General features: G+C 34.7%; 6 protein-coding genes and 1 pseudogene across 9 annotated transcripts in view; 4 read left to right on the forward strand and 3 right to left on the reverse strand.

Moving 5' to 3' along the window:
* Positions 1-16065: 16065 nt before the first annotated feature.
* On the reverse strand, positions 16066-20901 carry LOC109004537 (sugar transporter ERD6-like 5). 2 transcript variants are annotated; one of them, XM_018983111.2, is made up of 18 exons: positions 20641-20901; positions 20079-20141; positions 19470-19559; positions 19306-19365; positions 18774-18839; positions 18630-18695; positions 18475-18550; positions 18325-18389; positions 18018-18110; positions 17788-17868; positions 17617-17701; positions 17495-17538; positions 17352-17414; positions 17220-17279; positions 17076-17129; positions 16620-16679; positions 16389-16503; positions 16066-16279 (listed from the first exon to the last, which is right to left on the reverse strand). In XM_018983111.2, the coding sequence occupies exons 1-18, from the start codon at positions 20815-20817 to the stop codon at positions 16149-16151; spliced, it is 1449 nt and encodes a 482-aa protein (XP_018838656.1). In that variant the 5' UTR covers positions 20818-20901; the 3' UTR covers positions 16066-16148. The 2 variants fall into 2 exon arrangements, with proteins under 2 accessions (XP_018838656.1, XP_035549172.1); XM_035693279.1 differs by lacking the exons at positions 17495-17538; positions 17617-17701.
* Positions 20902-21828: 927 nt separating this feature from the next.
* LOC109002379 lies at positions 21829-26823 on the reverse strand (annotated as a pseudogene).
* Positions 26824-31519: 4696 nt separating this feature from the next.
* On the reverse strand, positions 31520-33316 carry LOC108981526 (probable LRR receptor-like serine/threonine-protein kinase RKF3). The gene has a single exon (XM_035692853.1). The coding sequence runs from the start codon at positions 33314-33316 to the stop codon at positions 31520-31522; it is 1797 nt and encodes a 598-aa protein (XP_035548746.1).
* A 7424-nt stretch (positions 33317-40740) lies between these two features.
* Positions 40741-47494, forward strand: LOC108981527 (receptor-like cytosolic serine/threonine-protein kinase RBK2). Of its 3 annotated transcripts, none has more exons than XM_018952736.2 (9): positions 40741-40855; positions 42517-42629; positions 42730-43065; positions 43191-43442; positions 43526-43683; positions 45651-45745; positions 45824-45959; positions 46062-46211; positions 47009-47494. In XM_018952736.2, exons 1-9 carry the CDS (start codon positions 40818-40820, stop codon positions 47177-47179), a joined length of 1449 nt encoding a protein of 482 aa, XP_018808281.2. In that variant the 5' UTR covers positions 40741-40817; the 3' UTR covers positions 47180-47494. The 3 variants fall into 3 exon arrangements, with proteins under 3 accessions (XP_018808281.2, XP_018808282.2, XP_018808283.2); XM_018952737.2 differs by having other exon boundaries at positions 45666-45745; XM_018952738.2 differs by having other exon boundaries at positions 40780-40855; positions 42543-42629.
* A 2885-nt stretch (positions 47495-50379) lies between these two features.
* LOC109004536 (autophagy-related protein 18h-like) lies at positions 50380-58015 on the forward strand. The gene is made up of 9 exons (XM_018983110.2): positions 50380-50788; positions 51677-52129; positions 52463-52903; positions 53330-53575; positions 53667-54458; positions 54539-54711; positions 56419-56546; positions 56637-57170; positions 57641-58015. Exons 1-9 carry the CDS (start codon positions 50579-50581, stop codon positions 57643-57645), a joined length of 2982 nt encoding a protein of 993 aa, XP_018838655.1. The 5' UTR covers positions 50380-50578; the 3' UTR covers positions 57646-58015.
* Positions 58016-65293: 7278 nt separating this feature from the next.
* Positions 65294-67945, forward strand: LOC109004535 (histidine-containing phosphotransfer protein 1-like). The gene is made up of 6 exons (XM_018983109.2): positions 65294-65619; positions 65780-65910; positions 66066-66134; positions 66880-66951; positions 67089-67161; positions 67274-67945. Exons 1-6 carry the CDS (start codon positions 65557-65559, stop codon positions 67319-67321), a joined length of 456 nt encoding a protein of 151 aa, XP_018838654.1. The 5' UTR covers positions 65294-65556; the 3' UTR covers positions 67322-67945.
* Positions 67946-70789: 2844 nt separating this feature from the next.
* Positions 70790-72089, forward strand: part of LOC109004534 (major antigen) — a 2343-nt gene continuing 1043 nt past the window's right edge. The window contains exon 1 of the mRNA XM_018983108.2: positions 70790-72089. This exon is cut by the window's right edge and continues 1043 nt beyond it. Coding sequence (XP_018838653.1) covers positions 71028-72089 — 1062 coding nt within the window. The 5' untranslated portion in view covers positions 70790-71027.

Consider the following 72089-nt stretch of genomic DNA (forward strand, 5'->3'; position numbering starts at 1 on the left):
ATCCCTCCATACCCTTTCCTCCCCGTGAGTAGCAATTATGCTATATATATATTTTGTGTGTTTGTGTAGGTGTTTGAAGGTTCGATTTATTATTGTTTTCGGAATGCCCAGCTTTATCATTGCTTTCCTCAAAGTCTATTGGTGGTTTGTTTTGGGAACAGTTTAATTTGGCTTCTGGTTTGTGAGAGGAAGTTAAAGTTAGGACAATCATAGAAGGAGGTGATTGGAATTGGCCTAGTGGGTCCTTTAAAAGGTAAGTTCTCCTATTAGAGAGGGTCATTTGGCTGAATGCTCCTAGTGGTAAGTTCTCTATCAAGCTTGCTTGTGATGGTATTCAGTCTCGCGGCCCTGTTGTGAATTGGCATATCTAGTGCAGCTGGTTTAAGAATTCCTAAAGAAAGAGCCCTTGTGCCATCCAGCTCACCCAACTACAAAGAGAACAAAGCCTATATAGCGTTACTAGGCAAGAAGAGCTAATAGCTAATATATGACAACCCCGATGGAAAAAGAAAAAAGAAAATAAATCCTTAGTTAAAAGGTAAGAACCTCCGAGGCAAAGTACAAGACTTCAAATTAAGCCATTTCCGCATTAAGGGGAGTGGAGCCAATGAGATTTATTGAATGATAATGAAGCTTTCCCTTCTGTCTATTTGGCGAAAGCCGACTTTGGGCGTTCAAAGTGTTGTTTCCAACCGTACTTTTCTTTTTTTCCCCTATTATGGTAATCGAATTGGCTGAACTACCCCATGTGAGAAAACCATTCAAGTTTTTTAACTTTTGGGCGGATCACCCCAATTTCTTACAAGCAAATTTCTTACAAGCAGTGGAAGAAGTCTAGATGGAAGATGTGTTTGGAACACCCATGTTTAAATTATGTACCAAGTTGAAAAGGCTTAAGAAGAGGCTGCCAGAAAGGTTTGAGAAATGATTATTGTTCCACCCTATAAACAAGTTATCTTGAGGCTTTCAAACGCATCCAAACAATTTTGGGCGAGCCCTAATTGAGAGGCTTTCTCATTCAGCCACATTAGCTAGAAAGTAGAGTTGGCGTTAGCATTTTCTTTCGAAAGGAAGTGGAAGGTATTGGGACATAGAGGGAATATAACCTTTTCATTGACTCATAACTCCTCGACTCCCTCCTATTCATTCCCTTAAACGGAAAAGGGGTAATGATGACGTGCATACTTTAGAATATATTCGAATAGAATAACGAGGTGAGCTATAAAAGAAAAGACTAAAGAGTGATTGTCTCATTTGTGGCAAGAAGAAGAAGTTGTTGATGTAGTTGCTTGTAGTTTTCTAGAGCACGTTCATGCCCCCATACCCATGGGTCACTTCACTTCTTGATTGTTGATTCATATATTTACGTAAGTGACAATTGAACCTTATAGCGACATCCTTCAATTGATGGAATGTTCGTATCGGAATCATCATCGCATGTTGTGGTAATCTTCGATGTCTGCTCCTTCACTATTGCAGAGCAGTTTCGCTTAACCAATGCTATAACATTTTTGTTTAGTCTAAGAATGTGGTTTTTGCTAATGGATTGGAGCGGCTTCGCTATCCCATGCAAGTAAAGAGCCAGTGCTCCTATGATGAACCTATCCATTTATCTACCACATCGAGGCAAACATCTCAGATTGGTTGGAAGGCATTTATATAGCAAAAAACCAGAAGGTTTGGGTCTTTCTGAGGCCAGAATAATGGAGAATAGACTAGGAATGGATAGGGGTAATGGTGGGTAATGAGCTCTATTGGGTCCCCAAGGTCGCTTGGGAGCACCTTGTTGCTACTGAGGATCATAATTGGTCGAAGGCGCAGCTTTGTTATAAGCAGGTATGGGCAGAGCTTGCGCTAGGTTTTGGGTTGCGATTGGGTATAAGGTTTTTGAATGGGTTGGGGGACGGCCCCAGCCCGCTGGATGGCTTGCTGATTTTGGGTGCTCTGTTGTCTCTATCCATTCTATTGTGCTTGAACTGCATTAATTTGATCCGGAGTGAGAAAGGAGCATCGATCGAGCACCCTGAATAAATAAGAAATGGACAACAGAGGGAATCAATGATTCTTATTCAACCAAGTTGAAGCTAGCAACATGTCAATTACACACCGGAGGTTGGTAAGAATTGGGGGACAATGCCCCCCTAACCTAAGTGGGCCTACCAATGAAGCAACTGGTACTTAATCAGGTGGGGGAGGTTTGGTTTCGTGCAATGCCCTCGCAGCAGGAAGAGGCAGTTGTCATTTGAAAGGAAACGCCCGTAATCAATTTATTTTTTATTTTTTGTAGGAGTTCTGGCAACTATTTGTCTCTAAAATACATTCTAATTATCAATTAATACATCAGTTTTTACAAGTAAAATACATGAGAAATTTCAAATAACCATACATTATGATTCTTATTTTTGAAAAAACAAATCAGATGTTATAGAGTTCTTTTCCTCTCGAGCTAGGCACCTAAAAGTGGAAGGAAACTTATTGACCATAGATGCACTTTATTTTATGGGATAACTTGAATAGGGAAGCCTCACTAAGAATGAAGAAGAATGAAGAGGATCTCTCATTCCTTTACCCGTCTATCAAAGACTTTCGTTTACCTAATTCTCTTCCAATTGTGCTCAACCTCTTTGACTCTCCTTTCTCCATCCCTTTCTTTGTCTACCACCCTTTCCAAACCAGAGAGCCCCTAGCCAACTGGTGAATATGATATGGCCATCTTTGTCCCCTTCGAAAGTCACCCCGCTCATACCTTAGGTCCTTGCTTTTAAGAAAGCCCTGTCTCGAATCTCATACATCAAGTCTTCTCTCAATATCCCGGAGAAACCATTTTTTTCAACCTTCAAGCTCCAAACTAGACCAAGTGCCACATCTTACATAGTGAGATGAAAGTGAAATGGTGATATGGTGTAATAGCATTTCACTATGGAATCCTCTCACAATCGATTAATCATGCAATCTGATCAATGAATTGCTTCAACCGACTTCACGATGGCCAACCAAGGGACCATCAATTACTTGTTACTATTGCTCGATTAGGTTTCAATATCTATGCTGTATATAATGTTTTGGGGTGTTTGTTGGGACCCCACCCCTCCTCTTATATATATACTATATATATTATATACATATATATATATATATATTAATGACGTTTATCTTGCTCATAAAAAATAAATAATAAAGAAAATTGCAGTCGATACTATTATGGGTTCGAGTATATGTCCTATAGGGCCTGTCATATGGTAGAAATGGACATTCTGGCCAGGGTTCAGGCCATGTCGATCCCTTTAAAGACTTCAGGTTGGAGCCCTTTATGAAGGCCTAGGGGCTGCGAGCGCCTCAAAGGATTTGGGCCGTGTACCCCTTTTTAAGATTAGTGGGACATAAACTCTTGTAGGCGTTCAACTTCAAGCAGGACTTTAAGCCGTGGGCCTTTTACTGAGTCATGGGCCTGCCACAAATTACTAGGTTAGATACTAAACAAGTAATTATTAAGGAGTTTCGAGAATAAATGACTATAATATTTACATGTTATTATAAAATATTATGTCAATTTAAATTGATTCGTATATAAATAATTATAATTACATTAATTATACAACATGTTGGGATAGAATAAAAGTATCGAGTTATCCACATAAAAGTATCGAGTTATATATGATGGGATATGAGTTATGGTTCACTGATCTATTTCTTTCTATTTAATTTATAGTATTTCTTTAGTATTTAATAAAATATTGTGGAATTTCTTTCATATGCAAGTAGTGGATAATGACACTATATATATACAAACCGTGTGCGATATATATATATATATATTATATATATATATACACACGAGAAATTCTATTTGTAATTCTCACTCTGGGACTGCATGAGCAAATCATTCATTAAATAGAAAAAAAATACTATTTTAAGAAAAATATTATTGTAATTTTAAAAAAAAATTAAAGATAAAATTAACTGAACTTACATCAACAATCTTTAAATGGAGACTGTACGTAATATTATTATATATATATATATATATAGTGACATGAGATGATCAAATAAAGCAAGGATTGAGCTGGATGCAGGTGTTTGTGAACACTGAACATTAATTATATATATAACATGCATGGACCGTCAAGCTGTCGTTGATATATATATAGTGGTTGCGAACCTCAAATTAAAGAAATTAAGAAAGCTAGCTAGCCGATCGAATAATATAAGAAAAAAGGTACGTACGTATACGTAGCAAAGATTATCATGCCTGCAAGCTACCCCACAAAAGCAATTGACCCAGAAATTGCGGATGGCAATGCCCGACTCGATCGTTCTCCACGTTAATTTTCCATCTTCTGGTGCGCGCGCAGACGTTTTTTGAAGAATGTGATGGCAGTGGCAGCCAGCTGGTCGTAATTGTCTTCAACGCAAGTTGATCTGCATATATATCTGCAAGGCATCTTTCGACAAAGACCAGTACTCCATGCACCATATCTATATATAATATATATATACTGGCAGTGAATTCACGTGCGATGCACGTTTGTCCTGTATTAAATTATTTTAAAATATAAACATCTAGTGTAAAAGAAGAGAATTTAATGATAAGGTCTATAAAGATAATATAACTAATTGTTTAAGCAAACTATAATTGTTTAACGTCTCTGATAATAGATTTAAACAAACTATACGTTTAAACAAGTCTGGAAAGTAAATATTACATAATTGTTTCTTTCGTTACTGAAAGTAAAGTCTGAAACGACTAAATATTACATAAGTGTTTCTTTTGTTACTAAAAGTAAAGTTTGCAGGATTTAAAGTGGTGTGTTCTCCTCATTCACAGCATTTATGGAGAGAACATTGAAGTTTTTGTGACGTTATTTTTTGAGTTGATCTAAATCTGCACTCAATTGTATGATCTATTTTTTGGTTGAACATAATTTTGCAATATTTTAGATGTACGGTAAATGTTCCTGTATGATAAATAAATATAATGTAAAAGATACTTTTAATAACTTCCTATTTGAATATCTAAGATTAAATGTTTTTAAAATTCAACATATAAATAATTTTTTGTATTATTAATTGATGATATATATGTCATATAATTTGATTCATAAAATTTAAATTTTAAAAATTTATTTTTTAAATTAAATTATGTCACGTAAATAATATATAGTGTAAAGACCTTCAAATAAAATTATTCAAATTTTTTATAAAAGAAGCAAACTTATAGTTTAAAGTCAATTAAGACAGGTGGAAGTAATTGAATAAAATATTATTAGTGAATGTTTTAAACAATTTTATTTCATTAAATAAAATATAGTATTATTTTTATATGATTTATTTTAGCATATGTTTGGATGTAAATATGAGATGAGATCCTTTTTTTTTTTGGAAGATAAATGTAGTAGATTCTCTTTTATATAAAAGTTGCTACATTTGCAAAAGATTCTAGATGATCTACAGTGGAAGATTTCAGGAAAAATCTTCTTAAAACGTAGTATTATTTTTAAACTAATTCGAAATTATAATTTAAACCAGCTCAAAGTCCATGTAGAATAATTATTGAATAAATGACATTAAATAATTGACTTAAAAAATTCTAAAATCAGAGAAGCAAAATAAATTATTTCAGTTATTAATTCACAGTATGAAACTAAAAAGTTAAAGGATCCATACTTTTGATACTTTTATAAGTAGCTAGTTGTTGGGATATCTTGTTTCCACTTTCAACTTCACGGAGCTCAACCTATGTAAAAAATTCAACAATGTAATATTCTAGTAAGGACAAAAGTAAAGTTGTAAAGAAAAAAAAAATTTACTATTATTTAATATTTTCAGATGGGAAATTGTAGAATAATGGAACATATAAATATTTTTTTAAGTGATTTTGTAGGAAAAAAATTTTCTTCCTAAACTTTCTCTCTCTCCTAAGCGATTCGGGAGCACAGCTAGTTCTCCTCCAGCGTAGCCCGGCGCCGCCGAGCCCCGGCCATGATCACCGCCACCACCGGCATGTTCCCCTCACGCCGACGAGCATCCCTGGCACCACCAATATTCCCCACGCGCAGCCATGGCTCTCCTCCGTGAAAAGAGAACCGAAATGGGTTTCTCCCATTTATGTGATTTTGCGCCGCCGTACGCGGCCACCGAAGGTCACGACCACCACTGAGGAGTCCCCCTCAAGGCGGCGACCATCCCACCCACCTTCGAAGTCCCCCACGCGCAACGCTCCATCTCCCCCACGGACACCGAACCGAAATGGGTTTCACCCATTTGTGGCATGTTACGCCGCCGTACGCGGCCACCGAACCTCACGACCACCACCGAGGAGTCCCCCTCAAGGCGGCGACCATCGCACCCACGTTCGAAGTCCCCCACGCGCAGCCCTCCGTCTCCCCCACGGAAACCGAACGGAAATGGGTTTCACCCATTTGTTTCACCGAATATGCGGCCGTAGGCAGCCCCCCAAGCCACCACACCTCCACCAGTTGACACCGACGACAACCTCTAGGAGACCCAGCCACCACGAGGTTCCGTTTGCCTCTCCGTCGCACACGGAGAAACAGAAAAAAAAAAAAACAAGATGCAGAAGTTAGAGGTGAAATTAGAAGAGAACTGCGTACCAACGGCGAGAAGAAATCTCAAGAGCACGGGAAATTTTTTTCTTCCTTGAGTTGAGTTTGAGAATTGTTCTTTAAATCTGAATTTTGAGTGTGTAGATCAGATATTTCATCTGTTGTATGTAAAGATCAGATATTTTACATGCATCTGTTGTATGTAAAGATTAGATATTTTAAGTGTGTAAATCATGCTAACTGAACGAAGAAGAAGAGTAAAATTGTAACTGAATTTCAGAAGGCAATAAGAAAAAGCAACGAGAAAAAAAAAGGGTACTGGACGGAAGTACTATTCACTACTGTTGATCTTATACATGTTTTTAAGTATTAGGAAGATATATATATATATAATTATACTAAATGGAGAATGATATAATTATTTTCTTTGATATATATAATTTGTAATTATACTCAAGTGTGCAATATATATTATAAAAAATATTATTTGTACTTATAATTTTACTTACCGTGCTAACGTGTGATCAGCTATTGAAAATTATAATGAGAAATTTAAAATTTAAATTAAAAAAATATTAATAAAATAGAATTGTTATTCAATACGTATACGTACATTAGCACTGCTCATGTATTATTAATTTATTATCCCAGCTAGCAGCGCTCAAACAACGTACGCGTAGTTGATGATATGTCCGAGTCATGGCCTGTTGGGCTTCGTACGTCCGCGCGAGCGCGCAGGATCCTCCCTGCTGTACGCCGTTGACGTACGTCCTTTGTTTCCCTTAATTATTTACTTTTATGTCACTTCGAAAGTCCTTCTCCAGACCTTTTTGAGTTGACTTGTAATTTACATGATCATGATCAGCTCAAAAGCTCATCATCATTGATTTTATAATCATAACAATTCCACCCAATTTTTTTATTGGGATAAAACTCAAAATCCTTTCTCATGTCTGCTTCCCTTAGAGCATTCTCATTGGATTAGTTAAAAGTTAAATTTAATGAGAATCTAACTATTAGGTCAATAAATTACTCACATTGAATTAGATATTTGGAATATAACTACAGTAATATCCAAGCTAATTTCTAAATTTGAAACACACTATTCATTCATCAAATCATTTTTATATTATTTCTTTCTCTCTCCTTTTAATATCAATTATTTCTCTCTCCATTTTAAATGACAATTAAAAAAATATAATTAGAATACAATTACTAATTAATATATAATATTATGAATAGTAAAATATGATAAAATAAAATAAATTTATAATTAAAAAAATTTAAAAAATTTCAAAATTATTAATTACTCATTACTATATAATGAATAAATGGATAATCCAATTTGGAGATTTGATGTGAATAGTTAAAGTTAAATTTATCTTATATTATTTTATTATCATATAATGAAAAAATGACTATTCCAATATAAAAACTTATGTGAATGTAATAACTAAATGTTAAATTCATCCATTCATAAAAAATGTACTTTAATTTTAACTAATCCAATGAGAGTGCTCTTAGATCACAAGAATCATCATGAGGCTAACCTAAAGCCAGGTCACACAAACAAACATATCCAAAGATTTTCTTTCCAACAATCTTGCAGAAGAATTTGTTCTTAATTTAAAATGGTACGTACATGCATGTCTCTAATTTTCACAAGAATCTGATGGTGGCAGCTGCTGGTTTAATTTCTTTAATGGCTTTGATGGAAAGATGAAAGTGGAAGTGTACGTGTACGTGTACGTTCTGATGTAACAGAAACCTTCTAAATTTAGCACTCTGACTCTATTTATCCGATGACCATACATGCAGAGGCGCCCTTCATCAATACTAGTACTTGCTGTCAATCCCAGAAATTCCACTGTCGAGTAGCATATGTTATCCGAAGAGTAATGCTATACAGCATCCACTGTAGTAGTGGTGCACACAATGCACACACTACGTGGATGCCTCCCATCTATTTATTTTTTATTTTTTCTTTTCTTTTCCTTCGGCTTGTTCTCCCGTCTCTCTCTCTCTCATCGTCTCCGCTCTCTCTCGTCTCGCTCTCTCTCTCTCTCCTCTGCGCTCCTCTCTCGTCGTCTCGCTCTCTCTCTCATCTCCACTCTCTCTCTCTCTCATCTCTGCTCTCGGTCTCTCTCTCTCGTCGTCTCGCTCTCTCTCGTCTTGCTCTCTCTCTCATCTCCACTCTCTCTCTCTCATCTCTGCTCTCGGTCTCTCTCTCTCGTCGTCTCTCATCTCTGCTCTCGGTCTCTCTCTCTCTCGTCGTCTCGCTCTCTCTCGGCATCTCGCTTCTCTCTCTCGTCTCGCTCTCTCTCTCATCTCTCGCTCGCTCTCTCTCATCTCTCGCTCGTTCTCTCTCTCATCTCCGCTCTCTCTCTCTCATCTCTCATCTGCGCTCTCTCTCTTCTCTCTCTGCTCTCTCTCACTCGTTCTCTCTCTCATCTCCGCTCGTTCTCTCTCTCTCTCATCTCTCATCCGTGCTCTCTCTCTCATCTGTGCTCTCTCGTTTTTCCTCTCAAATATGTGGTGTATGTTTTGATACCTAATGAGTGTAAAATTGGCTTCTACAAACAGTGGCTTTCATATATCATTTTTCATGTTATCCACATGCACCAAATTCTAGCTGGGACGCATCAAACATGTCTGGCTGCTAAATTTAGCAGACAACACAAAAATTGCAGAAAATTGCAAACAGGTTCTAAAAGAAGGGCATGACACAAACGTATAACATCTTAATTAATTCGTAATTGCCTCATCCAGTTGTCACACAATGCTGCCTCCACACATGCAAGTTATGGTGGTGATGATGATGATCATGGTGGGTCATTAACTCGTGACACCACCTGAACCCCTCACCACTCACCGGAAACTCCCACTCCTCAACCGCGCTCTCTTTTTCCCTGTCTTCTTCAACGTCCCCATTTACTTTTTGTTGTAGTAATACTTCTTCTACTTCTCCTATTTGCTTTTCTTCAGCTTGCTCTTCTTCTTTTTCTACTAATACTGCTTTTTCCTTCTCTTTTTCTTCTTTATCTTGTTCTCGCTCTATTTCTTCATCTACTACGTCCTCCTCCTCCTCCTCCTCTTCTTCTACGGAGTCTAGGATATCGTCGTCTCTAATGAGGTGGAGTCTCAACCGTCCGTCTTCTCTTGAAGCCAGGAGAATCTCGGTTCTCTCGATCCTCACCTCGGTGAGCTCAAGCCGCCCGTCCTTCCTTACCGCACGGAGAAAGAAATTCCGCTGGCCGTTCGGTCTCAACGACGAAAGAGGCGGTGGAAACTTCTTGACTTCCCGGCCACCCTCTTTCTTCCATTTCATTTTCTTCGTCGTACTCCTTTGAAACCTATCACGATTACCATCATTCTGATCAAGCATCGCCTCCTCAATCTTGTCGTCAAACCGTCTCTCGTCGGAGCTCTCAAACCCAAGACTTTCAGTGCACGACATCAACCCGTCCACTCCGCCTCCCATATCATCGATAAAACCCATCCCGCCAGGGTCTTTTCTGGGAGGCGTAGTAAAAATATAATCAGAAGAAGAAGGCGGGGGAGATTTAACCGTCGACGGAGATTCAATAACGTTGGGCAAACGTTGGATATCACCGTCGATTGCACTGATTAAACCTAACCCTCCCCCCGTAAGGGAAGAAGAAATATGGTACTGGCCGTGGTGGTAGGCGGGTTGACATCCGAAAGGGAGTTTGTCGGTGTTGGTGGTAGAAGTAGTGGTGTCTATGGAGGTGGTGAGGCCAAGAAAAGAGTAGTGAAAGCTCTTTCTGCAAAAGCTCATAATCATAGCTAGTAATTTGAAGTTATAACAAGATTATAAAGGATATAATTACAAAGAAATAGATCAGAGAGACAAATTTAATGGAATAAAGGGAAAGATTAGAAGAAAGCTCATGAAAAATGGTCTTGCTTTTTCTTTGGGTTGGAGAAAGTTGGGAGAAGGGATGAGGGTATTAATAATATCCTCACGCCAGAGAGAGAGAGGGTATGGTGAAGGAAATGCCACCGAGACGAAAAGGTTTGTGGAAAATGAGCTGGAGCGAAAGAGAAAACGGTGCCGGGTCCCATGCATGCACGAAAGACGACCGGCAGAGAGACTTGGCTCAGATCACCCGCCCTTTTTTTTTTTCCTTTTTTTTATTAGTTTCATGTGATCTACTTTAAATTAAAATGCATATTGAGGGAATTAAATTGGCTGGCATGCTTAACTATATATATATATATAATGGTAATTAGTTGGTAATTAAAGCCGTGTTCATGCAAGAAAACGAATTAATTAATATTAATTAGGAAGTTATACTAAATTAAAAGCTAGCTAGCTGGAAAGCTGAAATCTGCTAATTAAGTACACCTTACAATAATTTGTTGAGTCATCATGTCTAGCCTCTTCGAGGATAGCTAGATAAGGAAGTACTGTCATATGACTCATATCGGCAGCTTGCTTGGTAGCTATCTAGCTGGGATGCTGGGAGAAATATTTTAATTAGTTAATATAAAAATAAATTTATAAAGTGACTAATTTAATACGATATTTTAAATTATAAAATTATTTTTATAATAAAATAAATTTCACATGATCAATTTATAAATTTATAATTTTTATATAATTTATTTGTATCTATAATAATTTTTTAAATAAAAGAGTCAAAATTTAATTAATTGTTTTCTTAAAAAGATTAGATCGATCCAGTTAGCTAGTTACAAAAGTACGTAGTACCATGCAGCTCGAAGAGACATAAATCAAAACTGCATGTTAGCTGAGTACTCTTTGTTCATGGGTTATGATTTAAGGTGGGATTTCTCATGCATGGGGTACATGAATTGGATTTGATATTTTCTGGCGCAGGAGTTATATATATATGGATATTCTGGGAACATGCTAGCTGCAGATCATAGAGATCAAGAAGAATCTCCAAAAGATATATATGTAGCATGAAAACTTATCCATATAACAGATAAATCAAAGGGTCTATGACCATTAAACAACCCACGTATGCTCTTAAGGCGCTTGTACATGTTCCATACACTTCTAGCTAGCTCTACTACCAGAAAAATGAATATTTACAATGAAAATGATTATTTATAACGAAAATAGATTAATTTTGATAAGAAATAATCATTTTTATAGAAAATAATTGATTACAAATGAGTAATTTTCTTGTAGTATGTAGCTATATATTTCCATATGATATTTTATTACAACATCCTAGTAAAATATGGGGCTTGGAGTCTTCGGCCTTCTACTTCTAATTATTATCTCTAGAGATTAATCATGTTGTACTTATAATTAACTTATTACCTTTTAACATTAATCATCTTAAACGATTTTTAGGTTTTTTGAAATGGATTTAATTAATTAGAAAGTTTGCTACATGATTAACTTGGATCGATATAATATACGTTGATGTGATTGCTCGATCAATACTTTTTTATATAATTTAAGGTGTCTGAATTGAAATTAGATGAGTTAAGATGAAAATTAAATAAAATATTATTAGAATATTATTTTTTAATATTATTATTGTTTTAAAATTTAAAAAATTTAAATTATTTATTATATTTTGTGTGAAAATTTAAAAAAATTACAATAATTAGATTAGATAAATTTGAGAAATCTAAACAGGACCTTAATTGAGTGCAGTTAGATCAGTATATCTCATAATATATAAAAAATGATAAAGTTATTATTATTACATAACTTTGGAGTGGTTTGGATTCAGAGATAACTTAAGATGGGTTAAGATAGTTTGTGAATAGTAGAATAAAAGTTAAATTATTTATTATATTTTGTATGAGGATTTGGGAAAGCTGTTTTTGAATTTGAAAAAATTGAATTGTTTATTATATTTTATGTGAAAATTTAAAAAGATTGTAATGATGAGTTAAGACGAGTTAAAGTGAGTTTTGAATGCAAACGAGGCCATACAACTATTTAATAAATATATTAATTTCTTTTTTAAAAAAAGTTACTATTGACTTTGACTTCAATATGTCTGAGTTTAAAAAAAAATATATATATATATATTATTTTATGATAGAGTTAGGAAATAATTGTGCATTAATTGTAAGAATATCAAGTATCAACCCTCTTCACATGAATCCTTTCAAAAGTTAATGGCATTCTATTGATATGAACTCCAATTAATATATAATAATGTCTGATGTTTCTTGTCATAGACAACGTCCTAATTGCGTGCATGCTTCCAACACTTGACATGATTTCAATATTATATATTATAAAATAACACATGAAGAAATTAATACAAGCTTCATGATTAACAATGGATCAAGCATGGGTACTCTTATTTTTTTATTTTTTATTTTTTTTCCTAATCATACTCTTATCTTTCGATCGGCAGCATATATATATGATCTTTTTATTATTATAGCCAATTAATTAGTAGCCGTCCACGGCACGCACATGATGCATGCAGGCTGCATCTCACATTAACAGAACTAATCGTATCAATGTATATTAATTTATACAAATATCCACCACCTTGATCAAAATTACTCGACTGCCTCATATATTATTATTATTATTATAAGAGCTATTTTGGAATTATTTATACATACACAATTATAATTCCCACTGTAATATTTTTATAAGTTGGTGCATGATGTAGTCAACGTCGTTTTATAAAAGAAAAATAATTTATACAGTTTTAAAGTATGTAAATACTCTAACACATTTAAAAAAAAAAAGTACGAAAAATTAATATATGAACAACGTGAAAATGTTAAAAAAATCAATTTTTTTTATAATAGACTCCACTTTTTTCAAAAGAAGTGTACAAAACTTACACATCAATTATATCTATCATTATTTAATTGAAAACTATTATTCATTATTCTTTCATTATGTTTTGATATGATATCAAATTATTAATTTCTTTATATTATCTTTCACAATCTTATAAATCATTTGATTTTAGCCCTAGGAGAAGATAAAAGATATATAATGGTTTAAAAGTTAAAACTCTTACTAATACTATTTTTCAAACTATTAATATATATATTGATAGGTCACAACCTAATTAGAGTAGTGTTACATGTATTTACAATTTTACTTACAAAAAATTTATAAAAACTCATTTTGTCAGTTTCCTTTTAAAATTCAATTTTTATATTTTAAATTTTATAATTTTAAGCACATCAATAACTAACACATGAAGAAATAATTTTTTTTTTTTTGTAAGTTTTTCTTAAATACAATTAGCGTTTTTCACCTAATTAATAACCTATCAACAACAAATCTTTTATCTTATAAATGATCATTTTTTTTTTATATTGAATTTGTGATTCGCTTATCATTCATAAGATTAATTAATTAATTTGTAAATCTTTTAACTTAATTAAATTGACTTTTCTAGCTAAAATAAGCTTTCAATTGTGGATGGGGCTATCATATATGGAGATAATGCTCCATCAATGCGTGGGTAAGGTTTGTTAGAAAATTTGTACCATCTGATCAAAAATCTATCAAAAGAATAAGATTTGTCAATGCCATGTGACCATATACATATATAATGATCATGTGAATGAGATCACGACATCATGATTTGCAAATCATATATGCAACATGTACGTACACATCATATACAGTGCCAGCCAATCCAATCCAATCCAATCCACACGTGAACTTTCCAAGAAAGTGTGCTTGCTTGCTTCCTACCTCATTAACGGTCGTGTAGTTCAGCAGTCCACATCGGCAAGCAGTATCCGTGATTTGGACCGTTGATTTTGCATATCAATATCATTCACTGCTAATTTATGAAAGACCACTGCCACGCACTTCTTATCCTCGGGAGAATCGACTACGTGTTCAGTTCATGTGGAACCACATGGCTTAAGGGATGACAGTACCTTTTTTTCCGCTTCCCAAACCTAGCCAATAGGAAAGAAAGAATCTATTATTAAGGAGAAATGTGAAAGTGTGGTATAATTATTTTAAAAAAATAAATAAATATGAGATTTATATGAAAAAAATAATAATTTTTAATAATATATTCTATTTTTTTTAAAATGACTACACGATACTTATATATTTTACGATTATATATAGTGTTATTCATTATCATATATGTACTAAAATAAAATAAAATAAACTATCAGGAGTGGATTGTGGGGTAGTAAACAGTAACTGATGAGAATAATTATTCATATTACTAATTCAATAGAGGAAAATAAAAACATTTCATCTTATTGTAGTACTTATTACTTATTTGATTTTTTATTACGTACTTTCCCATTTGTTTTCCCTACCACTTAATTATTCTACTATATTATTATTATTATTATTATTATGAGAAATAATACTGGCAGTCGTAAGTATGTAAGCGTCGTACAGCCGCTTTAAAAAAATGAATAAATATGAGACGTACATGAAAATAAATTAATTTTTTAATAGTAGACCCTACTATTTTTCAAAGTGACTGCACGGTATTTACGCATTCTACGACTGTATGTAGTATTACTATATTATTATTATTATTTAGAGCAGTACCATGTTTGTGATACAAAGGCTGAACAAAATATGTCAAACTGAGTTTGAACTTCTTGTCCAAAGATGATCTGTAATGTCCTGATCACAATCATTTAAAGATGCATGTACTACAGACGTGCAAGAGTAAAGCTTTCCATTCTTGCCGGCGGAAGCTATCCGTGAACGAAGACAAGAAGCTGCAAAGCTGGATGGCACAAGTAATAATTAATGACGCTTATGGTGAGACGATTATCGGAAAGTTGGCAGCAGACATATATTGTAGGAGAATGCAGTACTGATTGTGGTACGTAGTCATGGGTAGAAGGTTAGCGAGATTGGCTATACATGACTAGCTAGGATGCTGTGGACAGGATGGACTGAACCATGCACGGTTTTGTGGTGTTGGAAGAGGTACGTACTAATGGTGGAGGGTCATGTGGCTGTGATTCTGCAAGAGATGATCAGAGATGAGAGGGAGAGAATTGTTGATTAGTTTTATGTTGGATTGGAATTTGTGTTGGGATTATCCTTTACGAGGAAATTATAATTAGGTCTGGAGATTTGGTGAACATGTCAATCTTCATGTGGTGTAGTCTTTTTTGAGAAATGATAATTGCAGTCGTGAGTATGTAATCACCGTATAATCGTTTTTAAAAAAATGAATAAAAACGATACTTACATAAAAAGACAATTAATTTTTTCATAGTGGGCGTTACTCTTTTTCAAAACAACTACTCGACACTCGCGCATTCTACAATTATATATAATATTACTAAGTTTTTTTAGAGGGATAGTGCATGTCAGAGACAGGAAGTTAAGTTTAACTTCTTAACGAAATGACCTACCATTCATGCATTATATAAATTAAGCACATTATATCCATGATCAATGCATTCAGGTTTCCCTAATTTTCTTACTTAATTTGCATCATTAATCAGATATAAACCATCAAAATTATATTCTTGACCAACCAGGCACAAGCTAATTAGTCTGTGATTCTCTCTGACTCAAGAAATTCTTTTATTTTCAGTCATTTTGCTTATTCAAACACGGATTGGTGCTGTTGTACAGTCATGCAGAATTTATCTTTTTGCTGAAAATGAATTCATTGATGCCTGAATTTCTTCCAGTGTTCGACCCTTGGTCTCTGGCACCAACTTCGCCACGAACACAACAGTTAAGCCACAGATGCTTGAAAAAATGAAGAATGTTCCTGTCAAAAGTTAATTGAAATTATTAGTAGTACAAACATAAAATAAATAGTAAGAGTGATGAGTAATACTGTAGTTTGTACCCCATACAAACTATATATTAAGCATTACCTGCTGAACTCCAATCCATTAGGAAGTTAAAAGCATATGAGACAATCCAAGAACCTAACCAGCTAACCAATGTCACAAGGCTACCAGCCATACCCTTCATGTTTATGGGAAATATCTGAGGCAAAAACAACTTGTGGTTTCAGTCAACCGTCGGCTCTGATGCCCGAATTGACTTTCATTCCAACTATTTTGATCATAATAGATGATGTAGTAGATTCAAGGTTAATTTACCTCTGACATTATGACCCAAGGTATTCCTCCCATGCCTAATGAGAAAGATCCTGTGTATACCTTATTGCACAACCAAACAGATCAACATAAATTCCAAGTTAATCAATCATGAAATCTCCAAGAATTTGGCTACTCATATGAGGTGTAAGCAAATATTAAAGTGAACTCCAGTCTCCAGGATCATTGGTCACCATAATCAGATTAAAATGAAAATGCAAAAATCTCATACGAAATTATATTAACTTGATAGCAATTTTGAAGTACTCAATCCTTTATGGGCATGACTCTCACTTTCAAAGAGCAAAAAGCATTTCCAAAATGCTAAAGATTGGTCGACCACAACCCACAGGTAATATTTTTTTATAAGTTCGAAGTAATGGGAATTTAGTTAATAACATGACCAAAGTTGGAGACAAAAGCTTTCCACTGTCTTTCCTTTTAGTATAATTGCATTACCAGTACACCAACAAGTGCTGAAATCGGAGTGATCTCTGTCCATTCTTGAAGGTCCTGCACAATGGAAGTTTTATTCTTGCAAGAAAAGCTCAACTAAAATGATGAGATTGAATTCAAGAGAAATAGATTTTATTCAGGCTTCACCTGCAAGACAAAGGACAGCCCCACGAGCAAGCAGCCTAAGCATGTTCCTGCTGCAGAAACCTGCTAACATGTAGGCTTTAGAATTGTTTTTCATTAAATTCCATCGAAGTATAGACTCCTAAACTTTCTTACCAGTAGCAGTGGTCGTCGTCCGGATTTATCCATTAAGACTACACCCAAGGCCGTCATTGGAATCTGTAGAAGACAATCAACATCATCTTAGAAAACATCAAGCATAAAAAAATGTTAGAACTACACTAAAGAGTGTCAATAACCTGAACAGCGACCATTGCTATAGTCCCAAGACTACCCGAAAACCCTGCATTATGTTACTCAAATTACATTTTTCTTCTCACTTCTTAAATTTCGGAAGCACTGAAAAAGATTATATCCCTACCAGCTGATATGAATATAGAACTTGCATAAAATGCAATGCCATTGACCCCTCCAAATTGTTGTAGTACCATGAGACCAACTCCAACCTAACCCCTTTCTTAGGTTAGACATAACAGGATCAAACAAGTTTAAAAAATGAACCATGCTACAAGGCTTAGATTAGAGAGCTTACGATAAGTGAATGAGCATATTGTCGTTGAAATAAGTCGAGAAAACTAGCTTCCGAAAGCTGTTGAAGGGTTTCTGTGTAATCCTATACAGCAATTTGAAAACAAGGTCAACACTAGTTTCTGAGAAAAAGTTTGGGGAAAAATAAAAACTATTTTAGGTTTGTAATTTTGCTACTTAGATTGGAAACAGAGAGTAATTCTCTCATAGCTTTTCACTGAGTTCGAAGCTTACCCTGATCTCAGCAGCTTCCTGTGAGATATCTGCATTCTCCCCCCTGAGTCGCTGAAGAGCAGTTTCACACTCTTTCTCTCGACCAATCTTTGCCTGCAACCAAACGGGATCATCAAGGAAGCATTTCAGCCCATGCTTGCATTTTATTTGCCACCTCCATAACATGTTGAATGACATGTACTCAAGTAAAAAACTGTATAGGAAAAGGCCTTGAATAACAAAACCTTAACTATTTGTTTTTTATTTCAAATTCATTATCTGGAGAGTAACTTGAACCAAACACATTAAAATAGTAACAATAACTTACCAGCCATCTTGGAGACTCTGGAATGAAAAATATACCAAGAAGTTGTACTAGACACGGAATGGTTCCTGAAATAAAGTAAAATAGAAGCACTCTAATTAGGAAACTACCTTCAAATAAAAAGAATACAGTAGAAAGAGCAGAGAAACTTACCAATAAGAGCCAAAGCCCGCCAGTTTACAAAAGCTCCAATTAGATATGTTAATGACACGCCACAACATATCATCAACTGCAGAACAGGCTGTCAGTAGGTGAATAAAAGTTGAATTCACATTGATTTCCAAATCTTTGAGGCTTTTTTGCTCTACCTGATGAACGGTTGTAAACCCTCCTCGAAGATTCTTAGGTGTTATTTCTGCTATATATACAGGTACCTGATTGAAAACCGGAATGCACTTAACTTTATCATGCACATTGATGATATTTATAAGGATTGCAATCCATAGACTTACCACATAAGAAAGAAGTCCCATCCCACAACCAACCAACAGTCTCCCAAGGTCGAGGCACCAATTGACCTTGCAACAACAACAATATATCCAGCATTATGAAGTGAACCTGAGCTATTACATTTGCTTAGTACAAAGTGATTTCTAAAACAACTTCATCGTGCGATTCTTTCTGACCACTTAATGACCATCAAATATTCAGTTATGTAAGAGGAAATACAAAGATGAATAATTCTGATGCTGCCATGGTTATTTCAATATCTTGGTAAAAAGATCTTTCCAAGGTAAAATTTATTGAATTTCAAGCATGTTTAACATAAATTTTTGGAAATTGGAAGCCAAAAAACACAGAGAGAGAGAGAGAGAGAGTTATTTTTCATTCACAGAACTTAGTCCAAGACTACCATTCTACATTTGTTTACATAAGGACACCCATGTCAGCATTAATCATTCTGCTCCGTGACCGTATGGAGTTTCATGAATTGGAAATAACCAAAAGAGAGTTGATGGGGAGGGGGAGGACAGGATTCAAAACCTTAGAGAATACAATGATTAGCCACCCTGCCAGGCAGAGTATCTCTGAAAGGCCCATTGCCTACCTTGCAAAACAGCAAAAAGATAAGAAAAGCTGGTGATATGTTTGGAATTTGAAGCTTAGAAAATGAATGGATTTAATTCCATGGTGATGGAAACACTTACACCGCTTCTGCCTATGTAATCTGCCATTTTGCCACTCACTAATGCACCTATCATTGCTCCAATTGTCAATATTGAACCAAAAAGTGAATACTGCATTACGAACAAAAAATTCCAAGGGCATCACATACAAAAATGTGCAAGGAAATAACCAAAGGATTCAACATAATTGATTTTTCATAAAGCAATTTGGATACAACATTTCACTTAATTGAGGGAGCTCTAATAGTGACTACTCTATAAAGTTTTATTTCTCCAAATCATCAAGTCCTTGACAATAATTTCGACTACCAACTGTACTCTGAGATGTCATTCAGTCAAAATTACGTGCCTTTTAACTTGTTTTTAGCACTTCTCGAGTCACAATGAACTTCTTTTGCCAATTCTCTTATATTGCATCCCAGTTGAAAACTGTTTTTGGAGGTAGAGGCATAAATAGAACAATTCACATGAATATTAATGATATGTATCAATGGAAAAGTACTAAAAGTAAGGCAAGCGTCATATTCATAGCAGAATCAGTTACTTTTTGAGGAAGGCGGTTCAAATGCTTACAAATTCTCTGGCAATATCATTGCCAGAGTAAAAGAGCGCTTATAATATTACACTCACCTCTGCCACAGTCAGGCCCTGCTCATCCATGATTCCAGACTGAGCAGGTGATGAATATCCCACCTGAAAAATCAATTATATAAAACTATCTATTCAGTACTCAGCATATCTAACTCTAGGAACCCCATATTGAGATGGCCACTGATGTCTCACTATCTTTTAGCACAAAAGACTTTCCATTAACGAATCTACAACCGAATCATTCAGCTGCAATTTTTTTTTTCTTTGTGAGGACATGTGTGAATGTTAAATCCTCGAGGAAAAATAAAGTGAGTACTTGGTATATACTTTGTCCAAACTACGGCTAAGCTTTTGGGTTGACGAGGTAATGCCCCCTTCACTTGGGTGAGCATCTTGAGCTTCATGTTTTGGTATGGTTCTCTTGAGGGTGTGAATATTGGGTTTATTAAATGAGGGTGTGTTGCAAAATTAGAAATCGAAAAGAAAGATCATGTCCTGAAATATTTACCAGATAACTCTATTAACTCTACATTTCATAGAAAAATGCATGAACTTCCACTGCTCCTGTCTGATCACAAGCGCCAAAAGGAAGAGAACTTACAGCTGATCCAAAAACATAGGAACCGGAGACAGCAACCAGAGTACTAAACACAATAACGCCTGTGGCCGAAGAGCCACCACTGTGCCCACCGCCACCACCACTGGCGCATGCTCCATCGTTTTTCTTGGCAACTAGAGGACTTGAAAGTTCTCCTCCTTCTATGCTTTCTCTGCCCATATCGTATATTTCTTGGTCGGCAAAGAAATGTCTCGAATTGAAAGGGAGATTTTTTTTTTTTTTTTTGGTGTGTTAATGGATGAAGTAATGAAGACGGAGACAAAGAGAGGAATAGGTGAGTGGGTTCCATCTTTTTTTCTCTATTTTTTTTTTTTCTGATCTGAATATAGAAATAAAGTGGTGCCGGGTCCCTCAGGACCCACTTGGGTTGTAAAGCTTTTGTCTGTTTTCCAGTTTTTCTTGCATGTGATAGAGACTATCGTTCTTGCCTCTTTTAACTTTTGTCTGTTTTTCAGTTTTTCTTGCATGTGATACAGGCTATCGTTCTTGCCTCTTTTATCTATTTTCAGAACCCTCCATCGATAGAGATTTAAGAAATCGAATAAAAAAGCGACATTTTTTTTTCTTTTTGGTAGGTCACTGAATAATCTCTAATCCTGTGCCATGGCGGATGAAAACTCAACACTTTTTCCTTGTTAAAAGAAGACCCCGTCGGCTATATGACCTTTCATTCCATTTTTAAGATTTGGTTATATGCAAGTATTACGTAGTTGCAGACAACATCATTGTTCGCTATCTTCATTTCCTTCTTCGACCGTTGGAGGCTTGGGGCAGAGCTTTCTCTTTCCCTAGCTCTAGAATTAGTTGTGAACTTCAGCAGGTTGCAGTTAGTGCGGTTTGATATTCTAGTGGTTAGAAAATGCGATTACTTGACATCATAAATCATGAAGCAACTGGAACCAAAACTCTTCGATGATGGGTAGTATTGGATGATAATAACATTGAGATGTAGAAATATGGAGAACAAAAATGGACGAAAATTGGGCAGAAATTCGACAATATGGTGATACTTCCGTTAGAATATTTTTTCACAAGTCGACCCAATCTCGCTTGAGGAAGTGAGGATTATGATCATTCACTCCATAGTTCTACACCATATATACCTTCCATATAATATAAATCGATTTCATAAGTCAATCACGTAAATAAAAAACCATTTACAACGTGACATGTAAACCTGTGCAACAAAGAGATGATGCAATTCAAAATAAAGAACAGCATTTCTCCTTTTTTATCTTTATTCCAGCGTATGAGTGATTGATGCTTGCATTTCTTCCAAAGCTCGTCCCTTGGTCTCTGGTACCAGTTTTGCGACGAATATACAGTCAAACCACAAGCTCCAGAGAATATGAAAAATGTTCCTGAGGTAGCATTATTACATTACAAAAGAGGAAGCAAGAAACAGTTTACTAGAAATTAATGAAAGTGCCTATAATATATGAGAGTATAGAGACAGTAACCTGCTTTGCTCCATTCCATCATGAAATTGAAAGAGTATACCATAATCCAAGAAGAGGACAAGTTCATTATAGTCACAAGGCTTCCAGCCATTCCCTTGATGTTTATAGGGAATATCTGAAATGGAAAGTCATCCTCCATTGAAGTTATATAATTCTCAAGATTTAAGATTCTTGGTAATCAAACTAGCCCTTGAAAGGTTTTTAAAAGGGTTCAGAGTTCGATAATACCTCTGATGCTATAACCCATGGCAATCCTGCCATGCCTAGTCCCTGAGCAACATTATTCCCCTGCGTGGATTTTTGGGCAGTTAATCACATGAACCTCAATTTGATCTATCACTACATAAACCTTGGTCAAAACTGATTGTTGTTGCCTTTAGGATTCAAAAGAAAAGGAAACATAAGAAGGTGCATAGTTTGCCATGTTAGCAATTGAAGCTATAGGTGACTAGAAAGTCCTTGTCAAGAAGACTACTGTTACTGTATGTAGAGCAACCATTAGGGGGCAAAATCATCTTTGTGGTATTTTAGATTACCAGGATCCCGATTAGCACCAAGATGGAAGTGAGTTCCTTCGACCGGATTCTGTCCTGCTCATAACAAAATCATTTAAACAATGGATCAATCAAGTATGTGGAAAGCATAACCACAAACACAGAAGCTATTGATTGGTTTTGATAGTAACCTGATAGCCAAATGACAAGCCTACAAGGAAGCAACTCAAGCACATTCCAGCAGCAGAAACCTGCAACAATTGGTCAACTTTACTGCTACTGATTTACTAATGAACTATGCCTTATAATTATAGCCGACTCTTTGCCATCCTCACCATAAGAAGTGGTCGTCTTCCCAATTTATCCGCCAAGATTACACCCACAGCAGCAGCTGGAATCTGCAAAAAGAAGGTTTACATGTTTGGGAGATACATCATGCATAATCCTGCAGCTATTAACAGATACAGTGAACCAAGTACCTGGACGATGGCCAGTGATACAGTCCCAATGCTACTTGAAAAACCTTCCATGAACCACAGTAACTATCACTTCTTCATTTTTCTTTAGTTATATGAAACAATTCTTAAACCCTTTAACTTACCAGCTTCGACAAATATAGAGCTTGCATAAGATGCAATCGCATTGACTCCTCCAAATTGGTGCAGTAACATCAACCCAAGTCCAACCTAATCAATTTAAATAACATACAGCAAAAGATTGGACAAGCAAGGAAAAGTAAAGGTGCCATAATGTGTGGGGCTTACAATGAGTATATTAACATATCTGCGCTGGAACAAGTCTATGATTTGCGTTTTCGTTTGCTGTTGTAAGGATTCTGTAAAATCCTGTGAAAAAGGAGAATATCTCATTCTCTCATTGTTGTAATAAAAAAAGGTAATAGAACATAAAAAATGAGAAAAAAATTTTCTTTAGTGAAGGCTGTAAAAGAGATAGTGTCATAGAAACACAAAATTGGAAGGTTACTCTGATATCAGCTGCTTCCTGAGAGATATCAGCATTCTTCCCCCTAAGAAGCTGCAGAGCAGCTTCAAGCTTTTGTTTTTTACCAATTTTTGCCTGCAAACCAGTAGGTCTCATCATCTCAGCATCCTAATATATGCTCATTTTCTCTTTTCAGAAACATAAGAAGTTAGAAGTATAGATTAAGCAGTCTTCTTATGTTTTCTCTTCGAAGCATACTTGAAAAGGCCATTGAAAACATATAAAGCATACATTACATTCCTTTTCATCAAACAAACCAAAACACCATATAAATGACTTTCTAAACAAAATATGTGGACTCACCAACCATCTAGGAGACTCTGGAATAAAGAATAATCCCGCAATTTGTACTAGACAAGGAATAGTACCTGAAATTAAAATCCATTTGAATAGAACTTTGTTCTTCTAGAATAATTCATCTTGAAATTAAATTTACACAGAGGAATAATAACAAGGTACCAATTAAAGCCAAGGTGCGCCAGGTAAAGAAATTCCCAGTGAAATATATTAGTGAAAGTCCACAAGTCATCATCAGCTGCACACTTATACGAGATGCATGAGAACAAGAAGTTGACTATTCAATTTAATACTGCAATGACAGAGTTATACCTGATTAGCTGATGTAAATTGTCCCCTAATATTCTTAGGTGTTACTTCTGCAATGTATACAGGTACCTGTTTGGTCATAAGAGTTTATTCCTTATTCATTTCATTTAAGTAAGTAAAACAATTATAAATGTTTTCATAGAAGATTACCACATAGTAAAATATCCCAACGCCAATACCCAGCAACATTCTTCCAAGATCCAAACACCAAGCATTCTATATCAAGCATTAAACTCTATAATTAGTTGAAGCCCAGTAGAGAGATATATAGGAGTAATTTCCTCCACTTGGTTCGTACTGATTTTGTATAATATTTTCAATTGTCTGCCCCTTCTTTAACTTGAAATTAAAAACAAACAGCAGCATCTTCTGAGAATAACTAACGTAAATATTATTATGATGCTTTCCACTATCCTACTATTGACACTTTTTTCAAGCTTGTGACAGAGTAACCAGGTAACTGGAAAAAAAATTGAGATTAGAAGTTAATTACAAAACCAAAAAATTCCTTTAAAAACTTAGTTTGAAATCAGAACACTTCTTTCAGGAAATCAGAACTCATACTATATATAGTTGCTTCCATCAAACCCTGATACTCCAATTGACTTCTAAGAGAAAATGCATAGATCGGATGATTGGTAGCACTAATTCAGCTTATTGGCAGTCGAATACAACATGCTTTAGAGGAGGGAAAGAAGAGAAAGAGGAAAAGAAACCTTTGCAAATGCCACAACAAGCCAACCAGCAAAGCTGAATATACAGGAGAACCACATTGCCTGCATTATGATATCAACAAGAGCTTGAAATGAATAAAAAAAAATCAACTTCTAATTTTCAAATAAAAAATTTTCTCACAAGCCTTAAGCTGCAAGGTGACAAGAGAAACTTACCCCTCTCCGACCGATAATATCCGCCATCTTTCCATTTATTAGCCCACCTATCACTCCTCCAATAGTTAATATGGAACCAAAAACTGAATACTACGAGAGGCAGAAAAAAATGTCACATTTTTCATTCCACTGAAGTTCAGCATTGTGGACAATTCGTTGAAGGTGTAAACTCCAAAGAAATTTCAAAGATAACTCAGCGCCTAATTTAGTAACTGGCGCTTGAATTTTCCTGACTGATTAAGATAGACCTATATATATATATATATAAAGTAATAATTTGCAAAAAAAAGAAACGTAAAGTGATGAAGTCGTACTTACTGCTGCCAAAGAGAGGCCCAAGTCATCCATAATCCCGGATTCAGCAGATGATGAATATCCTAACTTCAAACGAGTCATGTTGCATATTTTAGACCAAGCCAACCGAATCATAATGAAAATCTGTAATGACCTTTAGTACAATTTCTTGGTAATAAAAATCTTCTTTATCTTAAAGTACTTTTACAGAGAAATGCTCGTAGACAATGCAACTATAAGACCTTTTTTTATATGGGACTTTTTTTTTTTTCTCATTTTTTCATAGGACTCTGTAACTATAGATGTATCATCCTACATAGTGTAGTTCTTTTGTGAGGTGAAGCAATTTGTTTATGTGACTCAATCTTTATTTTTACCTGGTCTTACACCTGCCCAATGCGCACTATCATATATTAACAGTCTTAGAATGTGCAAGTCTCACGCACTTTTTTTGAAAAATACTGTTAAATCTGGGATTTACGTGAAACAAATTTTTTTTTTAATTGTAGACTCCATTTTTTTTTAAATGAGTACACGATACTTGTTCACCCTAGAACTAATGTACACCTCACATCCATCTGCATAGATACATATAATGAAATCCTAGGCTTTTCAAATAATCATCCAAAAAATCTCTCATTGTAAAGACTATAGGCTTGTTTGAGAACATAACTGTTATGACATGTTCTCGGATTACTTCACTACTATTCACAGATCATATGAGATACTCTTTAACTCTTAATATATTTTTAGAAGTACATAATTATTCTTAAGTCATAAGGAAAAAAAAAAAAAACAACCAAACAAAAATGACAAAAGCTCACATGCCTTTCATATGCATGGTGCTCCATTAAATTAACTATGTGAAGTGTAAACTGAGGAGATGTAATTTGAAAAAATGGTTACAATTTGGGATACAAAATAAAATTTCCTCCTATATTTTATGTCTCAGCATAAAGACTCGTGAGTGTTTTTTTTTCGAGGGGGGGTTTATCTTAAAGGAATGAGTTTTTTTTCCCTTCCCTGCTGAGTTACGGTAGGAGACAAATGGTTCATGCTCTACATGCTATTATCTTGTTTTACTTACAGCGTAGCCTATGCTGATTGAACCGCAGAGGGCGACCATGGTGCTGAGCACAACAACAGGTGTGGCTGAGGCACCTGTACTTGGCGCGATGTCTCCAACTTCTCCAATACTGGGATTGGCTTCAACAATGACGGAGTACTTTGGTAGTAGTCCTGCTTCCATACTTTCTCTCTCCATTTCTCCAATGCAAGATGGAGAAACATGAATAGCAAGATGAGACTTAAGAACTTATGGGTGAAAGAGGGAGAGAGATCATCACAGAGAACTGGTGCTACTGGGGAGAGTTTGTTGAGATGAATTATTACACACCATGGAAAATTCTTGTTGAAGGCGAAAATTCTCATTAATGCTGGGTTTAATCATTAATGAGAGTTTCTGTTCACCCTTCTTCTTTCCCATTTACCCCTCCATCCTCGTACATGTTGTGGACCATAAAGTCATTTTCAATGTACATATGTTACAATCATTAAAATTCAAAAGAAAAAGACGATCGAGATATTTAGATTTTATCTACATGTTGAGTTGAATTGAATTTTTATAAATAATAATTAATTAAAATAATAAAATAAATTTTATAATTTATAAAATCTATCTAAAATTATAAATTTAAATATATTTAAAATGTTAAAATGAGTTTAGATATATTTATAAAAAGTTAAAAAAAAAATTATGGATGACGTGTAAGAATTGTTCAATCACAAAGCTGTAAACATCATCTTCTTGAGAAAAACTCAGAACTAATCGGGTGAGAAATCTCAATTTATACCGGCCAATAGAATCTCAACAATATGAGGTATATATGTTTTATGGTGGATGTTAGTGCATTAGAGCATTGACATTGGACTATGCATATGCATATGCATAGTTATATTTAGATAATATGACCTTAAAATCATCCACATTGGATTATGCATATCTATAAATTTGGCTACCTATGAACAGTTGTTATCTAAATTTAGATAACAACTATTCACCCTACATATTATATTTTAATAATTAATTCTCTCTCTTCTCTCTCGACCGACCCCCCCCAAGACGGATTATTTTCTTTTCTTTTCTCCCTTTTCGTTTCAGTTCTTTGGTTCTCCCCTCTCTCGACTCGAAAACCCAACGGAGATCAAACCTGTGCACCTCTCTCTCACGACGGCTCTGGGCTCATCACGGTTGATTTTTCTATTTGGTTCCCTACATTTCAGGTATGAAATAGCTCTGGGCTCCCTCTGTTCTTCACGGTTTCGATGTGTTTCTATCCCTTCACGGTTTTGATTTGTGCTATTTCTTCATTTCTTGTTCTTAGTTTTAGATTAGGGTTTTAGATTAAGCCTAACTAACAACATATTTTTGCACTGAGAAAGAGAGGGTTTCTGGTTTCGATGGCTTAAATTTACACGAAAGACTAGGGTTTCGATGATGATGATTTCGATGATGCTGGTTTCGATTATGCTGGTTTTAGATTAGGGTTTCTTCAATGTACAAACTGGTTCTGGTTTGGGGCCAAACTGAATATTGGGTTAAACTTGGTATAACTGAATGCATTTGGTTCTGGTTTTGGCCCCTGTTTTTACTTGATCTATGTATACTTATGGAACTCATGTTTTGGCCCCTGTTTTTACTTGATCAAATTGCTGGTTTTGCTGGTATAACTTGGTATAACTGAATGCATTTGGTTCTGGTTTTGGCCCCTGGTTTTGGTATAACTGAATGCATTTGGTTCTGGTTTTGGCCCCTGTTTTTACTTGATCAAATTGCTGGTTTTGCTGGTATAACTGGTATAACTTGGTATAACTGAATGCATTTGGTTCTGGTTTTGGCCCCTGTTTTTACTTTATCTATGTACACTTATGGAACTCATGTTTTGGCCCCTGTTTTTACTTGATCAAATTGCTGGTTTTGCTGGTTCTCTTTGGCTTGTGGTTTGTTATTGAAGCCCTACAATATGTGCACCCTGTTTTGCTTAATATGTGCAAAATTTAATAACATTTTGTCCTTCAATATTTTGTTGAATGATGAATACTTTAATTGATGAGGATCCCTTCTTCACCACACTGTTGGAAAGTGGTGAGGGTGGCAGTAACAACCCTACTATGGATGCTGCTTTCGTTGATGTCCAAGCGACACAACCCCAACGGGAAAAAATGGCATCTAAACAAAAATCCCAGTGGGGTGTGTCATTTACTATTGAGGAAGATACTCTCCTCATTTCAGCTTGGCTTAACGTTAGTATAGATTCCATTCGGGGGACTGACCAAACCTCCACACAACTGTGGTCTAGAATTTATGATTATTATTCCACTTATAAAAAACCTAACGGTCAAGAACGTTCCGTGAATTCTTTGACCAATCGGTGGTCAGCCATTCAAAAATGTGTGAATAAATTTTGTGGTTCCATGGCTCAAGTTGAAGGAATGCATCCAAGCGGTGCAACCGAGCAAGATAAGGTATAATCGTTTAAGAAAATTGTTGCTGTTTATTTTTTGTTATTGTTCTAATTATGAATGATTTGTCCCACTAATTGTTAAATAAAATTTCAGATTGACAAGGCAAAAATCTTATACCGAGAGACCCAAAAAACCAACTTCACCATGGATCATTGTTGGAATATTTTGAGACACCAAGCGAAATGGCAAACACACGTGGACAGCATAAGAAGAAGAGACAATGTCTCACGTCCAGGTAGTATTCCAAACTCAATACAATTAGGAGAAGAGATGGAAAATGTGCCCGTGGAGTGTGAGAGACCTCCGGGCAAAAAAGCTGAAAAAGAAAGAGAGAAAAAAAAAATCTAGGGAAATAGAAGATACTGAATTTAGTGATGCCTTAAGAGAAATGACACATTATAGGAAGATTCATATGTTGGAGAGAAAAGAATCAAATTTGAGGTTAGACAATGAAAGGTCTGAGTTATTGGCTGTTAAGAAGAGAATGGTTGAAATTGAAATTAAGGCTCAAGAAGAAAGATCTATAATACTTGCTGAAAAGATGAGGAAAAATGATATGGAAATTATGAAATTGGATATTGGGACCATGAATTCTATGCAGCAAGAGTATTTCCATAATCTTCAAATGGAAATAATTGAGGAACAAAGGAAAAAGGCTAGAGCTCATATATAGTTGTATGCTTTGTTTTGTGCAGTTTTTGATAATTTTTTTTTACTGTGGTGCACTGTTTTGAGTATTATTGTATTGCTGAAACTCTATATTAAAGTGTATTTTGGTTGGTGGTTGGTGACATGTTTTGAGTATTATTGTATTGCTGGAACTCTATATGAAAGTGTATTTTGGTTGGTAGTTGGTGGTGGGTGGGTACGAATCAATTGGGTGAATTTTGTTGTTGGTGGGGTTTGGTTTTGCTGGAAAGTTGTGTTGCTGGAAATTTGTGCTTCTGGATGTGGTTTTCGGCTGCTGCTGGATGTTGTGATGCTGCTGTGATGCTGCTGTGATGCTGCTGTTTTGTGGTTGCTGCTGCTGAACTCCTTGTTTGTCCCAATGATTCGTGGTTGCTGCTGCTGCTGGAAATAAATGGAGTTGTGTCTGCTGCTGGATGTTGGACTTGCTGCTGCTGCTGCTACTGGATGCTGGATGCTGGAGTGCTTAATATTTCGATGGCTTGAATCAAATTTCTATTGTAATGAATTTGTATCAAAATCAACTTTTTGGAACTTGTATCAAGTTGATTTTTATACATGGGTTAATTGCTGCTGTTTATTAGCACATTTGATTCATTTTTTGTGTATATAAATTTGATGTATTTATTATATATGGAATTGCTAAATTTGGATGCATGAAATTGTATTAATATATGTTTAGATGCTATGAAATTGTATTTAGTCAAAAAATTAATAATAATAAAATAATAATATTTTATTATTATTTTGTCTCAAATATGCATAAGCCAATGTGGGAATTTTACTTAAATGTCAAAGTGGTTATGCAAAAGAGGTGATTTTGCATATGCATATGCATAGACCAATGCCAATGCTCTTAAAAGAGCTCTCTTCCTTTCTCTATACTCTCTCTGTATCATCTCCTCTCTTATTTTCCTCTCTCCTTTTTCCTTCTCTCTCTTCTACACAGTGCCTCTCTTGATTCTTCTCTCCGTTGAGTGCTTTAGACTAACAGGTGGCGGGCTAGTAGCAAGTAAGAGAGATACATCAACAATTGTATTAACGATCAACAAAGAATTTTCCTCAATCATAACCTTTCAAAATCTCGAGTTGTGGGTGAAGGATTGTTTCGACTCAAATCCAACGACCTTAACGATTTCAATTCAGTAAAATTATTAGGGACTAAGCCATTTAAGTTGTTTTCTCCGAACCTGATTTCAATAAGGGAACTTAACTTTGCAATTGAAGGACTCAGCTCTCGTTTAGATTCGAAAATGAGTTGAGATGATTTATAATTAATAATGAAATAAGTTGAGATGGATTGTGAATTCAAATCAGGCCAGAGTGCCATTATTCTACGTATTATTCTCTGATTTTTTTCCAATGAGAATAATTAATGATACAACAAAAAGGAGTGGAAAAACTTCAAAAACACCCGGCCAGGCCAGTTCTAACACATGCACTTGATTTTCTTCCTGAAAGTTCAAAACGTAATACGATTGAGATTAATTGCTCATCTATATCTAAGAAGGTCGTTATTCTTGAAAATGTTTTGTTCCACACTTAAAAGACTATCCCATGTAATTCATATCAATGAATGATACAATGAAACTTATATAATACATGTACCTTGGCATTCTATACGGTGTGAAAAAAGGATAGTGTTACTCTACCACCCAAGTTTGTGTTTGGTGTTCTCCTAGTATAAATTTTATTTTATTTTTAAATATTATTTAAACATCTTTTAAATATTTTTTAAATATATATATATATCAATATATTAATAGTCAATTCAAATAAAAAAAAATACATGAGCGAAGATAAATTTACACAGCATAGTATCATTTTCCGTAAAAAAAATAAATAAATAACCGGAAACTGATGATCATGCCGGGCAAAAAATAATATTGCATCATAATGTCTTCTAGAAGAGGTGGCATACACTCGAATTGCAGGGATCGGTTTCCAACATCTTCACAACCTGGTCCATTGTCGGTCTTGCATGTAATATTGGATGACAGCAAAGAACTGCTACGACAACATGTTGCTCCATCAATTGGCGTGACTCACATTCTGGCATCCCTTCTTCAATGACATCCACCGCTCTCCCTTTCTGCATCAAGGACCAAGCCCAGTCTGTCAGAAGCGAAGTCTTCCCAACCTCTTCTATTTCAAGTGCTTTTTTACCACTCAGAAGCTCAAGGAGCACAACCCCAAAGCTGTAAACATCACTCCTTTCAGTTAACATCCCATACATAGCATACTCTGGGGCAACATAACCGAGAGTCCCAGCCACCCTTGTGTTCAAATGTGTCGTTCCCTCTGCATTATACCTCGCAAGCCCAAAGTCTGCTAATTTTGGCTCGAACATCTTTTCCAAAAGTATGTTACTTGCCTTAATATCCCTGTGGATGATCGCAGGCTGGGCTCCATAATGTAAATAGGCCAATCCCCGGGCTGTTCCAAGGGCAATCTTCTGACGAATTGGCCAGCTAAGCTTCTTCATTTCTGATCCAAAGAGATGGTCATAAAGGCTTCCATTAGGCATGAAGTCACAAACAATTATTCTCTGATGACCTTCCAAAGGAACCATCTTGGTACAATAGCCTCTTAAAGAAACAAGATTAACATGCCTAACACTTGCAATTACCTCTACCTCATGTGCAAAAGTTGCAACCCCAGCAGCAGAACAGTTCTTGAATCTTTTGAAAGCAACTTGGGATCCATCAGGCAGTATCCCCTTATAAACATTCCCATATCCTCCCTTCCCAATTAGATTCTCCCTATAAAAGTTCATGGTAGCCTTTTTAACGTCTTCATATTCGAATTTGACAAAGCTGGTACTTCCATTGATCGATCCCAACCCCATAATTATACCGGTCTCATCTTTGGAGATATTCTTCTTCTCTCTCTCACTTTTTTTTCTTCTCAACCAAAGAAACAAGACTGCGGAAGAGGCCCCAAAGAACCCTAAAAGACAACCAGCAAGAGCACCGGAAAGTACAAGGGTATGCCGTTTAATGTTGGAAGGCTGCATTAATGGAAGTTCGAGCGAGAACGAGAACAAACACTTCGCAGTTGTTTTGTCTGTTGGTCCCAACTCACTAACCACAGCAGCTGCATACATAAATGGATATCCAGTGCAATCCGAGACATTTCCATTATCAGGACCATGCAGGTATGAATCACCAAGACTCGACAAAATCTTGGAACACAATTCACAAGCAGAACTACTCACCAGAGACTGGTTACAGTAACGTCCAATTTCCTGCAATTTGGATACAGGAATTAGGCTCTCAAACTCTGCTTGAGATTTAATGTTCAAGCAGCCCCTCGAAATCCATTCCGGATGATACCCACAAGCAGTTTGGATATCAAAACCATCTAAAAACTCGCCAACTAAGCTCCGGTACGATTGCCAGCATTCCTTGGAAACATTAGGAGGAAGAAGAAAGCTTGAATCGGTCCGAAGATACTCGGATCGAACTAGGCGGATCCCCTGAAGAATGTAGTGACATTTTGTTTGCATGTCAGGAAATGTAGGCTCAAGAGCACCTTGAGCGATCAGTTTCCTAAGAAAATAAAAGTTCAAAGGACACAAGTCTTCAAAAGGCCGGCGGCCTGTATGCAAGATTTTGTAGCAATCAGCGGATGAAAAAGTAAAACCCGAAATGGCTAAGCCAAGTAATAAGGCATAGCAAATGGAGAAAAGAGGGGACATTGCAAAGCTATGGTTTCTATTGGTATTGAGAAAAACCTTAAACCTTCTCAAAGTCTCACCTTTAATGGTGGGCTTGGGAGTATACATATATATATATACAGGCGCCACTGAAAATGACGAGTCTTTAAACACGCAAGAGTCTTTTATTATGAAAGCTAAACGACATTAATTGTGGAATTCACGTGGTTTGATCTATCAGATTCTCTGAATCATCCAATTCTAATTTTAAGACATGAGAAGTTGAAACATTCAAACTGAACTCAAATGATTTTCCCAATAAAACAAATTTAGGAAATATCAAAAAGAAAGTGACTTGGACTCCCTGATCCTAGACATGAAAAAGGATTAAGATTTCTTATTAGATCTCTTTCAATTGAAGGGTCACTTTCTGCACTAGAAATTTAAGATTGGTCAAAAAATGATTATCCTGATACAAACTTGGGGAATATTTATTGGAACATATATCTTGACTTCTCTGATTCTAGATAGACAACATTTCATAACCTGAATATATCTCTTCATCGAGTTCAATAAGGTACAGTTCAATGAGTTCATGCTGCATGAGGACAAGGGGATTTCGAGGTTGACTGGATGAGCTAGTTGCCACGTCATATGAGGATGTAGTTGATATCTGGAGGAAACAAAGAATGCTCAAAGAAGAGAGAAACTGTTATTGTCCATTTCCTCTTGTACTCTCTGTGGTTAATGAGAGAGAGACCATATATTAATTTACACTTGGCAGGCTAAATGCAGTATGAAGTAAGAACCAAATAGAGCTGACAAAACACATTAGACAAATGGAAAGGGCCAAGAGAACTTGAATGGGATCTGCATTGACAAGACTTGAGGGTTTGGAAAATCTGGCAATAACTCTTTTTCCATGAAGAGGATGATGATCATTGATGACAGATCAGTTTGATAAGCAGCTGTAAAACCACTCGTTTCTCTGACCAGCTTGAAGGAATTTACTCTAATGATAATTCTGTAGGACTTTATTTAAACCCTGTAGAATTAAATTCATACAAAACCAACAGAATTTCATAGTTCATTGCATAAATTCAGACAACATATTTTCCTTCACTGTTGAGCAAAATACCATTAGCTAACTTCAACTGAATTTTCTCTTTAATTTAAATGGGCAAACGCGTTTTTTGTGGCTATGGCATGATCCTGAAAGAAAAAAAGAAACAAGAAACAAGAACATAGTCTATGTAAATTCTTTTATTGTTTCTTTCTCTTTCCTTTTCTCTTTCTTTTATATTTTTTTTCCTTGTAAAAGTACTCACGATAAAACCTTATAAAACTCGACAAAAACTATAATATTGTGAGAATATTGTGTTTTAATTGAGATAGCTAGAAACATACTCATGATAAAAACTTTATGAAACGTGAAAAAAATTAAAGAAGTTAACAAAAAAACTTATTTTAAGAGGAACAGTTCCTTTCATTTTTTAAATTTTCTTTTCAAATTTTGTTGGAGTTATTCTTGTGATCTTGAGTGGGGAGCGAGACATTGTATATTTTTTTGCAACATCCTTCTACCAATTCGTACTCACTTTAATTATTTGATTATGTAGGTTAATGCCTGTTTTTAAGAACAGGCCGAAGAGGGAGAATGAGTCATCTCTAGCTCATGATGACAGTTTGGGCCTCGATCGGTTTGGATTGGGGCTAACAATGGTAGTTTGGAGCGGCGATATAGTGCACGTGCATACGTCTGATGCAATGAATAGAAGATAATTACAGCAAATATAAATGGAAAAATAAACACATAAATTTACGTAGTTCGATACAAGATCTACGTCCACGAGTCGTTTGGGGGTGCTAATCCATTATAAATAGGAGTATTGTACAATCTCTTTTGGTCTCTCATAACTCATTATATCAAATAATTAAACTGGAGTTTCCTGTCTAGAGGTTAAAGAAGCTCTCTCTTAGGATTGTACAGGAACTGTCGAAACCGACAGTGAACCGATCAGATCGACCGCCAGAGCACGGAATTGGTAAAGAACCAATCGGCGGTCGTGAGGAATTGAAGGAAAACATTTACTTAGTTCGATACAAGATCTACGTCCACGAGTCGTTTGGGGGTGCTAATCCATTATAAATAGGAGTATTGTACAATCTCTTTTGGTCTCTCATAACTCATTATATCAAATAATCAAACTGGAGTTTCCTGTCTAGAGGTTAAAGAAGCTCTCTCTTAGGATTGTACAGGAACTGTCGAAACCGACAGTGAACCGATCAGATCGACCGCCAGAGCACGGAACTGGTAAAGAACCGATCGGCGGTCGTGAGGAATTGAAGGAAAACCGATATCGGCGGTTCGGCGTGAACCCCTGGAAAACTGCTGAACTGGCCGATCCAGTCTATTTATATATATTTTTTAATATATGTATATAAAACGGCGCCGTTTCACTTATAATAAGTGAAACGACGTTGTTTTAGAGTTTAAAAGTTTAAAAAAAATTATAATATAACGGCACCATTTGGCTTTTAAGCCAAACGGCGCCATTTTAAGATGAATTAATAACCCCCCACGCTCCTCTTCTTCTTCCCCGCATCATCTTCTTCCTCTCTACCCTCTACAACTCTCTTCGTCTTCTATGGCAGCGACGGCGAGACAGTTCTTCACTCTTCCTCAGTTCTTCCTCCTTCACAGAAGACGCCAACGGTGGACTAAAAACAGCGCCAACGCACGTCGAGACCGATATGATCGGTTTTCTCTCCTCAAACCATCGGTTTCGGCTGGTTCAACAGACCCATGGAAGACGTCGGTGGTGTCTCGATTTTGTGCCGAAACCGACGCCAAACCCATCGGTATACAGCCCTACTCTCTCACCCTATTGCCCAAAGCCTCCAGTCTGGAAAAACTCCTCAACCCCCCTTCTTTTCCCCGCCAATGGTTCCTTTTTGTCATCTCTCTCCCTTCTTTATGTCACATCCTCTCTTTTTTCTTTGATATATTTTCTTTTCTCAATTTTTGTCCTCTCATTTCTTCCTCTCTCTCTCTTATTTCTTGGTGAGACCCCCCCTAGGCTGGGCTTGGAAGGCCATTCTTGGCCGAAAATTTTTACCCCTTCCAATTTCAGATGGTGTAATGTACATCATGGATTTGTTATTTTCAATTATTATACAATGCAATCCAATTAAATAATTAAAAAAAGTATATTGATAATACTAGAAAATTCAACCAAGGAATTGCTCGAGTTGAAAAGCCTTCGGTGTCTAATGATCTGAACTTATTGGGCCCGGACTAAGATTGTGGGCTAGATGCTGATGTGACATATTAACTATTCTTAAAACATAAGCTTTTCTAAAGTTGAGCCCATTTCATGTGTCATGTGCCATTTATGGTTAATGCTCAATGGCCATTAACAAAGCTCATCATTTTTTCTATGAAGTTTTTATAATTTTTTTTATCTCATTTTATTTTATCTAATTATTATTTTTATATAAAATAAAATAAAATAAATAATTCAATTTTTTTCAAATTTTAAAATAAAAATAATATTTAAAAAATATATTCTAATAATATTGTATTCAACTTTTAATTTTAATTTCAATTAATCTCATCTAAATTGCTAAAATAAATGAAGCCTTAATTCTACAAATGATGATGGAGAGAAAGTACTCCAAATTATGTGTAATATTAGGATTTCATTTTCTTACACTATGTTTTATTTTACCAAAATATGATTTAAAACACTTACTATTAAAAGATTGATAAATTCTTGCATTAATACACCATTGGATAAATGGATCGTAGGAATTCACAAAGTCCAATTATGTGAATAACAGCTAATTCAGAAGTTATCCCTACCCAAAATGAGGTGAGGTAGTAATTGGTAGACCAAGGCATTCAACCCATAATTAATGTCCACATCATTAAATTATGTCAATTTATAAATTTATTTTTATAAAATTTTTCAATTATCAAAATATTTCTCTAATAAAATCATATGCTCATAATCAAAGGATAAATGTACGTTTTGATGTTGAGCTGAGTTGAACTAAGTTGAGTTATTTAAGAATAGTAATGAGCTGAGCAATGGAGGAAGTTATGTGGGGTCCATCTAAACTGAGTTTAAAGTATGTTTGGATGTTAAGATGAATTTAATACTTTTTATAAGAAATTTAAAAAGGTTGTGAGTCTCACGTATAAAGACGTTTTAAGTTGAAAATGATTGTGGGTCCCACATGTAAGAAGGTTTTAAGTTGGGATGAGTTTAATAATTTGAGAGCTGAGTGTTTAGATGTTAGACTCAACTTAAAATTAGACTGAACTGAATTTTGAAACCAAACATAACCTAAGACTATCAAGAAAAATCATATATTAAATACGCTCACAATTGGTATCCAGAAGCCCTTCTCTTTCCAAATAACATATCTTTTGTTTCTTGTGTTGTTATTTTGTATTAGGAGTTTTTTTCTTGCACTTTCTGTTTTATTTTTCCAAATATGATCTAGAGCACTTCCAACTTTCAACTAAAAAGGATACAAAGTACGCACCTTTAATGAAATACGGCGTGTATATATATATATAGATCCGATAAAAAAATATACAATAGGCTTAAGACGAGATGAAAAATATTTATATTTAAATAATATTTAAGAATAAAATAAAATGAGATGAGATAAATTGAAAATTTAAATAGCTAAAAACATACGCTCACGATTATGGCCAAAAACCCTTTCCCTTTCACAATAACATATATATCCTTTGTTTCTTGTTTTGTTCTTTTGTAGTAATAACTAAGAACCAAATCATATCCGCCTCGGATGCCCTATAAATTAATGAATAAATATATATAGCAGTTACTGTTTAGGAGTAACTATTTTACACACATGATGTGATATCATCTAGACCACACATGCATTTTACAGAGGTAAAAAATAAAAAATAAATAGACTATATGTATCCATGTACTGTATGTATTGTGTGCACCACTACAGTGAATGTTATATAGAAGGAATCTAAATTAATCAACTTGGTCCCATATCCAATCATGTATTGTTTTTCCACAAAAAACCAGTGAACATGTAAGAGCAGAAACCGGCAAGCTGGGTCCATTTCTGTCTTTGATTTTACAACACATCAGCAAAAACATATCCTTTATTTCCGGACATGTTTTTACTAAGCGTGCGCTTGCTTAGTGTTCATGCTCGTGCTGCCGACATGATGAGCTGAACCGAATTAAGCAAAGCAAGCATGCATGCAAGCATGCGTGATGCCTTATTAATCTTAATTAATAATTTGTCATACCCTAATCTAATAGATTGTTTTAATATTGCCAATTATCAGGCTAAGATCACGGGAAAAACGACATGGTTACAGGCCTGACGAAACTCCGGGAACGGCACGTACGGATTCAGTAATAATAATAATAATATATTCTAAATCCTGTCGTAGTTCCTTCATGCTACCGTTTGTTTATGCAATAGAAAAAGCTGTCCTTGAAAAACCAACATTCTTCCGTTTCTCTCCATGGAAAACACTAATTTACCTCCCATTTTGAGCACTCAAAGTGACCGTTTAATTTTTTTTTTACTTAATAATTAAGAAAGTAATTTTAAATGTATTTATGTATTTTTTTATTTTTTAAAAATATTTAAATATATTAAAAAAATATTTAAAAAATAATAATAATAACTAGACAGTACGTCTAGAGGTAAAAGTGAGGCGGCGGAGTAGCCCCACCCTTCTCTCCATAATTTCATCTCTTTTAGGTATATATTGCACCAAGCTGTCACTGTAGTACGGTAGTAGAGTCCTCCAAACATGACCTTGATTTCTTAGTTTTCCAATTGTATTATATATCATTAATCTATACATTAGTTACTATTTATTTTTATATTATATATTTATATTTTTTTTATATAGAATGTGAATGTATTTTTCATAAGACTTGGATGTGTTTTTCAGAATGTGGAGTGTGGAATAGTGAATAATAACTGATAAAAATAATTTTTCTATATATATAGGCTAGAAAGAGACTAGTTGAGGATGTCAATCACGGGTTTAATTAATTTGTTGCATGAAGATTGTTTAAGTAAAAAATAAATAAATTGAAAAATCATCCATTTTTTAATAGAATGTATTTAGTGAATTTTTAATTGGATGTAAGCCAATTAATTTATTAATATATTGTAATCAAGATTTCACATTCATACATTTTAATAAGGTATTGGATATATACTATAATTTTTTTTGTCATTATTTAATTGAATTATATAATTTAGTGCATGAAGAGTTGGCAAATGAGAAACACAAAACGCTTTTCTCTTAATAGATAGGCAATAAATACACAAGGGAATTACCATACAAGCTCAAAAATCTACAAAGAAGTCGCATTAATACACAACTCATGGGTTCAAATATGCAACATTTCCTTAAGAGGTACTTTGGGTTGGTGGAATATTTACAATTATATATATATATATATATAATTTCCCTAGACTCATTGCCACTCAATTAAAATTAACCCTTTTACTTTGGTTTTATATTTTTGTTCCCATTTTTTACTCAAAATATACTATAATGTTTTGAGTAAATGCGGGCCTAAAAGTATACTATTTTGCATGCTAAATATATTTAAGAGTAATACTAGATATAATTTTAGAGTGTGCAAATCTAACACGTTCATTTTGAAAAAAATGATATTAACCATTAATTTTTTATATATATATCATATATTTATCTACTTTTTAAAAGAGATATATGATATCTACATATTCTGAGATTGTAAATATCTCTCAATGTTTAAATGACAACATGGTAAAGAGATTATTCGCAAACCTTTCTTAGATAAAATAATTGCGGAAAAACAAGGTATTTAATAAAATTAGGCAAAAATAGACATGGAAAATATCTACGCAAGATTTCACATTTCATAATTAAAAAATTATAAACATAAAACTCACATTTTTTATACTACTTGAAAAAAAAATATGAAATATAAAAATAAAAAAATAAAATTATATTATTTTTAAATGATGTGTAATTTATTAAAAATAGAAAACATTTCTAATAAATTAGATTATAGAAAACAATTCTCTCTCTCCATCTCGAGAGTTTCTCTCTCTCACTTTTCCGTAGGGGTGTTTAAGGTTCGAGAGGACAAGTCGCTGCAAAGCTTTCACCACATGTCAGCACCCCAGTAGAGCAGAACTGCGACTCTTACGAACTCATGGAAAGAGAGAAAAAAACAAGAAAAATATAAAAATCCGTGCTGAGGTTACTCAGGGAGACTAACATCATAATGATTTTCAATATTTAGTTCAGCTTCCGTATTTGTAGCTGCAAGTGATAAAGTTAAAAAAAAAAAAAAAAGACGAACAAAATAATGAATGAGTGAAATAAATGAGCAGGAACAAAACAGGGCATTGTTGGAGCCGGTTGCATTGGTGATTGGTGTATAAAAACCGCTACTTGGGTCTCTCTCTCTCTCTCTCTATCACATTGTTTCTGGTTTGCTTTCTCTCTTCTGTGACTGTGTCCATGGCGGATGGTAGAGAGCATGGAGCTTCTTCCCCCCGGTATGCGTGTGTTCTCGTTCACATTCACGTTCACGTTCTCTCATTATGCTACGTGTTATGTCTTCTTCATATTAGACTTTTCTCAGTGGGTTATCAAGTTTGAGCTTGCGAATGTTGTGGATTACATATGTTTGTGTAATACTTGAGCTTCCTTAGCAATTGTGATATTTTTGTCCCATTTTTTGGAGTCTATATCTGCCGCCCCCCCCCACACTTTTCTTTTCTTCATTCTCTGATTTTGAGCTTAGGGGTCATATATTTTTATAAAAAATACGGCGTATTTAGGGATTATGATAGTATGCATTTTGCGATGTATTTTATATTGGTGGTTTTCTTTGTTAAGATATTGCATACAGGTGCTTTGAGTTTGTGCTTTATAGATCTTATAGATTTTGTGTGCATGTTGAATAATGGAGCATATTTAGTTGCTGTGAATCTGTGATGTTATATTGTTTGTGTGATTTTTCTAGTAATTCTGATTTCTTCTCTATTCATTGACTCATTTATTATTGAGTTTGAGCTTATAGGTTCGAGCATTTGCATAAAGCAAGGGATGCCGTTAGGATTTAGAGGCTTTCTCTTCAACAGTATGCATGTGTTGAGTAATCTGATAAAATTTATGTCTTTGTTTCATTCATTATTTAGATTATGCCTAAATCTTCTTTACATTAGATTTCCTTAAAAAAAAAAAAATCTTCATCGTAGCTTCTTGGTCTAATGGATTTATGCATTCACAGCGCAAAAGCGTAGATGCAAATTTCCTGTTTATATCTGATCCTTTTTGAGATTTTTTATGTTGTGGGTTGTGGTAGATTATGTGTATTTGTGTGAAAGTAGAGTAGACTTGAAGATTTTTTATATGGGTTCCTTGATTGTCAAACATATTTGATTTAAGCTTGTGTTAGTAAATTTGTTTTCATTCTTTTTATATGGTGTTTATGTATTTGAGATGAGCACAGATTTGAGATTTTCTTTAATCATGGTATGCCTTCTTCTTCCTGTAGTTCTGCTTTTGAACATCTTTATTATTTAAAATTTTCTTATATTTCTTAAATTTAGCTGACTTTACTTTGTACCGCATAAGGAGAGGTTTTCAGTGGAAACCGTTCTGTATCTGAATGTTCTTAAACAATTGGCTCGTGGGATTTAGGGGGGTTTCTGTATTTCTGCCATTAGAGTAAGAGTCTTTATACATCTCAATTCTGTGTTTTTTGTTTATTATATTATTTTCAATATTTTTATATGTTTTTAGTATAAGCTTGGGCTTTGTCATTTTAGTATCTTTTTGCCATGATATGTCTTTCGGAGTTTTCTCAAGCTTGAGTGCTGTCACAGATGACTATCTGCTGCTGCTGCTTCTTCTTCTTCTTCCTCACCCCTGCCCGTCCCAGTTTTATCTCATTTTGTTGAGACTTTTGGTCTTGACCATTTTTGGGGATGCTTTTGAATTTTCCCTCCCCGGGGCCATCAATTTTATGCGGAATAAACAGATATACTTTTTCTCGATTGATCCAATCCTTGTTTTTTTTCCCTACATAGTGACACCTTCTCTAATTTATTGAATCCTTCTCTAATCCCAAGTTGATACTTCCCCCCAAAAAAAGAAAAGAATAGAAAACCGTTTGATATTTTGCTCAAAGTTAGAAGCATATTTTATTCAGGAAGAGTGATAATGCTTCTGGTGAAGGAACAAATAAAACCCTGACAGGTGGTGGTTTTAAGGCAAAACATAGAAGACAAGGTGCTGTGCTTCCTTCCTCTTTATCTGCCCAAGGTAATTTCTTCTAATTTTACTTAACCAGCCTCTATACGTCATTCATGTTATACATGTTTGTGAATATCTGAATTCCTATTTTTTGGTTTTTCTTATGCAGACTTGAGATGTTTAGATATCGAAAAAGAGAAAGAAGATGTGTCATCCCCTAGAGGAGTTTTAGAAGCCTGCATTAGAGGATTGGAATCTGACACCGATTCTTCCAAAAACAGCTCCACTGAAATGGAAACTCGTTCAAATTCAAGCTGGAGCAGATTCTTTAAATTGTGGAAGAACAGATCGATCAAGCGCTTAGCCTCCTTCCCTCCTCTTGGGAAAAGCAAAGGCAGGAGCGGTAGAGAAAATTCAGAATTCTGTAATTTATATAATTTCAAGAGTTCATTAGTGAACTTCAGCCTCGCAGATTTGCAAGCTGCAACCAACAATTTTAGTCATGGTTTGTGATGCGCAAAAATATTTGGTGTACTTTGTGCAATTTATAGTAGAATATATATGGTAGATTCTCAATTGCAATAAGATGTTGGTTTTGTGATGTTGATTTGTGGTTCCTATTTCCTGTAGAAAACTTAATTGGAAAGGGTGGTTATGCTAAAGTTTACAAGGGTTGTTTGCAAGATGGACAGCTGATAGCAGTGAAGCGGCTGACAAAAGGAACAGCGGATGAGAAAACATCAGGCTTTCTATCTGAGCTTGGCATTATAGCCCATGTAGACCATCCTAATACTGCTAAGTTGATCGGCTGTGGCATTGAAGGAGGAATGCACCTTATTTTTCAATTATCTCCTTTAGGGAGTTTAGGATCTCTTCTTCATGGTTTGTTCATACATTGCATACTCCTTTTCTTTGGTTAAAATTTCCTTCTGGCTTATGGCTCTTTTGTTTTATCACTTTTCCAGGTTCAAAGGATAATAAACTTGATTGGAGTAAAAGGTACAAAATTGCTTTAGGAGCAGCAGATGGCCTGCTGTATCTTCATGAGAGCTGTCAGAGGCGAATCATTCATAGAGATATCAAAGCTGATAATATTCTTCTTACAGAGGATTTTGAGCCCCAGGTATCTTTGAACCCAAGGAACCATGATCAAATGTGGGAACTTTGAATGTGATCTAATTTTCTGCTATCTATGATTTATTAGAGTGGAGTCAAGAGTCAAACACTAGATCACCTGTTTTGGTACCATGTTAAACTACTAAGGTCTCAATAAATTTAAGTTGATAAAATGTGTGAATTTAATTAACCATTTTTTCTCCAGTCCATAGGTACAAAATATATTGCTAAGTATTTCCCATCACCTGTGGTCCCTGTGCATAATTATCTCATTTCAAGAATACTCTACCGTATTATGTCACTTTATATTACACTCGGACTATCCTATGATGAGAATGCGTTGGACATATGGTTATGATATGTATTGATGGTTATTGCTGCAATTATACATTTAAAACACATATTGCAGAAACTTGGCCAATTGAGCTGATGTTTAGAATAAACAATTTCCCGGTCATAGGAAACTGATAGCCTTAAGGATTATATTACATATTAGCATCAATCCTGAACTTGAATGTAGTCATTAGTGAAAAGAAAGGCAGACATGGAAGGGTATGCATATCATTTCACCAAAAGCCGGTCACTTTGGTCACTCATTCTCTTTCAAGAGTTTGGCTTACAACTGGAGAAAAATCACTGGATGTATTATGTTAAAGGCTGAACGGACGAGGTCAACTTGTTTTCTAACCACAATCAATCTCATCCGTCTAGTCTTTAACAGGATACATCCCGTGATTTTTCACTGGATATAAGCTGAACTCCTCTTATCAATATTAATTTATGTAATTTTTTTATGTTGTGTTTGTGATCTAAGTTACATCTAAGCTCATGTGCCTGTGGGAGTAAAAAGGTCAAATCCAGATTCTCTTCTATTAGTGGGAGAGTGGGGTACCTTGAGTCATACTAAGAACTGCCTGGAAAAAAAAAAAAAATGTAGTGTAGCAAAGCCTATTTTGGAGAAGAGAATTTTAAGAATTTCGCTAGCTCCTTTATCCTTTTCACCAATAATTGGACTCCATAGAAGGGATTCTAGTTTCATAGGGGAATCCGTAGACAGGAAGTATACCTGTTGCCTAGACAGTTTGTGTCTTTTCACCAATCATTGGATTCCCTAAAAGGGATTCTAGTTTGATAGGTGATACCATAGACAGCTAGTATATCCTGCCAAATCTATCAGCTACTTTCACTAACCCAGAAATGCCAAGTATTATTTGCTAGCTTGTTCAGTTTGTTAGATTTGGGGATCCCCAGAACAAGGACATCGTACCATTGTTATAATGCAAAATAAATAAATAAATAGAAGAATCTAGGGATGGTACTAATGATTATGGATGATTTTGGGTTTACATCATGTCTAATACCAAAATAAGGTGTGATACACCATTCTTTTTCTCATTAAAAAAAATAGTAATGCCTAGATATAGTCGTGGAGTGTGCAAGCGCTAAGCAATCATTTTGACAAAGAGTGGAGTTTACTATTAAAATATTAGTTTTTTCATGTGGATCCCCGTATTTACTCACTCTTTTCAAAAGGATTGCGTATCGCTTGCACACTCTATGACTGCAAATATCAGTGCTCTAAAAAAACATATTGCAATGTGCCATACTGACCTTGTGTATGGCTACCATATTTTTATCCTTGGTTTCCACTTTCTTCTTGTTTGGTTAAGTTGGCCTGCAAGTCTTAGTTTGGTAGCCGGCATTGCCATAAATGTTCATCCCCTTCACCCTCTGCCTCTAGATGGTTGTTACTTCCAACTTGGTCTTTCAATTTTCAGTTTTGTGAACTGTATTTAAAATTCAATATCCAGACAGGAAAAGCCAATAATGATGACACCATAGCTTTGAAGTCAACGAGCACTTAAATTTTCCGTTTATAAAAGTACTAATTCTACTTGCATTAACAACTGTCTTAAATAAGTTTTTAGCTTTACTTTATATTGTTGTCTTTTGTCTCTGGAATTATCATTTTAGCACCTTCCAATCCAGATTTGTGATTTTGGGCTTGCAATGTGGCTACCCAAACAATGGACTCACCACAATGTATCGAAGTTTGAAGGCACATTTGGGTATGTAAGCCTAAACCTTCATTCAAAAGTTATTATATATCTCCTGGATTAATTTTTTCCTTACTTCTTAAATGATAGGTATTTTGCTCCTGAATATTTCATGCATGGCACGGTAGATGAAAAAACTGATGTTTTTTCTTTTGGGGTACTACTCTTGGAGCTTATAACTGGGCGTCAAGCCCTGGATGATTTGCAGCAAAGCCTTGTGATTTGGGTAAGGTTTTTTTTTTCTTTTTCCCTCCATGATTTGCTCATATCATCACCTATCGTTTCCATATTTTAGGCCCTACCTTTGTAATTTCCTTCCCTCTTGTAGGCAAAGCCTTTGCTTGACAAAGATGATTTGAACGAGCTTGTTGATCCTTCTATTGGTGATAATTACGATACAGAAGAAATGGATTGTATGGTTTTAACTGCCTCTATGTGCATTGAGCAGTCTCCTATCCTACGTCCTCGAATGAATCAGGCAAGTACTAAAAAAGTGTCTCATGTATATCCCAGTCTCATTGTTCATTTGAGTCCAAAGGACATCGTAATTACCATCCATGTGGGTGGAAAGTATCCACACACCATTATTGAAACTGTTTAGAAATGCTGTGACAGGCTGAAAAATGCAGGCAAAATAACTGATCTGACAGTTTATTCAGTAGGGATCATGAGATAAATATTGGTGCTGAGACATATGAGGGCTCACCACCACATGAACTGCTATGGCAGAAAGTTCATACACTTCTATATAGTTTTGGGAGCAAGAAGCATTGTCTGCCCTGTTTAGAGAGCAAGGTGGATGAAAGGCAATCTATCAAATCCAAAAAAACAAATTAACCCCAGACACATCTTATTTATCTGACATCCAAAAGTTAGAAGTAGACCTACAGGAGTGCTATTCTTGCCTATGAGTGCTAAACTTACGGTTAGCCCCAAAAGCATGAGAAGTGTCAATGATATTCAATCAGAATCTTGTTCAGTTATTTACCTCTCTGACCTTTATTCCCCAGACTCAATGACAATTAATCAACGATTTTTTTTTTTTTTTTTTTATTCTCTGGTGATTCCTATTTTGTATTAGTGATTCCATTTCTGGAACTCATTTGGCCTTAATTCATTAAGGTTCAGTCTTCTAGATGCCCACAGAGGCATCCTTTTCTTGTTTGTAGAGTTGGCTGGTGGAGATGCCACAATCAAAGCTAAAAAAAGAAAAAATGTTACTAAAAGCAGGTATTGGAATAGTAGATTGATTGATATAGTTTTTGTCCAATGCAGGTTGTGATACTTCTGAGAGGTAATGACTGTGTCTCAGATTGTGCAGTAGAATCTCCAAGGCCGACATTCCAGAGAACATACTCAGAAGAGCTCTTGGACATACAAGAATACAACTCAACAAAGTATCTGAGTGATCTCAAACAACACGAGCAGGTTGCTCTGGGTTATTGAAAGCCCTGGATAGAATATTTAAGTCTACTAGCAGCACTAGTTCCTACAGATCTTTTGAAAGCAAGAAAAAGAGAGGGGGTCGTACCTCTAGATTTTTTAGTTCAAAGGGTCTTAGAATGTATTTAGGTGTTCTTTTGTATACTTCCCGTGTACTATTTCATTCGTATCAATATACTTATAAAAAAAAAAAAAAAAGATTCTGTAGTTCAGAGGGGTGTTTAGATTTAGAAGTCCCATGGACATGAATGAATTCATAAGCTTTGTTTCCGTGGCATATGAAAGCACTACAGACTTTCAGACTTGCAACCATTACCAAAAGGGGGGAACTTGAAACAGAAAGAAATCAATGATCATGAAATTTGTTTACTATTCTTTTCTCTGCAACCTCATAAATGTCATTTCAGATATAATCAAAACTTGAACACCGGGATGGACTTGCTTCAAATTCCATTGAAACAATGTGCAATGGCTTTACTTCCAGTAGAAAGCCAAGCTCCCTTAGTTCTTTCCGTACTCTGTATATACAAGGTATACTGCACAAAGTTATTGGATTTTTTCATCTGTAATGTATGGTACAAACTTTCTAACTTATATAGATTATATAGGGAGGAATGCCTTTGTGCTATACTATTTAGCTTTAATTTTAACATATTGTTTACTCATTTTCTTCTTCTTGTTTTGATAGTTGGAGTTTGACTCTGGTTTAGGAATTAGATATCAAGATTGATTTTTTAAGTAGGAAGTTCATTAGGAGTTGAATAAGTGTGAGAATTCTTCAATATTGCAGTGTTTATTGGCTTTGGTCACAAGAAAATTTCACAAAAATAAATTCACAAACTGACATGGCTTAATATGGTAACCAGATTATAAATTTACTTTTATTATAAAAGAGATTTAACGTTTAATATGAAATTATGTTATTTTATAAATTTATTTTTATAAAATCTCTTTATGATTATAATACTTCGGCTTAGCCGATCGTAAAGATTGAATCTTAAAAAATTATCCACGTGTAACATGCCTTGTGGGTCTATTCTCCCCCACACAATGGAAAACAAAAGTGGGTCAACAACCTTATCGGCTGGAATTAGGCAAATGAATAAATACCTTAAAATCCGATTCACATGGATTTTAAAATAACCTTAAATGACATGAAATTATGTGTTTAGATGGAGTGTACCTCATTCCATGCTTCAAGAATGTTTAATAATTTTCCTGAATTCTAAGTAGTCTCCACCGATTATTTTTCCTAAGTTCTTGAATAAATGTGTCGCCATATTCCCACGTGGTTTTTGAATATATCGTCAAACACCAACCTTTACATTAAAAAGACATTATCATCTCGGAATGTGGTTTACTTAAAAAAAAGACATTAATGATATGCTTTTTACTTTCTATCACTTATTTTTTATTTTTTTTATTTTTTTAATTTTACTTAATAATTAAGAAAGTGATTATTAGTAAAATTATTTATATATTTTTTAATTTTTTCTTAATGATTAAGGATGTTATAAATATACTCAAAAGAAAATAATAATAAAATAAAAATTTTAAATACATTATAGAGTAGTAAAAAGGTGGTAAGTGCACTGTTTTAAATTTCGTACTGTATCGGCCAGTATGGTTGAAATTTTTCGTACTGGCTGCTGGGCCAGTACAGGTACCCCATATGTTTCGTACCTGCCCAAATACCAGCTATACCGGCCTCAATTTCGACTTGCACCAGTCTATATTTTTGTCAGTACCGGTCGATATTTCGATCTTTTATTTTTTTTTAAACTACAAGCTTATTTTTTTACCTCTAATTTAGACTAGACTATTTATAATTTATATATATATGTATTTATATATAATTTATTTATATATAGACTATTGTTTTGAAATATAATTTATATATATATAATTTATTTATATATTGACTATTCTATAACGGTACACGAAACGGTATCAATATCAAAATATTTTATTCCAATATCTTAACCGATACGATTTTCGATACAGTATTCAAAACATTAGATAAGAGGATAGTAAGTCAATCGTTATCCATTCAGCAGGTGAATTTTTTTTTTTTTTAACATGTAATCAATACTCTGCTGACTAACAACACGAATCCAACGGTGTATAAACTTCCCCAAATTCATTGTATACCGATGCCGTTCCCCAAATTCATCGAATTATTTTTTTTTTTTAGTAAATGAATATTTAATTTTTAAGAAAATCAGTGTTTTCTCTCTATTTATGTTTGCACTATCCTATATTCTGGGATTCACGTAAATTCCAATAATTTCTAAAATTACTTTTACGTCTATTCACTTCGCAAATCAAAATTCTACTGTTCTGTTCACATATTTCACGTCTCAAAGTAGTAGGATCTCGAGGATAAAATTGTAATTTCGTATTTAGCAGTTGAATTATCCATAATAACTCATGGGAAGTTTAAAAAATACAAAAAATAAATTATTCACACATAGTAAATCAAGTGTAGTGCATCTAATTACTGTTTTACTTATATTTTTATTTACAAGATTTATTTTATTATTTTTTTAAAAATTTAAAATTTTATGATTTTTAACATATTAATAAATGATATATAGAGAAGTAAAATTTTTATAAATTTTTTTTAAATACATTTAAAATTTTTCTTAAATCAAAGTAAAAGAACCTCAAGAGTAATGGGAGTGTGGGTGAGCTGATCAGTCAACCACCTTTTTTTCTAATTTTTATTTACTATTTTTTCTTATTTGAAATTATTATTAGAAATGATTTGATGTGTCTGTATTTTTGTTTATAAAAATATGAATGGTGTGATTAGTAATTACCATCTGACAATATATACATCGTTTGATTAATTTCAACCTTTTATTCAGATTTAAGGATGTGAAGTGAAAAATAGATAGATATATTATTTCATTTAAATTTAAATTTAAAAATAAAAAATATTTTAATATCTCAAAAGTGGAAAACAAAGATTTAATTTAGAAGAGTTTTATTATGTATAAATAAATTTAGGTAACAATTTATGTATTAATATTATTATCTTTATATTTTAAATTTAAATTAATAATATTTTTAATAAAATTTATTTTTTAATTAATTATATTGAATGAGAGCATATATTAATATTTATAATTAAATTTTTTTAATTTAAAATGAAAAGAGAGAGTAGAAAACGACTGAGAGGAGAGAGAGCGAGAATGAAATAAGTATAAAAGAAAGAAACCAACCGTCTCCCGTCGAGGGACAAAAACCCAACCGCCATCGGCACCCACCACCACACCTCAACAACAACCACCGTCGTTAGAACCAGAAAACGCCGCCGTTTCGTACACTCGTCGTTAGCGGTCCAATTTCGATTGTCCGGATCCCCTTTGCTGGCTGTATAATATTTTGACTCACTGGATGAAGAACCACGCCAACTACAACAAGTCCAACGGAAATTGCACCACCACCACCACCACCACCACCACCAACCACAACAACCGCCGCCATGGCAATGGATTTTTTCCTACTTCTTTGAAATTCATCTCCTCCTGTCTCAAAACCGCCTCCTCCGGTGTCCGCTCTGCCTCCACTTCCATCTCCGCTGATAACCCAGACCACAAAGACCAGGTATGCCGCCTGCTTTTTACTTCATTTCCTCCGGGTTTCGATTAAGGGGTAATTTTTTTGACGAGAAAATACGAGGATAATAAAAGTGAGGGAGATGAAATATTGAGAACATACGTGGTTTAACTTCTTTTTTTGTGTTTGGCTGCTTAGACAGGTTAGGAAACTGAAATGTGGGTTTTTCTAAATCAATTGATGGTTTTCAGCTTCTTGAAATTTAACTTCCTGAGTGGAATTATATTAACTTTCTTTTGTTTTATTTGCATTGGTACGGTTTTTTCGATGTGTGACTTTTGCCTCAACTAAGAAGTGGTGGTTTTTTTGTTTATACTTTGAAGCTGGAGTTTTTTTTTTTTTTTTTCCATTTTATATATATTTTAGTTTTAATATTCTTTAGGTTTCTTAGTGACTATATGGAGCATTGTATAGTGTTAGTTGAAATATAGAAATGACTGTTTTCGAATGATTAGATTATTTGAGGAATACATAAGTGAATTACTGATCGATTGATTAGTAGGGCATGTGAAAGGTTATTAATTCTATGATTAGCCTATTGACTGTAAATTGGTGTACCTTGAAATGAATCTGTAGTCCATCACGCTTTCTCCTTGGACTTCAGCCACATATTTTCAAACTTAATAACTTGTGTCCTTTTGAAAATGGCATCGATCAAGCAGAAGGGGGAAATGATCCGACCTTATTCTCTTGGAACCCTTCATTGGGCCACTTCGGGAAAGACAGCCCTTATAACTTAATTATCATTGCATCTCATTCTTCCTTTTTATTTGATCATTGTCTCCATTGGTTATTGAGGAAAGTTTTTTTATTTTTTTAGACTCTTTTATCATCTATTGCATTAGTTTTCAGAGCTTTTTTATTTTTCCCAAACAGGTATTATGGGCTGGCTTTGACAGATTAGATCTTGGTCAGTCTGCCTTTAAACGTGTTCTCCTGCTTGGTTATTCTAATGGCTTTCAAGTCCTTGATGTTGAAGATGCCTCTAACTTCAGTGAACTTGTATTGAAGCGAGATGACCCTGTTACATTTTTACAAATGCAGCCCCTCCCTGCAAAGTCTGAGGGTCGTGAAGGATTCAGACCATTGCATCCTTTACTATTGGTTGTTGCATGTGATGAATCAAAGAGCTCTGGTCTGATGCATAGTGCAAGAGATGGGTTGGTCAGGGATGGTTTTACTGAACCACAAACAGGAGCCATCTCTCCTAATGCTGTTCGGTTTTACTCACTAAGGTCTCACATTTATGTTCATGTCCTGAGATTCAGGTCGACTGTGTACATGGTTAGATGCAGTCCTCAAATAGTGGCTGTGGGCCTTGCAACACAAGTAAGCATTAGCACATGTCAAGTATTCATTAAAGTTACTTAGAGGGTACTTGTAGTTGGAAGTACAATTCTTACCTTTATCCTGGACTGAACCTAACAGGTTGGATGATTATTAGCATCCAATAGATTTCTATGTGGAATAACTTCACCAAGTACCTTGGAAAACCATGAAAAATTATATTAGATGGTTGCTGAATTGGTGATTGCTAAACCAGACAGTTATTGGAGGAAGGCCTTGTTGTTTAGATTTAAAATAAAGTAATATTATTTTCCATGCTCACAATCTTACCAGCGTTGCTTGCTTTTTTTTCTTTCAATTTTTGTTTTCTGTCAGATATACTGCTTCGACGCACTCACGCTTGAGAATAAATTCAGTGTCCTTACCTATCCTGTCCCTCAATTGGGAAGCCACGGAATGGGTGGAGTTAACATTGGCTATGGACCTATGGCTGTAGGCCCCAGGTGGTTGGCTTATGCCTCCAACAACTCACTGCTGTCAAACGCAGGCCGCCTCAGTCCACAAAGTCTTACTCCTCAAGGGGTTAGCCCATCAACATCGCCTGGAAGTGGAAGTCTAGTGGCTCGTTATGCCATGGAATCTAGTAAGCAGTTAGCTGCTGGATTAATCAATTTGGGTGATATGGGCTACAAAACTTTGTCAAAATATTGTCAAGAGCTTATACCCGATGGGTCTAATTCTCCTATATCATCAAACTCGAGTTGGAAAGTTGGTCGGATTGCATCAAATATGGCAGAAACAGATAATGCTGGGATGGTCAGTTTTTATTAGTTAATTTATTTTCATTTTTATAATTGGAGAACCATAATTTTCAATCTTGCATTGTTTTAAGTTGCTGCACAACATGTCTAGAAAAGGAAAACTCGTTACTTTTATCGTCTGATGTGTTTCATTTTGCCCTGAGGTCTTTTAAGTTAATGTTACTTACTAATCAATGCTCTTTCTACTTTTATGTTGGCTTCTATATTTCATTTTGCCATGAGGTCTTTTAAGCTCAGCTTACCCACAGATGAAAAAAAGGCTCTTTTGAGACTCTTAATTTCGCTCAACAATTGTGAGTATTAATCATTTTTTTAAAAGATATATTAAATGTTATAGGGATGTTTCCAGTATTTAATGGTACCTGTTTGCCTATTTTAACATCTGAGAATATCTTTATATGTCAAGAAAACTTTATTGTAGGTTGTTGTCAAAGATTTTTGTTCCAGAGCTGTTGTATCACAGTTTAGGGCCCATACTAGTCCAATTTCTGCTTTGTGTTTTGACCCTAGTGGGACACTTCTAGTTACTGCTTCAATACATGGGAACAACATAAACATTTTCCGGATAATGCCGTCTTCCTCACATAATGGATCATTCACTCAACCACATGATTCGGGCTCTTCTTATGTGCACCTTTACAAGCTCCACCGTGGCATGACATCAGCTGTATGTTCTTGCTCTCTTATCTCCTGAACTGTAATGTTTTTACTTTTATATGTTTGTGATTGTTCAAGTTTACATTGTGCTCATTACACAGGTGATACAAGACATCTGTTTTAGTCATTATAGTCAGTGGATTGCTATTGTTTCTTCCAGGGGCACCTGCCATATTTTTGCTCTTTCCCCTTTTGGTGGTGAGACTGTTCTCAAAATACAGAACTCTCATGTTGGTCCTACCCTTTTGCCAGTTACATCTCTACCATGGTGGTCCACTTCATCTTTCATGAAAAACCAACAATGTTTTTCTCCCTTGCCACCACCACCAGTTATTCTCTCCGTGGTTAGCAGAATAAAAAATAGTCAATCTGGGTGGCTCAACCAAGTTAGTAATGCAGCATCTTCTGCAGTAGGAAAGGTCTCCATTCCATCTGGTGCAATTGCTGCTGTTTTTCATAATTCAGTGCCTTACGATCTGTTACCTGCTCATCTGAAAGGCAATGCTTTGGAGAACCTATTGGTTTATACCCCTTGTGGGCACACAATTCAATATGAACTATTGACATCAATGGGAGGAGAATCAAATGAGGCTGCTTCTACTGGTCCAGGTTCTTCATTGCAGATACAAGATGAGGAGCTGCGAGTAAAAGTTGAACCTGTTCGATGGTGGGATATTTGCAGAAGTGATTGGCCAGAAAGAGAGGAATACATTTCTGGGATTACTCTTGGCAGACAAGAAACTGCAAAGATGGTCATGGATACTTCCGACTGTGAGGATAATTATACTGGAAATAAGGAGTTAGTAAAGCCCATTGAACAATCTCACTTATATATATCCAATGCAGAGGTGCAGATTAGCTCCGGCAGGATACCAATCTGGCAAAACTATAAGGTACTTGTTGTGGACTTCGTTGTGAGACAATTCTTTTGTCATTGGCAACTATATTTATGATCCTATCATCTGTATTCTAGATATCCTTCCAGAGGATGAGCTTCGGAACTAGTGACCTGAATTTTACTGAGAGTCATACCCGTGGAGAGATTGAAATAGAGAAGCTTCCTGTTCACGAGATTGAAATTAGACGGAGGGATTTATTGCCTGTTATTGACCATTTCCTGAGGAGTCAGTCCGATTGGAGTGACAGGTAAATGGTCTTTGCATATCTGTGATCAGTTTGTAATAATGTTATAAATAATGCCTGATCTATTAGTGGTTGATGTACATTATTCTTTTTAATTTCTATCAGTGTTTTTTACTTCACTTTCTGATTTAGTCGTAAATACCCTTCTTTGTGAGGTTTGCATGATTACATGTGAATATTTGGCATTTAAACTCTTTCTGGAAATAATGCTTGGGGTCGTTGCAGGATATCCACATCTATGCTATATTCTTTTTCAGAAGCAACACTGCTGGACATCTAAACATGCTCTATATGCATCTAGATTCTAGAGTTTTAAGAACATATCTCGAAATTGATGCATACCTTCCATGTAATTATACTGGAGAAATAACATGGTGAAAAATGACATTACTTCAGTTACTTGGTGGAACAAACAGTTTCTGGATATTGGACTACTAAAGAAATATGGATTTCTTCCAGTTGCCTGAATAACAAATTAGAAATTAGACTTCTTGGAGTTATTTGTAAACTGGACATAGAAAAAGCTTATGACCATGTGAGCTGAATTTTTTAGATTATATGTTAGTAAATGGAACCGAAGACTGGAAGTTGGAATCTTAGACTCTTAATACAGTGATAAAAAAATGAATTTAAAATCTTTTTTATCAGCTTGTTTTTGTTTCTATTCCTTGTTTAATTACAAGTTTTAAGATTTACTTTAAGCCTCTGAATATTTTGTTTACTCCCACCCCACAACCCAACTTTGACTTAACACTAGAGATGCACTTTTGTCAGAGACGAGGCAAAAATTAGAAAAGCGATCAATGTGTCTCATTATGATGGACACACTCAATGATAAAATTGAGTTACGTTGTTACAGAGATGATGTGCTTGTTTCCGGATTGTGGCATTGGGGAGAGAGAGAGAGAGAGAGAGAGAGAGAGAGGAGGCAGCGTTATGCACCACATGAAATGGGAAATTGTTAGCCTATTAGGTAGGCAGACTTCACCTATGAACACGGGCAATTATTACTTTTATCTTTTAGGAAAGGGAAATCTTGTAATGATAAATGACCTAATGTGAAACATACAAGGAAAAACCAAGATTCCTTTTGTCTTGTTTGAAGCTGTTAGACTGAGCAATAATATATAAATAAATGCCCAATTTATCCAACTTCAGCAACTCATCTTCGAAGATCCTCTGTTCTCCTTCTTTTGAGCTGCTTTCCAGCCAACGCAGGCTGCTGTCCCAGCACTGCTTGTAGTATCTTTGTTTGATATAATCCTCAAGAATTTCAATAGGCATCTCAGTTTTTTTGTTTTTTGGATATTCCATGGAATGAATCACGCCATTAATTATTTGTGGAACTGTTATTATGATTTCTTGAACTGTTACAGTTGTGAATTTTCATTGTGATTGTGGTGGTAGATTCATTTCGTAGATAGCTCTATTCTGGAAGACGGAAAGTGCCTAAAATATATATGAAAAAGTCAAGGTTCTAACTGATGTCATCCAAAATTCAAACTTTCTTCTAGGCATGACCTCTTCGCAGCTTTCCAGGCTTTCTTTAGGACCTATTAAGCTGAAAAAAACCTGGCTTGTTATTTTTTGAATTTCTGCAACCTTCACACTCACGAGGTGTCTTAGTTATTCTGAAAAAAATAATACCATCAAAATGATTTTTCTTACCTATTCTAACCATTGAGCAACTTGCTTGGTTGTTTTGTGCAGGAGCCTTGTTGGGGTAAGATGCCCGAGTCCATCTTCTAATTCTCATGCAACTAAAGATAAGTTCTCAGAAGATCCTATTGTTTGCCACTCTAAGTTGGCATCGCTTGGCACAGTTGAAAACTCAGATGGTAGTATGCCAAGCCTTTAAATGTAGTATGTCTTCATCCTTTGGAAAAGAGTTGCTAATTAGTTTACTTGTTTCCTGGCGTTTTTATCAGGATTATCTGGGGAATCATATACATCCATTACCCTACTTGGGAACAATACAAATGTGGAGAAAGAAGGGAGATCTGTTTTTTCATCGCCTCCGCCGAATAAAAGTTATATTAACAAAGAAAGTAAACTAGTTTCTGCCAAACAACCTACAACGAGGGTTTCTCTGGTTCAGGATATTGATTTCACTAATAGTCTATCCTCTTTAAAAAGTAACTCACTTTCTGCTGATAGATCCATTGCCAAAGAAATCGAGTCATCAAATAGTTGGGGGGTCAGTGAAGCTTCAAATATAAGCTCCAACCACTCTGATTTGAGTATGAATATCCTTGATGAGGGATTAGTACACGAGTCTCTAGACTTTGATCAGTATTTTCTAGAGGGGTATTGTAAAGCATCACCTTCGTGTGACTCCCATGATTCAGCTGAAGTTGTCACTGATGTGGACAGCAACAGTAGTCCCTGTGATGGGGAGAAATCTGAGGAAGTTGGTGACAATGATGACATGCTTGGTGGTGTATTTGTCTTCTCAGAGGAAGGTAGGGCATTGAAAGAATTTGGCTTGTTCATACTCTTAATCTCTGCAAGAATACAAAGATGCTTCTGACCTTGCTATATTTGGACCTATCATATCTTTATCATGCATGTCGCACTTGCAAATGGGGCCTATAATATCTGTATGATAATTTTCTTTCTGAAATAGATATTCTTATATTTTTGTAATTTGGATGACATGTTTTCTATGTTCATTTTAACATACATGTGACAGAATATTGATTCTTTAAAGTATCTTTGTATCCATTTTTTGTATTTTATATCACTTTTCAGAAAACAAACAGTAGAGTGACGTAAAGGACTTGTAGCAATTCTATTTTATAATGTTCTCTACTAAGATCACATCGCGAGGGGGATTGTTGCTTTTGTGGACATGGTTATGTCTCTGATTTTCATCTTGCATTTTATTATCCATCTGAAGCCTACCCTAGTAATGTCATTTGTCCTATTGCAGGTTGATGTGAACCTTCTGGTGTCTGATGCCACCTTCTCTTGCTTTCAGAATGTTTATGTAATGATTGGTCAAAGCTCAGCCTAATGCAGGATGAGATTTCAATGGACAAAATGCAGTTTATTTCCTTCCGACGATTGAATAGCTACCGACTAATTGATACAAGTGGTATGATCTTGGCTCATCAAAGTGTTGCTGTGGCAAATGCCTGTTTTCTTCCGTTCTAATCCATTGTATTATGTATATCTTGTAAATTGAAATTCATAATACAAATTATTCGTGTGGACAGGTTCATTCTATGTTGTGTAATGTTATTCATTCTTCAAGAAAAAGAAAAAGAAAATGAAGGAAAATGAAAGAGCATATTCCTGTGCACAATGCATTTCTTGTCTGACCAGTTTATCCTTAGATGATACGGGTTATATACTAACATGCAGTTTAGTGGAACTATTTCTCACACTTATTTGATGCAGGGATGGTGGCGGGAAGTTTACTATTCTTGAGCTTCTTGTCAATAAAATGATATTTCTACCCTGGTCCAAGCTAAAAGAAATGATACTCTTCTTACCCTGGGAAGGTAAGGCCTTCTGAAGCAGACATACTCTTCAAATTTGGGGAAAAAATCATGCATATAAATGGTATGTTTACACATTTGCTAGTAAATAACAAAACTCAAAAAGATATTACCAATGGTTACAATGGTATTACAGTTAAATGGTACTTGTTTCCCTCGTGGGGATTTTGGGTGCACCTTATGGGAGCCAAGAGCTGCTGATCGTGGAGTTTAGCCTGTCTTGTGTTTAAGGGCTTCGTTTGGATACTAAGAATATCTCAGAATATCTGTTAATATTAGTGAAATAGTTTATAAATAGTAATAAAATAATAATGAATATGAATAGTTTGTAAATAATAATGAAATAGTTGGATAATATTAAGAAAGAGATCCTAACTGTTAGAAAATTGTTTGTGTGATCTGAAAAGGACTTGTGCATGAGGTGTCCTATATGAAAGGACAAATACTAGTAAAGGTTGGAGAAATATGATGATCAATTAGATTAGAGTAAAGGTTATTCATATTTCAAATCGAAGAGGGAGGGGGGACCACATAATTATTAATTTTGAGGGGCAACAGCCTCTCCATAACCATGTGCAGCTTTCAGCTTGTATAGTCGGCCTAAGCTCTGGTAGGGCTCTGTTATTGCTGGCCCCATACCATTTATGATATAACCTTTTTGATGTTAATGGTTCAACACCAGGACAAGATTATAATACTGATCAATCATGATCTGCTAGAATTCTCAGGACTATTTATTTTCTGATCAGTGTGACCAATATTTATTGATGTTTGGTTTAAGGTATGTATGGTTTTTAAGAAAAGTTGTTCCTTTTTTTAATTCTTTTGTTAAGTTCAGTTATATAAATATAAATAAATCTCACACATTATTAGTAATGGAACTCTGCACAGCCACATACACAAACAAATTAACCATAGGGAATTTGCTTTGGTGGTGACCAAATAAATGTGGTTGTATGGGTGGGCTCAATTCAAGCATGCTCACCTTAGCTAATTTGTCAGAGAGAATGTGGTTATTTAAATTTTTGGTAACAGCCGAAATCACATGTCATGTCATAAAAGTTGTTATGTACAATTTCTTGTGGGTACTGACAAAGAACATTCATGCAAGGGTTTCTTGATGGTCTATGTTCATTCATGGCTTTGGATACCCCAAAGTATCCTACATTTTTGTATTCTTGTGGCCTGCCCTGCCCTGCCATCTACATTAATGGCAATAAAATCTACCAAATACTGGACCCCCACCCCACACTTAGGTGCCCTTCCCATCAACAGAAAGGAATCATGCATACAAACTATATATGAGAGTTATCCCTCCACTCCTACTGGCCAGTAGGAGTGGCATGCATCATCCAATAAGGGACTGATTCATTCATTTATTCATTTAGATCATGAGGACATGTATAATTGTGGGGGCGCACAGTGTCGAGGCTGTCATAGTTCTTCATGAATGCCTTAGGATTGTCTTGGTCGAAGCTGTTAAAGGGACTAATACAATGGCTTCCTAGAATTTGCAGCAAGGTAGTGAATCAAATGCCAAGTTGTCCTAATGTATGATTGGTGGTATCTGCATTTGAAGGATATAGTAGATAAGGGTTTTAAATGATCATATTGAGATTCAGAAATGAGAATTATTCTTGTGAGAGGTTGATACGATAGATTGAAACGTCTCTTAATAGAAAAATTTGAACTTTGAAATAATGGATTAGATTTAAAATGTTGTATGTCAAAGTAATCATTCTTTCTAGAGAGATTCCTTCACTGAAACCTCTCACTACATTGTTAAAAAAAAAAGGTTCTCTCTCTTTGTATTCTTCCATCTATCATCAATTTTCTTTTCATTTTATTACTCCTACCTACCTTCACCCCTCTCTATCTTACCTACTCACTTCTACAACAACACCCCTTACAATTATTACCAATGTGATCCTACAAATTCAAACTCTGAAAATCAAATTAAATACAGCCTTTCCATGTTCAAATCTTATATATTCTTCCATTACTCCAGTTCAGTACTCAAGGTCAGTTTAGCCTTACAGCAGCATCAAAGTCTGCATCGTATTCGCAGTCTACCTTGTGGCCCACACCTCAAACCCCATAAATAAAAGAGTAATGTACAGTGTGTAAACATCATGTAATTATTTTGAAAAAGAATGAAGTCTATAATTAAAAAATTATTATTTTTTATGTAGATTTCGTATTTTATTTATTTTTTTTCAAAATAATTACACAATATTAATTATGCATTCACAACTACAACTATCATTTCTCCAAATAAAATTTGCAGAAGTGGCAGTTTTCTAAGTAATTAAGGCAGGAGAAATGATACTTGCAGTTGTGAGTATATAAGTATCGTGCAGTCGTTTTGAAAAAGTGAATAAATATAAGATCCATATAAAAAGAAATTAATTTTTTAATAATATATATCATTTTTTTTCAAAGCGACTGCACGATATGTACGCATTTCACAACTATACATAGCATTACTCTTAAGGCAATTTCAAAGCCAAGAAACAATGTCACTGTGACTGCTACTATCGTCCCGTTTACAGATTGTTTTACCTTATTTTATCCTTTTTTGGTTGTCTTACATTGTTTTGAAGTGATTGTTGGAATCCTCGTCCTTTTCTTTTATACCCTAAATAATACTCAAAAGAGTTGTTTGCTTGTAAGAAAAATGGTAATCTTTGAGCTACAAGAGGATACCATTGGGCCCAAAAGTGAAGATGCCATTCAAAAGTCTTCGGTTCCCACTAAATTAAAAATTTTAAAAGTTTCCAAAAAAAAAAGGCAAAAAGAGAACCATGCATTTGATGGTCTTATGTGTCACAGCTAGGTGCTTACAAATACGCAACAAGTACAACATATACATGTCCCCCCCCCTAGATAATGCCCTAAGCACATGACACGCGTAAGACTCCCCCGCAAAAAAAAAAAAAAAAAAAATTGCTATTCTTTCCGACTTTTTATTTTTTATTTTTTTAATAATTAAGTAAGTACATTTAAATAATATTATATTTTAAAAAAAATACATGTAAAAAAATAAAAAATAAAAAATAAAAATCCAGAAAACAACTAACGGAAGCGGTGGGAGTACGTAGCACCACCCAAAAAACAAAAACAAATTACTGCACCAAAGTTTCCTGTCAAGAGATCGATTGAATCAATTAAACATCACAAAATAATTTGCGGGAGAAGAGAAAGATTTGATATTTGATATTTGTCCCGTGATAGATTAAGATTGCGTTTGAGCAGTAATGTATTTTTAGATATTATGTCGATAATAATGAAAAAGTAATAAAAATAATAATAGAATATTAATTAGTAATTAATAATAATAAAAAATAAATAAAAAATAATAATGAGATATTATGAGAATTCTTACTATCCAAAATAAAATGTAAGAGCTAATGTTGTGGCTTATCTTTGTAGGATATATCATAAAGTAAGTTGTACTTTTTTTTTTTTTTAAGAGTCGGACTATTTTGCCGGTTCAACTTGACCAACTGTTGTTTTTTATAATTTTTTTATATTTTATTTTTTTATTCATATTTTTAAATATTTTTAAAAAATAAAAACAATATATATTAATATATTTAAAATTATTTTTTTAATTATTAAATAAATAAAAAATTCCCGAGTGATCAAATAGAGTGGAGAAACTTACTTTTTCCTTTTTTTTTTTTTCTATTCCTAAAAACAGTACTCATCCAATCAAATGATGTATCCAATCAAACAAGGACAACAACACAAAAACAAGAAGAAAAACAAAGAGGACAAGGTACATAAAGATTCATCTTGATAAGATCGAAAGCATATATAGGCGTGAAATGCAAAGGGATAAGGGGATAAAAAGCGGGGACTGACAGATAAGTACTGGGGAAAAAACTAGATAGGATCTCTCGTCTTCTCTTTTATTATATATAGATCAAACTTTTAATCTTTGTAGAAAGTGACGTTGATTTAGTGTTCATGTTTAGCAACTAATAAATCTTTTAGAAAGAGATGTTTATTTTCTTTCCCCCCACCCTTTTCTTGCCTTCTTGTGGCAGTTGTTTCACGATTATCTTTTAGAATAGACAAAAGTCTACCTAAAGATCTCAGTGATATATATAGATGTAACTTGTCTTCAACTTCCAGTACACATCTCAAAATGAGCTTTGAAAATGTGGGTTTTATTTAGCCATGATCTTTTGCAAAAGAAAAATGATATTTACAGTCGTGAATGTATAAATATTGTGCATGCATTTTGAAAAATGTAAATAAATACGAGACTCATATGAAAATAAATTAATTTTTTAATAGTAGATCTCACTTTTTTTCAAAGTGACTGCACGGCATTAGAGATGTCAATATGTGACACGACCCATTAATCCAACATGAACACGACACGATAAAAACGGGTTAGGGTTTACCCTTAACGGATTACGGTCAAAACGGGTTGACCCGTTAAAATACAATAACTTAACGGTTTGATAACGGGTCAACTTGTTATGACCTGTTAAGAAAGTTAAAATTACAATTATACCTTTATACCTAAAAAATAAAATTGTTGAGATTTTAATTTCGATATTTTTATTATTTAAATTGTAATTTTGGACTTGTAATTACTTTTATATTTTTTATAGATATTGTGATTTTAACATTTATATAAAATTATGTTAAACTTAACTAGATTAAAGAGGTTAATTTTGGAGTTGTTTCAATCCATTTACATAAATAGGTCAAAACGGGTTGACAAGACCCGTTATGTTATTGGGTCATGTTAGGGTTTGAGATTTTGACACGATAAGCTTAACGGGTTAGGTTAGGGTTGACTTATATAGTATAATATACATGTCTTGACACGATACGAACACGATCCGTTAATATGATTTGACACCCCTACACGGCATTTACGTATTTCACGACTGTAAGTAGCATTACTCATTTCACGACTGTAAGTAGCATTACTCTTCGTGAAATATGGCTTCATATATGGTACTAACTTCTTGATCTTCTGTGCATTGAAATTATATATCTGAAATTTCCAAGTGATCTTGAATTAAACTGCATGCATGAATACATTATATATAAATGTTTGTCTAGTAGTATACTCAACGTACTACAAGAAAAATAAATATTTGTGATAAATTATTTACGATAAGAATGATTATTTGGAATGAAAATAAACTCAATTAATATTTTAGTAAGAAATAATTGATTACATAAAAACAATTTTCTTATTATGCCGTACCATTTTATCAGCTTTCTCCGTCAAGAACTTGACAAAACTTTGCATCGATCTATCAGACGAAAAAGTAAAACTAAGCTAATATTTGGTGCATCTAAAAGAGGATGAAAAATTGTTTCGACTGAAATGGACAAGCTAGGGCGCAAGGACTCACTAGGGAGTGGAGAGGGAAGACTTCGAAAAAGCCATGCCAGTACCCTTAGCTAGGCTATACTATAAGAGTTAGTACCTTGGAAGACAACAAAACTAGTTGAAGAAATTAAAATAACAGATAGAAAGAGAGCAATAATTGATCATGAAAAAGAAAAGAAACCACTTAGTTCATGTGCTAGCTTTGAACGATAGTTACACCTTGTCCTTTTTGTGTTATATATATATATATATATACATATATACGGAACGGTGCGGATGCGTTAGTTTTGGAGTGCACCTGATATAATAATTTAAATAAAAATAAATAAAAAAATCAATAGCTTCTTTATTTAGAAAAAAAAATTACAAAGTTAAAGAAAGATAAAAAATCTAGATTAAAAAAAAATTTAAACTTCAGCAAAATATGAGCATTGGTCTGCATCCATATTACTCTATATAATAATAAAATATTATTAATTTGATATTAAGGGCATTTTGATAAAACATGATCCTTCATTAAATTTTATAAATGAGCTATACGTCAAATGATCAAGGGTCTTAAGGACTTTTTGATAAAATAAGATCTTTCATTAAATTCTATAAAGGAGCTACAAGTAAAATAATAAAAGTTACTATTTATAATTAGATAATCACTTATTATAATATAGTAGATATATGATCCTTAATTTATTAAATTACAACTTAATTATTACCTTACAAAGATTTGATTCTTGTAAAGAAGTAAGATAAACGCAAAATTAGACTGTGTACATGGATCGTAGGAATTAGCCGCCGGATCATCTTAAAAAGAACATAAAAATGAAATGACTAGGCCTTGTTTGTTTTCCAAAAACATCTCATCTCATCTCACCTCATCATTACAATTTTTCTAAATCTCCACATAAAATAAAATAAACAATTCAACTTTTTCAAATCTCAAAACAACAATAATATTAAAAAATATATTCTAACAATATTTTATTCAACTTTTTAACTTTACTCTCAACTCATCTCATCTCATATCTGAAAACATTGATATTGGTTTCAACAAATTTATCTCTAAAATTTAATAAAAAATAAATATTTTCTATAAATCCAAAACTTCATTAGCCTTGATTAACCATTGGATTAGTCAAAATAATAATATAATATATTTTTTTAATAATAATATTTTTTAATTTATTTATTTTTTCATATTTTACAATTACACTAACTATATGTTAATTAAGAATTTAATTTGATATTTAAATTATTGTTTTCCAACTTAAATATATTGTGGCTCAAAATTGAGAAAATAATAATTTAAATAAATAAAATAATGATTATAGAGTATGAAAAGTTAGTCTTCAAATTTAGAGATGAACTTAAATGTACTGTAGGTCAAAATTAAATATTTTAGTGTATACTGAATGTAATGCAGTAATTTTAAACACAAATTTATCAAATTTTTAAAGATAACATTTATTTAAGGAATCCAATCTCAATGCTCTTAGAGGCCATAAATTGACAACTTTGATAACTTAGTGATTATATTACAAAAGAATTGATAGCTTGAGACCATAAAATCTATTTTTTTAGATTTTTTTTTTCTGATATTGTACAATATGCGGAAAAACGGAAAGAGGGCATGGATTGGTATATGGGTTTTAACGAGAGTTTAATTTGAAAATAAAAATTAAAAGCTACATGTCTCAATTTGTGAAAGGAAACAAGGGTTATAATTTCCTCATGCTCGTAGTCTCGTAGAACAGTACTTGGAAAAGAATTAAAGAAAACAGCGAAAAGGGTGCTACTTTATTTGCTGTATGCATATATAGTTAGCACCAGAGGCAGGAATCTGAGAGTTTTTCTCCGGATAGAGTTTCGCTTTTTACATCTCTCTCAGGGTTCTACTCTTTTCAAGGGGAAAAAACATTTACAGAATGACGAAATGAATCTTTAAGATCTGGAAGTGATTGGAGAAAACTTGAAAAAGCTACAATGGATGGTGTGGTTCAGCTGCAGAAGCAGTTGGTTGACTACATAGCCTCACTCTTTCATGAGGTCAGTATGCTAAGAACTATGCACATTATATGGAAGCAGAAGAACGACTTTCACCTGGCTTTGTTTATAATCTTATCTTCCTCTCTCTCTCTCTCTCTCTCTCTCTCTCTCTCTCTTCTTGTTGGGTTGGGTTTTGATGCTAAGTTTACCATGTGAAAAGGGATTTCTGGATGAGCAGTTTAACCAGCTTCAGCAATTGCAAGATGAGAGCAACCCAGATTTTGTGGTGGAAGTGGTATCTCTCTTCTTTGAGGATTCTGAGAGGCTTCTCAATGAACTGGCCAAAGCTCTGTATGCACTTCTCTCATCTTTCATCAAGTGATCTATTTTACGTCATATTCATGATTTTCCTTCAAAGAAATGCCTTTAATTTTTTTTTTTCTTATTGTAGTTGGGTTCCTTTTAGATCTTCTTCTTCCTTTTTTTAATCCAAATATATTATTCAGAGAGCAGAAGACTATTGATTTTAGAAAGGTGGATGCCCATGTTCACCAGTTCAAGGGCAGCAGCTCCAGGCGAGTCTCGCTTTTCCCTATTTTTATTTTCCTTTTAGCCTCCTGTTGCTTTGAGAAAAAGCTTTTCTCAAGTATTCTGTGGGTTAACTCCTTAAAACGTCGAGATTGAAGCGATTATATTTTCCATATAGCAGAAGGTGACAGGTAATTTAGACTTGTTTCCTGCAGTTTTGGCCACATATTTTTTCGACTCTCAGAACCATTTTTATCTAGCATGAGAAGCAGCGCAAGCATCACTGCATACAGCTATATATTTTCGTATCACCATAGTTTCTTGAATATGAAAATTCATAAGAGGAAAAAAAACGAACTTCCTGATCCAAGCACATGTATCCATTGTTGGTACGTACGCGGCTTGAGCCATTCATGATTCCCATGATACCAATGAGTACTGGAATTTCCGTAGAAAAATTCCAAGGCATGGACTTAGGCTAATGAGTTAAAATCGGCCGATCCAGATCTGGAATACAATTCCAGAAAATAAATGAAAGTTAAAGGTCCCATCTTGCTGCATAAAATTCATTGACTGACTGTTTTCTAGTACTGAGGCACAAAGAAAACAGTCAGTTCCTTAACACCCATACCCCCCACATGAAGACATTGACAATATCACCAGGCCACAGTTCTAAGGAAGTACTGATCGGTCATTCTAAAGGAAACAAAAGAAGTGTGCTGTAGGAAAAGTTGTTCTTTCAGTACTGTTCTTCCGGTATTAGATTTTTCATCACTAGGATCTTTTTGGCAGTATTGGCGCACATAGGGTTCAGAAAGTCTGCATTGCCTTCCGGAATTACTGCGAGGAGCAGAATGTTGAAGGGTAAGTTCTCTTACCACACCCATACTTATACAAAAAATCTCTATTAATATCCACATATCTTAGACCAAGCATGCATTTCTCTAGCTATTAGATTAATGATCATATTCTGATAGAGTAGATCGCCTTGGCATATATAGGTGTCTCAAATGTCTGCAACAAGTAAAGCATGAGTATTCCCTTGTGAGAAACAAGCTTGAAACTCTGTTCCAGGTAAGGAGAAGATCATTTTGTAGAGAACATATATCGTTTAAGAAACGCTAGCTGCTCATCATCAGCTTTTTGGTCTCGAAGCCTTAACTTTGATCCATCTGTTTGCCTGTAGCTTGAGAAACAGATTATTGCTGCCGGTGGTTCACTTCCGGCCACATAGTGAGATCAAGTACCAAAGCTAGCTAGCTATATCTCTCAACGAGAGCCCAATATTGGAGTTTTAAATTTGTAGAAAGTTGTTCATTTCTTTCGTCTTAAGTTTTCTGCAAGTCTAAGATCATTCTGAAGGGTTAATCCATGAGCTCACCGGGGAGTACTGGAAGGCTTATCATGAATTACTTGAGATTATATATGGAGTGAACAAAGAATGTGAATAAACCCTTTCTATTTCGTCTCCAAATTCTTCTTCATCTTGATCTTCTTCTAGTAATCATTTAATGTCGACAAAAATAAATAGCCTTAAAAAGGACTACTGTTATGCTCACTGCAGCCCTTGTCAGACATTCCACTGGATTATGTGGTACGTAACTAGTTCATGAAAAGAACCATGTATGCAACCTGGAAATCCCATATATATCATATATATACACGTATGTGTGTGTGTGTGTGTGTTGAGGCGTCCTCTCTGTCATATAATTATAAGCTAGCTAGCTGCACATTCAACGCAAATGTACCTTTTACATCTGAAAACTGCAGCGACCTTGAGCTAGCTACTCTTTGGTTGATGCGCGATCTCACATAATATACATATAACATGAGTACGTAGTACTTCTTTTGGTTCCAAGGCATTACAAAAACAAAACCTGTGCAGAAGAGGAACTTGGATTTCTTTTCTTGTTTCTTTTTCAGTCATTTGATTTGATGACCACTAACTAAGAGGATCAGTTACTCAAATTAAGTTGGTTTTCGTTTTCTGTAAAATAATCCAAGTCGGATATTTATGAGTCTTCTGATCACTAGCGGTAGTACTTGAAATATTATACTCATCGTTTATGTGATCATGCATTCATGCTATTGGCCTGCATATATGCATGAGCTATATATAATTATTCAATGAATTTGGTGGTCATGATCTTGTATTAGTTTACAATATTGGAGTTCTTCGATGATCCATTCATGTGGACAACAGTATATAGCCAAATTAATTAAAGCTGCAGATTGTTTCTTTTCTATTTTTCTAAATACAAAAAAATAAAACAAGTATTATCTAATGATCATGACAATATTCAGTGAACATGCATGCTGTGTATTGAATAAGCTGGTCATGAACTGTTTAAGCTGTCTCGGATCTGGATTCGTGTCTCCTCGTCTACAGGTAAATTAATGTGCAGGCAAGGACAAAAATACAAGCTGTAATTTCTATACATGCATGCAGCTAGCCATTGATCTTCAGATCATATTCATGATCATGATCATCAGATATTATTGCAGATTCTGTGCTCAAAGTTTCCTGAAGCTTGATCGGCAGATTCTTCCATTTCAACATCGTGTACTACGTACGTACTTTCACTACATGATATTTTAATTCAATCCGATCAGATGAAACTCATCATGTACGTATTTCAAGTACTGGATGCATGCATGTAGAATAACTATTGGGATGATTGCATGCATGGATCAATTGATCTCGGTTGTGTCATGACCTTAATTCATTGAATCAATCATGTTGAAAATGAATTAAAATCTTAAACTTAAAGAGTCTTCATGATAAACTTAATCTAGCTAGTACGTACTACCGTGCGCTGTTTGGAATTCCAAGAGGATTAAATGTTCATTATGGCTACTTATAAGGAATATTAATACATTCTAAATATATATATATATATAACATGAGTTAAAACTTCATATTTGTTTAATGCAGAATTTGCACATCTATGACTATATATATCTAATAATATTATTCTTTTCCAAATAACTAAGTACTTTCCAACAATTAAGTTGCCTTCAAAACCAGGCCTCCTTTTTCCAGGATTCTCTCCTCCCAAAAGCAATGGGAGCATTAAAACTCCAAATTGCCTTCGATCGCCTCTCTTGAGAAATAAATCAAAACGAAAAGAACAGTCCAAATGCCTCCGGATGCATGCAGCAGCAGCATCTGCCATGCGCAAGTCACCTCTGAAAGGAAAAAGTCCATGCATATCAATGAAAACCAGCTTCATGACTCCAATATTCTTGAAGCCGTCTCAGGCCCTAAATCCATAGGCCCATTACAGTTTCAAATTAAGCTCACATTGTGGGCTTTGTTATTTCCTGTACTTAGCCCATTGCTGTTGACAGAGAAATGATCTTAATGTTTCGTGATAAATGATGTTATTCATCTTGGATTTCATTATTCTCCGTTTTAAGAGGCTTATCATTTTAAATTCTTGGCATTTCTTATTGTGATTAAAAAATAGTATTTCTTTGATATAAGAAAAAAAATCTATTTGCAAAAGGAAAAATAAAACCATTTTACTAATGTTTTACAACTCAACATAAAATGGAGGGTATTTTTGTAATATTAAAATTTATTTTTAATTGAGTGGCATAATTTCATTGGTTGTTTGAAAATGAGTTGTATAATAATTATAAAGAGGAATGCTATTTATCAGCCACTATTTACTCACACGCTCCACACCTATAGTTTTTTCATAAGATGTGAAATGTTGAGTGATAAATAGTAGCTGATGAGAAACATTTTTTAATTATAAAATAGAGTGAAAAAGTGAAATATTTTATTATTATAGAGAGTTTGATGACTAATTTAATATAGACTTCAAATTTTAAATGATTAGTTAAAAATTAAAAAAATTACATATTAATTAAAATTTTAAAAATATAATAATCAATCCAATACTAATATTTTACAAATCATTTATCTGTTAAGTATAGACGGGGCCGTCTTAGAGCATCCCCATCCGGATGCCTAAAACACTATTATTCTTAAATTATAGGGAAAATTATAGGGAAAAGCTCAAAAACCCCCTCCCATCCCATTCCCTATTTTAGGATTTTGATTTAGGAAATGAACAGTGGTTCCCTAAATATAGGGTGGTTAGGGAACCACTATTCATCCCCTAAATCATTTTTTATTAATATTTTATTCAAATAAATAAAATAAATTCTTTTTTCAATCAACTACATTTTCTCTTATACTCATATTTATTATACTTTTAAATAATATTTTTAAAAATAATTTAAATAATTACTAAAATATAAAAATAATAATTTTAAAAATATTATTAAACCCTTAAAAAAATAATTTAAATTTTTATTTAAAATATTCACTATAATAATAGTTCAAAACATAAGAAAAAATATTAAGTAGTGAAGTTTGAAAATGGAAGTGAGAGAAAAAAGTAATAAAGAAATAATAGAAGAATATTATTTTAATAGAATAGAGAAAGGATAGGGAATGAGATGTAGAAGATTTTTAAAAAATGAGTAAAATTTAGGATAAAATTATAGGAAATGTCCTTTTTAACTAAAATTTAAGAGAAAATTTAAGAAATCGGATGGGAATGCTCTTGCAGTCCAACAAAGAATGACAGGTGAGAGGAAGGATCCCTATCTACTCCAGCAGCGGTACCAGTACAAGTACGTACCCGGAAACCCCCTCAACCAGAGTGAGTATGGCCCAACACCATCCTGCCGAACCATATCTACTTCCTCTTCACCTTCCAACAATTACTTTACTTTAAAACCCGAATAAATCCTCAAAAGCTGGGCCCCAAAATTTGAATCCTGGAACAGCCCCCCCATTAACCTCTCTCTCTCTCTCTCTCTCCGCATCTCTCTATCTTGCATCTCCAGCTCTCCACCATAACCCTCGAATCCCAATCCCGTTTTGCTATCATCACAGCCTCAAAAAAGAAAAAAGAGAAACAATGGCTAAAACGAAAGTGACCCGTCAAGCCAAAGACGACAAAGAAGCAGCCCATCAACCCCAAGACGGAAGCCAAAACCAACGAGCCAAACCTATGGATGACCCTTCAGAGAAGCTCCAAAGCCTCAAGTCCCTCAATTCTCTTCTTCTCAAAGAAACCTTTGAGCGCAGACAACAGGTCGAGTCCTTGGAACAAGCCAAGGAGTCCTTGGAGGCCGAGTTGACACTGTCTGGGATGGAAAAGAAGGTTCTGGAGGCCGAGTTGATTCGGGCAACTGAGGAAAGTGTTGGGTTGGAGTTGGAGAAGTATGTGGTATGTACCTTTTCGGAGACCCAGATGGATGAAATGGGTGTTGGGTATGACGGGTTGTTGAGAGAGAAGGGCGAGATTGAGATATTGAGCCGCGAGAGAGAGTCTGAGATTGAGTTTTTGAAGAAAGTGGTCAGTGGGCTAATGACTAATCTTGAAGATGAAAGAGAGAAACTGAGTCGAGTTTACCAAGAGAGGGATTTTATTAAAACAGAGATCGATGGCCTAGCTAAGGAGGCAAATAAGTTGAGAGAAAAAGTGGTTGAGATGGAGAAAAAAGAGAGGAAAGCTGTAGAAGAGGTTGAAAAACTGAAAAGGGAACGTGAAAGGTTAGTGAAAGAAAATTTGGAGATTGAAAAGGCGGTCGAGGACTTGAAGAGGGAGAAAGAATCTGTTGAGAGGGATTCGGAGGAGTTGAAAAGGGTTATTGAGACTTTGAAGATTGAGATTGAGGGATTTGCGAGGGAGAGGGCCGAGGTTGAGAGGGAGAAAAGTGACCTTGAAGTGAAGATTGTTGAATCGGAGAAAGAAGTGAGGGAATTGAGTGAGACTGTCATGAATCTGCGGATGGAGGATGAGGTTCTAAACTCTAAAGTTTTGGAATTGGAGAAGAGGATTGGTGAGGCTGTGGATAAGGAAAAGGAGATGGCGATGGAGATTAATTTCTTGGCGGAAGAAACGAGGGAGAAAGAACGAAATATTGAGAAGTTGAAAGAAGAAAGGGATTCTTTCCAGAGGATTTTGGATATGACT

Source organism: Juglans regia, chromosome 8, assembly GCF_001411555.2.
Source record: "Juglans regia cultivar Chandler chromosome 8, Walnut 2.0, whole genome shotgun sequence".
In the NCBI taxonomy this organism is placed as follows: Eukaryota; Viridiplantae; Streptophyta; class Magnoliopsida; order Fagales; family Juglandaceae; genus Juglans; species Juglans regia.

Excerpts from the sequence above, each read along its gene's own strand:
- LOC109004535 (XM_018983109.2), top strand. The coding sequence starts at position 65,557 with ATGGATGGTGTGGTTCAGCTGCAGAAGCAGTTGGTTGACTACATAGCC. Across the intron at positions 65,620-65,779 it reads TAGCCTCACTCTTTCATGAG|GGATTTCTGGATGAGCAGTT; the intron begins GTCAGTATGCTA and ends CCATGTGAAAAG. Across the intron at positions 66,135-66,879 it reads TTCAAGGGCAGCAGCTCCAG|TATTGGCGCACATAGGGTTC; the intron begins GCGAGTCTCGCT and ends TCTTTTTGGCAG.
- LOC109004537 (XM_018983111.2), bottom strand. The coding sequence starts at position 20,817 with ATGGGCAGAGAAAGCATAGAAGGAGGAGAACTTTCAAGTCCTCTAGTT. Across the intron at positions 18,390-18,474 it reads GCGGGCTTTGGCTCTTATTG|GAACCATTCCGTGTCTAGTA; the intron begins GTAAGTTTCTCT and ends ACTTTATTTCAG. Across the intron at positions 16,280-16,388 it reads AATGGATTGGAGTTCAGCAG|GAACATTCTTCATTTTTTCA; the intron begins GTAATGCTTAAT and ends AACTTTTGACAG.
- LOC108981526 (XM_035692853.1), bottom strand. The coding sequence starts at position 33,316 with ATGTCCCCTCTTTTCTCCATTTGCTATGCCTTATTACTTGGCTTAGCC.
- LOC108981527 (XM_018952736.2), top strand. The coding sequence starts at position 40,818 with ATGGCGGATGGTAGAGAGCATGGAGCTTCTTCCCCCCG. Across the intron at positions 45,746-45,823 it reads AAGTTTGAAGGCACATTTGG|GTATTTTGCTCCTGAATATT; the intron begins GTATGTAAGCCT and ends CTTAAATGATAG. Across the intron at positions 46,212-47,008 it reads TACGTCCTCGAATGAATCAG|GTTGTGATACTTCTGAGAGG; the intron begins GCAAGTACTAAA and ends TGTCCAATGCAG.
- LOC109004536 (XM_018983110.2), top strand. The coding sequence starts at position 50,579 with ATGAAGAACCACGCCAACTACAACAAGTCCAACGGAAATTGCACCACC. Across the intron at positions 50,789-51,676 it reads ACCCAGACCACAAAGACCAG|GTATTATGGGCTGGCTTTGA; the intron begins GTATGCCGCCTG and ends TTTCCCAAACAG. Across the intron at positions 54,459-54,538 it reads CAATCTGGCAAAACTATAAG|ATATCCTTCCAGAGGATGAG; the intron begins GTACTTGTTGTG and ends TCTGTATTCTAG.